General features: G+C 39.7%; 1 protein-coding gene and 1 long non-coding RNA gene across 5 annotated transcripts; both read right to left on the bottom strand.

The window, feature by feature from the left end:
• Positions 1 to 19,742: 19,742 nt before the first annotated feature.
• Positions 19,743 to 25,864, bottom strand: LOC136201133 (uncharacterized). 4 transcript variants are annotated; one of them, XR_010673696.1, is made up of 4 exons: positions 25,331 to 25,864; positions 24,550 to 24,705; positions 20,493 to 24,468; positions 19,743 to 20,322 (listed from the first exon to the last, which is right to left on the bottom strand). It is a non-coding gene; the product is annotated as an uncharacterized lncRNA (long non-coding RNA). The 4 variants fall into 4 exon arrangements; XR_010673697.1 differs by having other exon boundaries at positions 20,497 to 24,468; XR_010673695.1 differs by having other exon boundaries at positions 19,743 to 24,468.
• Positions 25,865 to 28,728: 2,864 nt separating this feature from the next.
• LOC136201505 (ras-related protein RABC1) lies at positions 28,729 to 33,166 on the bottom strand. Its single transcript, XM_065992183.1, has 7 exons — positions 33,010 to 33,166; positions 32,742 to 32,907; positions 31,067 to 31,135; positions 30,259 to 30,324; positions 29,718 to 29,839; positions 29,473 to 29,601; positions 28,729 to 28,979 (listed from the first exon to the last, which is right to left on the bottom strand). Exons 2-7 carry the CDS (start codon positions 32,875 to 32,877, stop codon positions 28,869 to 28,871), a joined length of 633 nt encoding a protein of 210 aa, XP_065848255.1. The 5' UTR covers positions 32,878 to 32,907; positions 33,010 to 33,166; the 3' UTR covers positions 28,729 to 28,868.
• Positions 33,167 to 72,089: the final 38,923 nt, after the last annotated feature.

The following is a 72,089-nucleotide window of genomic DNA, read 5'->3' as shown; positions in this document are numbered from 1 at the left end:
AGTAACGTATTTCTTACCTTAAACTCCTTATATATATTGCTTGCTTAAATAACCAAAAACTGACCAAGTAAAGAGGTCAAGCTGAGTTGTGCGCATCAAACATCTGAGCTCAGGAATAGACTTTAAGTGCTATCTCCTGACTCAAGTCAAGAAACTGACCTAGTCACCAGTTGACTAAGCCAGTATCTTACTGATTACTCAGCGCCGCTGTTAAAACCACTTCTCTTAAGGAAACAAGTCTGCCCTAAGTTATAAAAAGTTTAAATAGTTCCTAACCCCCCCTTGGAACTATACTTGTAACGTAAAAGGGACCAACAAGTGGTATCAGAGCTTAAAAGCTCATTATAAAAGGTTTAACAACCTTGAGCTGATCCCTACTATGGGCGAAAACAGTACTCGGTTTCTCCCAGGAAACCAAACAACTTAGATATTGCCTGAGGGGTTGTCCATCACTCGGCCTCCCCTATTCTTCGGGTCTAACTATACCTTCTGGAAGAATAGGATGAAAATTTCATTCAGGCTACAAATATGAGTGCCTGGCTATCTATAGTGCAAGGCCCATTTGTACCTGTCGAAGTTGTGGCTGGCCAAACAGTTGTAAAAGCTGAGGCCAAATGGACAGAGGATGATCTCAAGAAGCTTCAAAATCATGCTTCGGCTATTAATATGCTTCACTGTGCGCTCGATGCTGCAGAATATAATAAAATTTCAGGTTGTGAGTCAGCGCAAGAGATCTGGAAGAAGCTGGAGGTCACCTAAGAAGGAACCAATAAAGTAAAGGAGTCCAAGGTGAACCAGCAGATGAGACTGTACGAGCTGTTCGAGATGAACAATGATGAGGGCATATCTGACATGAATGCAAGGTTTACCAACATCATAAATGAGCTCAAGAGACTTGGGAAGATCTTCACTGAGGAAGAACAAGTCAAAAAGATACTCAGGAGTCTTCCTAAAGACTGTCAAGCAAAGAAGACCGCTGTTGAGGAAGCTCAGGATTTAACCACCTACAAATATGACGAACTCATCGGCTCATTGCTGACCCATGAGATATCTATGAAAAACTTCGAGGTGAAAGAAAAATCTGAAGACAAGAAGTAGAAGTCTCTTGTCACGAAAGCTGACTCCACTGACGGGAGCTCAACAGATGATGAGGAGATGGCTATGTTCACAAGAAAGATGAAAAGGCTCTTCAGGAAGAATGACAAATATTCTAAGAAGCCTTACAGAAAGTTTGATAAGTATAAAACTGACTCCAGCGACAGCAAATACAAGAAAGACAACTTAAAGCCCATTACATGCTTTGAATGTCATCAAATTGGCCATATAAAGTCAAGCTGCCCCATGCTGAGGAAAGATAAGAAGAATGGAAAAAAGGCAATGGTGGCTACATGGAGCGACAGTGATGAGTCTTCATCAACAGAAGCTAAGGCCACTGAGTCAGCAAAGATATGCTTCATAGCTGACGAACTTGCTGAGCCATGCGTCTCTGAGCATGTTGACCCCTCCGTTGAATCTGACGATGAGGAGCAATCAAATGAGGTAATATCACTTTCCCAGCTTAGAAACGAAATGGGTAATGCCCTGAGTGATCTCTATACACTTGTCAAAAAGTGTAATAAGAAAATTAGAGCACTCAGCAGGCGCTGTGATGAGGTTGAAGAGGTCAAGCTGAGTGACCTCAGATACCTTCTTCAGGACAACTCAACTCTGCATGATAATATGAAGATCATACATGAGTCTGTCTCTAAAGTCCAGTCAGTTTCAAAGAAACTGAGAAAGGACGTCACAACTATCCAGAACCAATTAAAGGTTCCAAATAAAAGAAACATTCCTCCGAGAACTCAGCACCAAGGTACTCAACAGAGATGGAATTGTTGGTCCCTTGTAAGGTTGCAAATATAGTTCCAAGGGGGGGGGTTAGGAACTATTTTACCTTTTTTAAATAATTTGGGCAAATTTCTTTTCTTTAAGAAAAGTTTATAAAACAGCGGCACTTAACACTCAGCAAGACACTGGCTTAGTCAACTAGTGACTAGGACAGCTTCGTTGCTTAGGTCAGGAAATAGCACTTAGAGTCTATTCCTGAACCTGCTCGTTTGTAGCGCACAACTCAGCTTGACCTCTTTTACTTGGTCAGTTTTAGTTTGTTTTAAGCAAGCAATATGAATAAGGAGTTAAGGTTTAGAAATACTTCACTCAGCAGATTTATCCAGGTTCGGCTTCTTCTAAGCCTACGTCCTGTCCCCGGAACACCTCCGAGATTTCAAATCCTCTACTGAGCTCTTTAAAGGTAGAGCCTCAAACCTTTTACAATATCAGTAATTGAGTATGACAAGAGTACCTTCCTCTATACTTCTACTCAATCCTAATCTCTCCGCTGAGTACTTAAAACCGAGTACCCAGCCTCTCCTTTCTACTTCTAGAAATGATAAAGATTTTGTCCTAAACAACAATTGCTAGAACACCTTAGATGATTGAAAAACAACCACTCTAGACTTTTACACAGATATGAAAATGTAGTGTAAGAATTTTGCTTTGCTTTTGATGGAGAACTTTTGTATATGTTTGGTCAGCGTAGCGGCTCTTGCTCAAAGTTCTCTGAAGAATGTGGATTCTGAATGCTCTATTTATAGAGAGCTATGAGAGCTTCTGGTTATTTCGAATTTCGAAATAACCGTTGGAGACAAACGGCTACAGGTCGCTTTCACTGAGTCTGCCAGCAGTTCTCGTTAGCCAATCAGATTCCAGCGTCTTCTGTTCTTCGGTCAGTGAGTCAGTATGTTCCACCATTTTGGGTAATGTCAACCAGACAACTTGTTGTGTCTTCTGACCTTTACCTAATGAGGAAATACTTTGTCTGGAAGCTGTCTTATGGTCAGTAGCTGTCCTGCATGTTTTGTCGAGACAGCTCAGCAGCTTCATACCGAAGTTGTCTACGTGGATCTTCTCGATCCTTCTTTACTCAGCATGCGTTTCATCACTTCAACGGCGACGTTTTGGAGATACGCGGGCTGAGTGGTCTTTGGCTCGTTTGACTTGGGCCTTGATTTCCATATAGGGCTTGAGCCTTATGATCTTTATGTCTTATGATAAATTATAAACTCAACATTGAACAAACACATTAGTAACACTAAATCAAAGCATTTAAACTTAGTGTGTTGTAGAATATTTACTTTGACTTAATTAATTTTGTCAAATCAAAATCTTGTGGAAAGGTGTTTCAACAAACTCCCCCATTTTGATGTTGGCAAAACTATTCAGCGAGGAACTCAGTATGAGCTCCCCCATGATAGTTGACCTAGTATAATTTAGCAAACTCCCCCGTAAGGGTTGAGCTACTGACTTAGTTTTACTCAAAACATTTAAAGGTTTAAATGAGTAAGTCTAAGGTCAGTTTTCAGATATAGGTCAGCTATATCAACATATTCTATTTACTCAGTATTAAGCGGAAGGTTTAGTCATATAGAGCGCGCTGAGTAATTTGTTGTTCAATGAGTTCTTATCAGAATGTTTTATAAACACATAGGTCAATGTCAAACATGTTATCAGCATATCATTTAGTCAATAAATGTTACAAGTATTAAACATAGCTGATTTAATTGAAGATACATAATGACTCAGTACTTAATAACATATATCATAACTCAGGATTTGAATAAGAGATGCAAATATGATATATAGATAGAAGTCAGTAATTACACAGCAAAATTTTTATAGATAAGGCAAATAGAATTAGATTACAAGTGACTCAGTCTAAAACTGGGCTAGCCTATCTATTTCTTTTTCTTGTGTTGCGATGACTGACTTCGCTCATGCTGAGCTCTAGCTGCATGTTCTTTCTCCCCCGTTTTGTCAACTTCAGGGAGTCTGAAAGCATCAGTTAATACAGCGCGAGTCAGTTCTTGGGATAGCTCCTTAAGCTTCTCAGCGCTTTCATTTACGCCATCAAAAATGGCAACTCCATCAACTGATACCTCATCGGGTACTTTGAGATCAGCAGCACTGAGCATATTTACACTGAACGCTTGAGCTTTGCCTTGCCAGATAAGAGCTTCAGTAAGGCCAGCAAAGATTTGGTGGAAGGTTTTTAAGAGAGCTGTGTCGTAATACTGACGTTGAATGTTGTTATGACGAATGTGGTTGAAAGTTTGTTGTGCGAGAGTCATCATCTCGTTCTGCTTCATTGCGTCAGTATTCATCTCTTGCTTATTCAGATTAAGCAACCTTATAGCCTCACCAATTTGCTCTACTGAGCACTGACTGTACGACACCATTTGCTCGTTGGTCTTAAGTTGCTCAGTATGAAGCTGAGCAAAGAGAATTTTGATTTCAGATGAAGTGGCATAGTCAGTGTTCACAGCTGACAATTTCTGGACTTGTTGATGGAGAGAGTTCAGGTGTTGCACAGTTGTCAGCTGGATCTCAGCCAACTTGGCAATTGAATCCTGCTTAGCTTGCTGTGCTTGGAAGGATATGACGACATTCAGCAGATCCTTGAGTCCCTTAACTTCAGTGAGAAGTTGAGTGACTTGGGAGAGCTGGGTGGTCTCAAGAATTGAAGATCCAGCAGCAGGAGAAGTGGAATGTTGAAGGTCTCTGATTAATGCTTGCACTGATTCAATGATCTTTTTGCCGGACTCAGTGGCATTCAGATGGCTTTGTGAACCTTCAGGGACATCAGTATGACCGGAAGGAGGAGGAGTGAAAGGAGTAACCTGGTCAGTGACTGGAATAGTATGCTTAATCTGCACTTGAGTTGTAGGAATAGTTGATTGATCGGCAGAGAGTTGAGTTGGAGAAGTTGTAATGCGAATACTGTCTGTGCTGACGGCAGAGGTGTGTGGAGTCAGCACCATGCTTGAGGAAATAGCATGAATAGTAGATGGCTCAACCTGACTGGTTGATGTTGCAGAAGCATTGGGGTCGGCATGTTCCTGTTGAGAAGAAACAGAGGCTTGTTTTTCTAATGGCGCCGATGTAGTGGAAGTGGATTGGCGTTTGAAAAACTTAAGTTTGACGGTAGAAGGGTCCTTAGTTGTCTTTGAGACGACAAAGTCAGGAAGAGTTGGTAGGTGCACAGGAGGTTCACTGACTAGCTTCTTACTGGCCTTGACCAACTTTTGCCTTCTACGAGGTGGAGTGACAGTATGATCAGGTTCTCCTGAGTGAGAAGGGGAAGATTCTTGTTGCTCAGTATGAGGCTGGTCAGCTTGCTCTTCAGCTGGATCAATAGTGTGTTGGTCGAGTACTTGCTCAACTCCAGCGGCCAACTCAGTATCGGCATGCTCAACCTCAATCTCACTGGTCGTTTCCTCAGAGTCCTCAGCGTCATCCTGACCGCTGGCTTCTTCTTCTTCTTCTTCGGTACTGTCACCGTTAAGTTCTTCCTCAACTTGAGAGATGAAGTGATCATCTAGTTGTACCTCATGTTCATCATGCTCAGCTTCTGTACTTTGACACTGGGTGAAGTGAGAGTCACCCGGTACAACGAAGTCTGTAGGTATGGCGTTCAGTGGAGTCAGTGTTGAAGACTTCTGCTTCTTCTGAGGTTGCTCCATAGCTTCCTCAGTTCCAGGCTCACCTTGCCTGCTTCTTTTCTTAGCTGACTTACCAGCTGACTTCTGCCTCTTTGCTGGAGACTCAACGTTTTTGGAAGGAGTCTCAGCAGTTTTCCTCTTGCGGGAAGCTGGGGCCTTAGTCCTTCGCCCTTTCTTTGGCTCAGCAGTTTCCTCAGCTTGGCCAGCAGCAGCAGCTTTACCTTTCTTCAAGGGCTGTCCAAACTTTAAGGCTCTCAGCGAGGAAGCTGTGATCTCAGTTCCTCGAGTCTTCTCCTCACCTTCGAGATCAACCTTATGGTCAATGAGGATTCTAGTGATGAGTGATCCAAGCCGCATCGTGCCAGTGCTTCGAAGGAAACCAGCAACAAGAAAGACTGGCATGTTGATGAGGGTGTATGTCAGCATATGCCAGATAAAGCATTGCTCGAAATTGGTTGCTGATGTAGTGCAGTTGATCTTCGGGTAGATGAAATAGGTCAGCAAGTAATGAGCCATCTTCTGGTGCTGACCCATTGATGAAGCTGAGACTTCTCCTGAGTGACCCTCAGGTTTGTAAAAGTTGTGTTTATAGTCAGTTTTATCCTGATCTCTCGATCTTCTCAGCCTTGCTCCTTCAGTTTTTAGCTTGAGAAGATTTCCTATGTAGAGAGGGTTGATGAAGATGGTTTTGTTTTTCACCTCAGTGCACAAGTAGTCAGTGTTGTCATTTGCAACTTTGAGGTTGTGGTAAAACTCCCTCACCAGGTCAGGATAGGTTTCATCCCTAACCGAAAACAGCCCAGTCCATCCATTCTGTGAAATCCACTCGCAGAACGGTTGTTCATTTTGCACGAAGTTTTCAGAGACCCATCTTGAGGGCTCAACTTTCCATTCGCGGATATTGTCAAAAACCTTGGAGTAGGTCCTGACCTTTACGGGTTTTCCCTGACTAGAGGTTTGGCCATCTTGTCCTTTGCTCGGCGTAGGAGGATTTCCAGTAGGTTCATCGGAGCTAGTCTTTTGGTGGCCGGCACCGGAGACGTTGTAGGAAATCTTAGTCATTTTCAAGGATGGGGAAGGTTTAGAAGGATTTTGAGAGAGAAAGAGTTTCTTTGCCTTAGAATTTGATTAAGCGTAAAGAATAAAAAATGGGGAATTATCCATTATTTATAGAAGAAATGAGCGGTGTGGATTTAATCAAATCCATGTGTCAGTTTTGCCTCGGGATTATGTACCGACAAAGATCCTGGCATTTATGACACATACGGCGAATACGTCATCCTAGGGCTATACGCGTGCTATTGCATTCATTCTAACGGATCTAACACTCAGCGTGTAGAATACTAAGCGTTTGATATTCTGAGTGGTCAGCATTGCATAAATGGATGATTTTTAAGTTTAAGTTTAAACTAATTTACTCACTGTGCAAGTTTACTCAGTATTTGATGTTCAGCCAGTTTCGATGAGTTACTCAGCAAACAATCAATCATTCAGCATAGTAATTCACTCAGCATTCATATTCATTTAGCATAGGAATTTACTGAAGAGGATTAAACATACCAATTGCTTCTCTCAGTATGCTGAACTGCTCACGGGCCAGTGGCTTCGTGAAGATATCCGCAAGCTGCTCGTCTGTTGGTACATACGTCAGCTTGATTTCTTTCTTGAGTACATGATCTCTGATGAAGTGATGTCGTATGCTGACATGTTTCATCCTGCTGTGTTGAATTGGGTTCTTTGAGAGGTCAATTGCACTTTTGTTGTCGCATTTGACTTCAATTGTCTTTGTTTGAACACCATAATCTTCAAGCTGTTGCTTAATCCAAAGGACCTGAGCAACACAGCTTCCAGCAGCAATGTACTCAGCTTCAGTTGTGGACAGGGCTACTGACGCCTGCTTCTTGCTGAACCAAGATACAAGACAGCTTCCTAGGAATTGGCATCCTCCAGAGGTGCTTTTTCTTTCCAGCTTGTCTCGTCCATAGTCAGCGTCAGTGTATCCGATGAGTGTAAAGTCATGAGTATTTGGATACCACAGACCTGCATTTACTGAGCTTTGCAAATATCTAAGGATCCTTTTTACAGCTATGTAATGGGATTCCTTAGGGTTAGCTTGATATCTAGCACAATAACATACTGAGAACTGAATGTCCGGTCTACTTGCTGTTAAGTAAAGTAAAGAGCCAATCATACCTCGGTATAACTTGCTGTCTACTGACTTACCATTCTCATCAGCACAAAGGACAGTGTCAGTGCCCATAGGAGTGGATATTGGCTTACAATGTTCTAGTTCATATTTCTTCAATATCTCCTTGGCATATTTAGCTTGACTTATGAATATGCCATTCTTTCCTTGCTTGATTTGAAGTCCGAGGAAGAAGTTAAGTTCTCCCATCATTGACATTTCGAATTCAGTCTGCATTTGTTTGCTAAATTCCTTGCACATAGATTCATTAGTAGCACCGAATATAATATCATCTACATATATTTGTGCCAGCAGGGTATCCTTACCCTTTCTCTTAATGAATAAGGTTGTATCAGCTTGACCCCTGACGTAACCTCTAGTCAGTAAAAAGTTGGTCAGCCTCTCATACCAAGCACGTGGTGCTTGCTTGAGTCCATACAGAGCCTTTTTGAGTTTGTAAACGTGGTTTGGGAACTTAGAATCCTCAAACCCTGGAGGCTGATTTACATAGACCTCCTCGTCTATTACTCCATTAAGAAAGGCACTTTTAACATCCATTTGAAACAGTTTAAAGTTCATGTAAGATGCATATGCACATAAAATCCTAATAGCTTCTAGCCTTGCCACTGGGGCAAAGGTCTCACCGTAGTCTATACCTTCTTGCTAATTTGGCCAGGAGGTCCATGCTTACATGACCAAGTCTCCTGTGCCATAGCCAGGAATTTTCTTCCTTTGTGACTAAGCATACAGTTTTTGAAAACTTCTTTTCGAGGTTTAGCATAAAGACATTGTCTATCCGAGGGGCAGTTAAGATTAACTCATTAGTTTTACCCTCGTATATTTTACATCCAGTAGCATCAAATATAACTTTTCTCCCATTATCACATAGCTGAGCTATGCTGAGTAAGTTATATTTGAGTCCGCTGACTAGGGAGACAGATTCAATAGTAGGGTTACCTCCGACGGTTCCTGAGCCTACTATCTTACCCTTCTTGTTGTCTCCAAAACTTACACTCCCTCCTCGTTTACGTTCGAACGTGATGAATTGAGTTTCATCACCCGTCATATGCCTTGAGCATGCGCTGTCAATATACCACATTTTTGACTTCTCGGTACATCTCAGGCTTACCTCATTAGATTGCTCTTCATTATCTGACTCATCAGATTGGTCATCATGCTCAGAAATGCATGGCTCAGCAAGTTCGTCAGCCATAAAGCATATCTTCGCTGACTCGGTGGCCTCAGTTTCTGTTGATGAAGATTCATCACTGTCACTCCAAGTAGCCACCATTGCCTTCTTCCCACTTTTCTTGTCTTTCCTCGGCGTGGGGCAGTTTGACTTAATATGGCCATCTTGGTGGCACTCAAAGCATGTAATGGGCTTTGAGCTGTCCTTTCTGTATTTGCTGTCGCTTGAGTCAGCCTTATACTTATCAAACTTTTTGTAAGGCTTTTTGGAATATTTTTCGTTCTTCCTGAACAGCCTCTTCATCTTTCTTGTGAACATAGCCATCTCCTCATCATCAGTTGAACTCCCGTCAGTGGAGTCAGCCTTCATGACAAGTGACTTCTGCTTCTTGTCATCAGATTTTTCATTCACCTCAAAGTTCTTCATTGATATCTCATGGGTCAGCAATGAACCGATGAGTTTGTCATATTTGTAGGTGGTTAAATCCTGAGCTTCCTCAACTGCTGTTTTCTTTGCTTGCCAGTCTTTTGGAAGACTCCTGAGTATCTTTTTGACTTGTTCTTCCTCAGTGAAGATTTTCCCAAGTCTCTTGAGCTCATTAATGATGTTGGTGAACCTTGCGTTCATGTCTGAAATGCCCTCATCATTGTTCATCTCGAACAGCTCGTACAGTCTCATCTGCTGATTCACCTTGGATTCTTTTACTTTGTTTGTTCCCTCGTAGGTGACTTCCAGCTTTTTCCAGATCTCTTGTGCCGACTCACAACCTGAGATTTTGTTATATTCTGCAGCATCGAGCGCACAGTGAAGCATATTGATAGCCGAAGCATGGTTTTGAAGCTTCTTAAGATCATCCTCTGTCCATTCAACCTCAGCTTTAACAACTGACTGGTCATCAACAACTTTCACAGGTACAAACGGGCCTTGGACTATAGATAGCCAGGCACTCATGTTTGTAGCTTGAATGAAGTTTTTCATCCTATTCTTCCAAAAAGTATTTGACCCGAAGAATAGGGGAGGCCTGGTAATGGACAGCCCCTCAGGTAATATCTGAGTTGTCTGGTTTCCAGGGAGAAACCGAGTGCTGTTTTCGCCCATGGTATGGATCAACTCAAGGTTGTTAGACCTTTAGTAATGAGCTTTTAGGCTCTGATACCACTTGTTGATCCCTTGTAAGGTTGCAAATATAGTTCCAAGGGGGGGTTAGGAACTATTTTACCTTTTTTAAATAATTTGAGAAAATTTCTTTTCTTTAAGAAAAGTTTATAAAACAGCGGCACTTAACACTCAGCAAGACACTGGCTTAGTCAACTAGTGACTAGGACAGCTTCGTTGCTTAGGTCAGGAAATAGCAATTAGAGTCTATTCCTGAACCTACTCGTTTGTAGCGCACAACTCAGCTTGACCTCTTTTACTTGGTCAGTTTTAGTTTGTTTTAAGCAAGCAATATGAATAAGGAGTTAAGGTTTAGAAATACTTCACTCAGCAGATTTATCCAGGTTCGGCTTCTTCTAAGCCTACGTCCTGTCCCCGGAACACCTCCGAGATTTCAAATCCTCTACTGAGCTCTTTAAAGGTAGAGCCTCAAACCTTTTACAATATCAGCAATTGAGTATGACAAGAGTACCTTCCTCTATACTTCTACTCAATCCTAATCTCTCCGCTGAGTACTTAAAACCGAGTACCCAGCCTCTCCTTTCTACTTCTAGAAATGATAAAGATTTTGTCCTAAACAACAATTGCTAGAACACCTTAGATGATTGAAAAACAACCACTCTAGACTTTTACACAGATATGAAAATGTAGTGTAAGAATTTTGCTTTGCTTTTGATGGAGAACTTTTGTATACGTTTGGTCAGCGTAGCGGCTCTTGCTCAAAGTTCTCTGAAGAATGTGGATTCTGAATGCTCTATTTATAGAGAGCTATGAGAGCTTCTGGTTATTTCGAATTTCGAAATAACCGTTGGAGACAAACGGCTACAGGTCGCTTTCACTGAGTCTGCCAGCAGTTCTCGTTAGCCAATCAGATTCCAGCGTCTTCTGTTCTTCGGTCAGTGAGTCAGTATGTTCCACCATTTTGGGTAATGTCAACCAGACAGCTTGTTGTGTCTTCTGACCTTTACCTAATGAGGAAATACTTTGTCTAGAAGCTGTCTTATGGTCAGTAGCTGTCCTGCATGTTTTGTCGAGACAGCTCAGCAGCTTCATACCGAAGTTGTCTACGTGGATCTTCTCGATCCTTCTTTACTCAGCATGTGTTTCATCACTTCAACGGCGACGTTTTGGAGATACGCGGGCTGAGTGGTCTTTGGCTCGTTTGACTTGGGCCTTGATTTCCATATAGGGCTTGAGCCTTATGATCTTTATGTCTTATGATAAATTATAAACTCAACATTGAACAAACACATTAGTAACACTAAATCAAAGCATTTAAACTTAGTGTGTTGTAGAATATTTACTTTGACTTAATTAATTTTGTCAAATCAAAATCTTGTGGAAAGGTGTTTCAACAGGAATCCCCAGTGGAACGTCCAGTGTGACTTCAGTGGGAAGAAAGGTCACACCACAAAGGTGTGCTGGCATGCTCAGCACTGGGGTGCTGACCAGTCAGTGAGACAACCTAAACAGAAGGTCAGCTGTGACTTCTGTGGAAAAAATGGCCATACTGTCCATGTATGTCGCCATAAAATAAAATATGATGCTTTACCTGTTGCACCTAACAAGCAAGGACCCAAAAAGAATTGGGTACCTAAAAGTAACTAGTTACAATACAGGTAAGCCTGAGATGTGCAGAGAAGTCAAAGATGTGGTATATTGACAGCGCATGCTCGAGGCATATAACTGGTGATGAAACTCAGTTCATCACGTTTGAGCGTAAACGAGGAGGAAGTGTAAGTTTTGGAGACAACAAAAAGGGTAAGATAGTTGGGTCAGGAACCATTGGAGGTAACCCCACTATTGAGTCAGTCTCCCTAGTCAGCGGACTCAAATAAAACTTACTCAGCGTAGCTCAGCTATGTGACAATGGGAGAAAAGTTATATTTGATGCTACTGGATGTAAAATATACGAGGGTGAATCAAATGAGTTAATTTTAACTTCCCCTCGCATAGATAATGTCTTTATGCTAGACTTAGAGAAAAAGTTTTCAAAAACTGTATGCTTAGTATCAAAGGAAGAAAATTCCTGGCTATGGCACAGGAGACTTGGTCATGTAAGCATGGACCTCCTGGCCAAATTAGCAAGAAAGCAATTGGTTGAGGGACTGCCTGAACTTAAATTTGAAAAAGATCAATTATGCCACGCTTGCCAAGTTGGAAAACAAACCAAACAATCTTTTCATAGCAAAAATATTGTCTCAACTAATCGTCCGTTAGAATTACTACACTTGGATCTCTTCGGTCCAGTCCAGCCGCTGAGTCTGGGTGGAAGAAGATTTTCCTTGGTCATTGTAGATGACTTCTCTTGGTACACTTGGGTCATCTTGCTGAGTAGCAAGGATGAGACCTTTGAGACATTTTCAAACTTGGTTAGAAAAATTGAAAATGATAAAGACCTAAAATTGGCTCACATCCGAAGTGATAATGGTGGAGAATTCAAAAACCAAAAGTTTGTTGAATTCTGTGAAGCCAACGGCATTGACCATAATTTTTCTGCTCCTAGAACACCTCAACAAAATGGGGTTGTTGAAAGGAAGAACAGAACTCTGGTTGAAATAGCCAAGACAATGCTGGATGAGCATAGGCTTCCAAAGTATTTTTGGGGAGAGGCTGTTAACACAGCGTGCTATATTCTTAATAGGGCTCTAGTTAGACCTATACTCAAGAAAACCCCCTATGAACTTTGGAAAGGACGAAAGCCCAATGTTGGATACTTTCGTGCCTTTGGCTGTAAATGTTTTATTTTAAATACCAAAGATAGCTTAGCAAAGTTTGATTCAAAAGCTGATGAGGCTATCTTTTTAGGCTACTCAACAAACAGCAAAGCATACAGAGTTTTTAATAAACGAACTCAAATTTTAGAAGAGTCAGTACATGTTGAGTTCGACGAGACTAACCCTGCAGGTAGATACCAGCCACTGACCGAGGATGATCCACACTCAGTAACCGCTGACCAAGAACCAGCTACTGAGTCATTTACTAAAAGGCTGACCAAGAGTAAGAGTGAACCTAAGATTACTTTCACTGACCAATCTACTTCTGCAGAGATTGTTGAAACACAGACAGCACAAGACATAAATCTACCTAAAGAGATAAGGATTCCAAGAGGGCACTCAGAGAGTGCTATCCTTGATTCTGCTGGGAATACCCTGATGACGAGGAATCAACTCAGGAAGTACCTCAGCAATGTAGCCTTCGTCTCAGTACAGGAACCTAAGAACTTCGCTGATGCTGAGGAAGATGAATTCTGGATGAGCGCAATGCAAGAGGAACTCGACCAATTTAGAAGAAACGATGTATGGGAGCTAGTGCCACATCCAAGGAGTCAGAAGACCATTGGAACAAGATGGGTCTTTCGCAACAAAATGGATGAGCAAGGAAATGTAGTCAGAAACAAAGCAAGGCTTGTAGCTCAGGGCTACAGTCAGCAAGAAGGTATTGACTACGGTGAGACCTTTGCCCTAGTGGCAAGGCTAGAAGCTATTAGGATCTTATGTGCATATGCATCTTACATGAACTTCAAATTATTCCAAATGGATGTTAAGAGTGCATTTCTTAATGGAGTTATAAACGAGGAAGTTTATGTTAATCAACCTCCAGGGTTTGAGGATCCAAAATTCCCAAACCACGTTTATAAACTCAAAAAGGCTCTATACGGCCTCAAGCAAGCACCACGTGCTTGGTATGAGAGGCTGATCAGTTTCCTGCTGACTAGAAATTATGTCAGGGGCAAAGCTGATACAACCTTATTCATTAAGAGAAAGGGTAAAGATACCCTGCTGGCTCAAATTTATGTTGATGATATAATATTTGGTGCAACTAACGAATCAATGTGTAAGGAATTTAGCAAACAAATGCAGACTGAGTTTGAAATGTCGATGATGGGAGAACTCAACTTCTTCCTCGGACTTCAAATAAAACAAGGAAAGAATGGCATCTTCATCAGTCAAGCTAAATATGCCAAGGAGATATTAAAGAAATATGACTTGGAAAATTGCAAGCCAATATCCACTCCTATGGGCACTGACACTGTCCTCTGCGCTGATGAGAATGGTAAGTCAGTAGACAGCAAACTGTATCGAGGTATGATAGGCTCTCTACTTTACTTAACAGCCAGTAGACCGGACATTCAGTTCTCAGTATGCTATTGTGCTAGATATCAATCTAACCCTAAGGAATCTCATTACATAGCTGTAAAAAGAATCCTTAGATACTTGCAAAGCTCAGTGAACACAGGTTTATGGTATCCCAACACACATGGCTTTACACTCGTTGGATACACTGACGCTGACTATGGTCGAGACAAGTTAGAACGAAAAAGTACCTCTGGAGGATGTCATTTCTTAGGAAACTGTCTCGTATCTTGGTTCAGCAAGAAGCAGGCGTCAGTAGCCTTGTCTACCACTGAAGCTGAGTACATTGCTGCTGGTCATTGTGTTGCTCAAGTCCTATGGATTAAGCAACAGCTTGAAGACTATGGTGTTCAAATAAAGACAATTGAGATCAAATGCGACAACAAAAGTGCAATTGATCTATGAAAGAACCCAATTCAACACAGCAGAATGAAGCATGTCAGCATAAGACATCACTTCATTAGAGACCATGTACTCAAAGGTGAGATAAAGCTGACCTTCGTCCCAACGGATGAGCAGCTTGCGGATATCTTCACAAAGCCACTGGCTCGTGAACAATTCAGCATACTGAGAGAAGCCATTGGTATGTTTAATCCTCTTCAGTAATTTCCTGTTCTAAAATGAAAATTTATGCTGAGTGAATTACTATGCTGAATGATTTACACAAATGCATGCTGAGTGATTGTTATGCTGAGTACTTAACATATAATACACACCCATATTAAGTCAATATGCACACCGAGTAGTAAATCTTAAACTGAGAAATCATCCTTTCATATACTACTGACCACTCAGAATCCAAAACGCTTAGTATTCTAAACGCTGAGTGTTAGATCCGTTGCACTTAATGCTTAAGCACGCGAATAGCCACCTAGGATGACGTATGCGCCGAATGTGTCATAAAAGCCAGGATTTTTGTCGGTTGACAATCCCAAGGCAAAACTGACACATGGATTCGATAAGATCCACACTTCACCGCTATAAATAATGGGTAAATCCCCATTCTTTATCTTCTTTACACCTACCGAATTCTAAGGCAAAGAGCTTTCTCTCTAAAAAACTCTCAAAGCTTCCCAAACTTGTTCTGAAATTATGACTCAAGTTTCCGTCAACATCTCCGGTGCCGGTCACCCTAAAACAACCAAGGTCACTACGCCGAGTAAAGGAAAAACTGGGCAAGCTACTTCTTTCAAAGAAAAACCGACCAAAGCTAGGACCTATACTAAGGTTTTCAACAACATTACCGAATGGAAAGTAGATTTCTCGTGATAGGTATCTGAGGCCTTCGTAACCTCCGAGCAACCCTTCTGCGAATGGATATCGCAAAATGGATGGACCGAGCTGTTCTCTATTAGGGATCACACTTATCCTGACCTCGTAAGGGAGTTCTACCACAACCTCCGTGTTGCTGATGACAACCAGGACTGTCTGGTAACTGTGGTAAGAGAAAAGACCATCTTCATCAATCCTGACTATCTGGCAAACTTGCTGAAGCTGAAAAATGAAGGAGCAAAGCTGAGAAGATCTGGAGATCAGGACAATACTGGGTACGTAGTCACCTTCTGTAAACCTGAAGGCCACTCAGGAGAAGTATCCAGTTCCTTTATGGGTCAGCACCAAAAGATGGCTCACTATCTGCTGAGTTACTTCATTTATCCCAAGATCAACTGCACCACCTCAGCAACGAACTTCGAGCAATGCTTCATATGGCATATGCTGACATATAAGCCAATCACCTGTTGCATCGTGCTCGCACAGAATCAAAGTACCAGACTCCATAATCCAGAATCACTAATTAACGGATGTTTGAGTCTAAGGATTAGTTATACCTACTAATACAAATGAGATGAACAGTTGACACTTTTAGATAAATTAATCCATGCTGTTATCTCAAGTCGGGTCCCAATCCTAATGAACTCCTTCACCGGATCCATGTAACTGTCTAGATATCTAAATATCTAAAGCTTGTGAGATCAGCTTTCTGTCTCGACAGAAAACACTGTTACATGCAAGTCTCAACAGTAATATGCCAACCCTTATAACATATTACTTGACTTGGGTTGATTTTAAGTCTATTGGTCTATTATAAAGTATAGTCTCACTTCATGCTTGTATGAACACTTTATAACTACTTAAATAAACTTAGGATTACTTTCTTTATGAAAGATTTGTGCCTTTATATATAGTCACATTTTAATGCTATATATCTGATTAAACAAATGACTAAATAAACAATTTATTCATTAATATTTATATCCTAAAACAATTGTCTTTAGGACACTAAACTCCAACATTCTCCCACTTGGACTAAAGCCAATTGTTTCTGAAAATATTCCCATAAGCGTTCGCATGACGATCATGAACCTTTTGGGGTAAGGCATTCTATAAGATTGTGCCTTAGTGGGGCACTCTTTTAATTCTCACATCTACTCTTGTTGTTATCTCTCGGAAGAGATAGTAACGACTGAGCTAGTGTTTGGACGTATTATGAGACTGCGGGCCCTTAGCAAGAGCAACAGCCCTATTGTTAATCTCATTAACAATGTCAGGTACCACGCCTAGTTCACTAATGAACTTGCATTCCAAACTTCCTTTTAGCTGCTTCCGAAGCTGCTATATATATACTCTGATTTAATTTACTGGCTCGGTCACGATTTCCTGCTCGGAACTATTCCAGCTAACCGTACCTCTTTCAGAATAAACTTGTATTCTGCAAGATCATCTTTATCTGTTTGATGACTTGTATTTGAAAGTGTCCAACTTTCAAATTTCATCTCCATATAGTCGGAACATATCTTAAGTCATTTTAAATACTTAAGAATGTTCTTGACAACAATCCAGTGACCATCACTCGGATTGACCTATAGTCGACTTTGTCATGCTTAAAGCAAAAGTGACGTTAGGTCTAGTGCAAAACGCTTTGAGCACTTTGTCAATGTATTTAGACTGGGAGGGGTCAAGCAGTCTTCTCAATCTATCTCCATAGATTTTAATCCTTAAGATGTAAGCTGCTTCTCCTAAGTCTATTATGGAGAATTTTATCCGATAACCAAAATTTTCACCGATTGCAGTATAGCTACGTCGTTCCCATTAGTAGAATATCGTCGACATATAATACTAAGTAAACGACCAAGCTCCCACTAGTTTACATGTAAAGGCTCATACGAGCTTCCACTAGCTTACATGTATAGGTTTACAAGAGCCTTCTCATAAGTCGTAGGTTCATCGTCTAACACGTGAACCTCTTCATCATCTCCCACTAGAAATCCAAATCTCTTTGGGATTTCATCGGCTCCCACTAGTTCACCAAATCTCTTCGGGATTTGATGAACTCGACCAGACCTATGAGTTAACAGTGTCACCAGTGTCTCATTCTATGAGATAGATTCGAGTTCCACCATCGCTTCCGTTATTTCAGCCAATCCTTCTTCTTGAACTTCTTCAAGTTCAATCATTCTTTCTACTTATGTTTCTAGAAGAAACTCTTCCTTTAGAAATACAGCGTGTTTGGATACTATTACTTTCAATCATCCGAATGATAGAAGTAATATCCTACTGTATCTTTCGGAATTCCAATGAAGAAATATTTATCAGATTTATGGTCTAACTTAATCTGATGCTATGTATTTAACATGTGCTGAACACCCCTAAAATTCTCATGAAAGAGAAACTGGGTTTCTTTTCCAATGAACAATTCAAATGGAAGAGAACTTGGCGGTTTTTGTGGATACTCGGTTCAAGGTAAATAAGGCGGTTTCTAGGGCGTGGCCTTAGAACATCTTTGGAAGAGAGGTTGTGCTCATCATAGATCGTACTATATCTAATAGAGTACACTTTCTCCTTTCAGATACATCGTGGTGTATACAGAGGAGTCCATTATGAGTGAATCCATATTCATTTAGATAATTCAGGAAATCATTTGAAAGATATTCTCTGCCTCGGTCTAATCGAAGTACTTTAATAGTCTTTCCTGTTTGATTTACTACTTCATTCTTGAATCATTTGAACTTTCTCAAAAGCTTCTGACTCATGCTTCATCAAGCAGATGAATCAATATCTGGTATGATCATCTTATGAAGCTAATGAAGTGACTGAACCTTTTCTCTTGCTTGTGTTGACGTATGACTACATACATCTGAATGCACTAGTCTTAGAGTGTCTAATACATGTTCTCCTTTATTGCTAAAGGGTGTCTTTGTCATCTTTCCTTTAAACACGACTTACATGTGCCCATTGATTTAAAATCAACCGAGTCTATAAGCCCATCTTGATGCAGCTTAGACATGTGTTTCTTGCTTACACGGTCTAGGTGACTATCACAAGTAAGTTGAATTAACTAATTAGATAATTAAATAAACACTTTATTATTATTAAAATAATAACTAATTATATCTAGATAATATTACTAATCAAATTAATAATTTAATTATTGTTAGGGATAATTAATTAGAGTTTCAATCACATTAAAACCTCTAATTAATATTATCAGATAATCCTTTAATTTAATTTATAATCATAATCTAATTATAATTATTAAATCAAATTAATTATCCCTAATTAACTAATAAATTTTGGCCCATGCAGTATGTCCCGCTAATTATATTTTCATCCTCTGGTTCCAAGTCTAATATGCGACCCATTAGGTTCCTCATTGCCACTAGCCGTATATATCCTTTGAAATTAATTCATCCTGATTAATCCCAACATGTATATAACGGAATACCGTCGCGAGCTGTTACTGGCAGAACCTATGATATTCCCCCAGAGCAATTAAGAAGTCAGGCTGATAACTGACATTAACCTTTCAGCATTAGGTGCAATATAATACGATCCTTCATCAACTATATCCTGTTGGTCAATTCCTTATAACCATGGAACGTGTCAAGGTTGCATATAGCGAATAGTCTGTTTTACTTGTACAGGTTGAATTCACTCTGAAAGATAAGTTAAGTGAAATTTCTATTTCTACTCTTAACTATATCACCTTGCAAGGATTTCAGTTAATTCACCACAAGCGGCCATTTGGATATATCTCCCATTTATCGGGAGTGACGAATGCTCAATCTGACATTAACTATTATGCAATTACTTTGTGTGATACCCAACCCTGCTCTCACACACCCCAGGCTCTCACCTGTTGGATCGTGCTCGCACAGAATCAAAGTACCAGACTCCATAATAAAAATCACTAATTAACGAATATTTGAGTCTCAGGATTAGTTATACCTACTAATACAAATGAGATGAACAATTGACACTTTTAGATAAATTAATCCATACTGTTATCTCAACTCGGGTCACAATCCTAATGAACTCCTTCACCGGATTCATGTAACTGTCTAGATATATAAATATCTAAAGCTTGTGAGATCAGCTTTCTGTCTCGACAGAAAAGACTGTTACATGCAAGTCTCAACAGTAATATGCCAACCCCTATAACATATTACTTGACTTTGGTTGATTTTAAGTTTATTGGTCTATTATAAAGTACAGTCTCACTTCATGCTTGTATGAACACTTTATAACTACTTAAATAAACTTAGGATTAATTTCTTTATGAAAGATTAGTGCCTTTATATATAGTTACATTTTAATGATATATATCTGATTAAACAAATGACTAAATAAACAATTTATTCATTAATATTTATATCCTAAAACAATTGTCTTTAGGACACTAAACTCCAACAGGAAGCAGCTCACGCGTAGGAGGGTCTCGTGCAACATCTGGTGCACTTACTGAAGCATCGACATCGGACCTCTCAAAGGAGAAGGTTGGGAGACTCTGCATAGGTGTAGGAGCACAGTGGGGCACAACCTCAATCTCATCATCCGCATAACGAGGGTCCTCTCCGACGAATGTATCCTCGCAAGGATCGATCTCCTCCTTACTAACTTCAACTACATTAACTTGCACTGAATCTCCAGAATCACCAGAAGCGTCATCCTCCATTTATGTGAACATAATCGAATCAGAGGGGAGATTATGATAACCAAATCCAATCCAGCATATCCGAGAATATCGTCGGGTTCCACAGTTAAAGACAGGTTTACCTCTCACAGGCTCAACAGCTCGCGGCTTCTCACTCACTGGCTCTGGGATGGAACTTCCACTTGAAGCTGCAAGAACAAAGTCTTATTTAGTTAGTTCTTTATAAAAAAAAAAAACAAGATTGCACAAAAAAGAAAAGAAAAAGACAAAAATATACATACAAGTGCAATCAAGAAAAATGAAAAGTAAAAATAGAAAGCAAAAGAAAATAAAAGTAAAGAAAAGCGAAGCTAAATACCCACAGGAGGTACAAGTACAGCGAAGATAGGCTGTCACCACTCATTAAACGACAGTTAAGCAGAATCAAGAACCATGGGAAGATACCCAATGATCTGGGACTGCTAGGACTCATCAATGTCATCATCTAGGGCATTCGCCTTTAGCTCTGCAGTAGGGAATGGAAGAGGAGAAGGAATGCCCTAAAAGAAGCCTAGCTGCCTTGCCCACAAGCACGGGGCATAGAGGACTAATCCTTGAACCGGAGCCTTCGAGTTCCTATTCTTCGGAAATCCGTGCACTAGGTGACGAGTGGTGTAGAACTCACTCCAGCAGAACCTATCAGAATGGTCTTGAGCCTCAAAGTACGTGGTAGCTCATCTCGGTAGAAAAGACTCTCCAGGCGTGCTGAATAGAAACAATCTGGTGGTATTCGGCCTCGCCATCCGAAAGAAACGAACCATATCCTCCTGGGATAGCTCTGAAGAAGCATAACAAGCATCAACTCCCAATGAGCCTCTAGACGGGTTGGCACGAACTGTCGCCAACTCAGGGAAGTAGCAGAATATCTATAGACCACCCAGCCTTTAGGACGTAGACCTAAGAGAAGCCTCCACAAAATACAGAAAACCTTAAGTCTGCTGCCATGCATATGGACCTATTGAGTGGGCACGAAACCCTAGAGAAAACCTTCTCAATTTGCGGATCCGCGCCGCGCGACATCGATCGATAAGCCTTCGATTGGGCTTCTTGAAGGAGTTCAGTTACTTGTACACCCTTTTCCCGCAGCTTGCTGCTTTCTTTCCCGGCTTAGGCCTTCTTTGGCTTATGATCGCTAGGCTTGGCTTATTTACCCTTTTCCTACTAGTGCTAGGCCTCTTCTCGCTTCACCGTGGCTTAGTGGCTAGTTAGTCTCTCTTAACAAGCAGTCGCCGTACCATAGCCCAACCACTTACTACCTCAGCTAGGTAGTCTCCTAACTATGAGACCGTGCCCAACAGAAAGACTTGTGGTCAACTATCGTATTATCCCAAAAAGGGGGACTCTAACTAAGAAAGTGGAATACTCATCAGTGGATGAAACTATTCACCCAATGTTGTTTACAATCTTGTATGGGAAACTGTCCTTTCCAGTAGACGGGTACCTGTCCCCGGAAGATAGATGCCACGGAGAAGACCCTAAAATCTCTGTTGTGTGCCCCGACAATCAATATTCTCTCGTACCTTCTTAAATAAGAAGAACTAGCCGTCTCTGAACAATCATCACTAGTCAGTCGTCCTCAACCTATTACTATTCCTCTGCTTCTCCATTTTCTCGATCAGGGGAACCACGCCAACATACGGTGCGCTTAAGACGAATGTCATATAAGGAGAGGAGGACGGGGCTCAAGCCCTACAGTACAGGTCGGTCAACCACTACTCTAAGTCTATTCTAAATGCAATTCCTTTAGCTGACATAAAGAGTATCTTCTCCGGCGAGCTTATTATTAAGCAGCAGCCTCTGATTCTTCAATTTCTCTTTCTTTCGCTCCATTCCCGGGCTAGGATAGCCTATAAATAGACTCGAAGACATTAGAATAGAATATTCTATTAGATTACACTGTAGTCTTTTCGTTAGTCTCCAGAAAGAGAAAATTAGGCATGCGCGAGTACGTTCTCGCTTTTCGTCTTTCGAGCGTTGAGGCTGCTCTATGGTGATGCCCTTCCCATTGAAGGGGAATTTGATCTTCTGATGCAAGGTGGAAGGAATGCCTCCCAAAGGGTGGAACCACGGACGTCCCAGGAGTAGAGAAAAGGTGACTGGTATGTCCAGGACCGTGAAGTTCACTGTAGAGCTGATCGGCCCCACTACCACTCCAGCTTCGAAGGTTCCGCTCCCACGCTATGGCTTCATACGTCTTACCTTAGGCATTTCTATCTGGTAACGAATAGGTGCATGTACTCTCTATCTTTCATCTTTCTAGTTCAGAAGTTAGCGTGTACTCTATTCTATCTTTCATAAGATTGACTTAGTGTTCAGTAAGCCTAGTGTAAGCTTGATTGCTTGCTTCTTTGCTTTGCCTTGCCCCTAGCCTTGGGGCTTTGCTTTCCCGATTCTGTCTTTGTTTCGCGAGTAAGTTATATAGAAGACGAAGTCAAAAGTCTATTCCTTAGCTTAGGTCCAAGCCCTACTTATCCTTCCGCTCCGCCTTACCTCTCCTTCCAGTCGACCGGGAACACCGAACTAAGACTCGCACCATTGGGCAACCTATCGGACTCGGCAAGGTCACTCACGTCTGGCAACTACAATAAAAGAATGGTCACTCCTAGTTTGAGTCGTCGAAGGAAAGGTCGAAAAAAGTCAGATTTGACAGCTATATGAGATGAAAAAGTTTCATTGAAATTTCTCTTCTCCGAAGGGAAATGCACTTTACGGCGAAAAAGACGGGAAAACGTAAAAAGTCTTCTTTCCATTTTCTTTTATCGAGTGAAATTGCTTTTACGGCCAAAAACACAGGGTTTCGTCAAAAAGTGAGATTCGAATTCTCTTCTCCGAAGGGAAATGGACTTGCAATTGTTGCCTTGTCAAAGTTAGGGGATGTCAGGAGTGAACGGATGCAAGAAGAGTTCTGTTCCTACTTGATTAGGATGGATTGCCCGGGAACCGAGCTTCCACTATTTAGAGAGTCGATACTTTCTTGCTTGCCAGGAATGAAGAATAGCCTAAACTGACTTCATCACCATGAATTGCTAAGATACTCCAAGTATAAGCAACCCTATTTCACTCACCATCAACAGGAAAACAAGAAAGGGAAAAGCTATTTGTGGCTGTCTGAAAATTATGCTTTAGACCTGAACCTTAGCACATGGGTTATACAAATATGGGCTTTCAAAGCCCGTTTTTTAGCCCTTCTGGCTGCTGTTGAACCCTATCTTTAGGCCTTACATAGCCCTTTTCCCGCTGCTTTCGAAGTTTGCAAATCTCATTCTTTCATTCGATCCCTATTCTTTCCCTAATTACATCGTCCTAGCCTAGGTAACGGCTTAGTTTCTAGCTAACAATTAACGGATGAAAATCTTTCTCGTTCTTAATTCCTATTTCCCTCTGCCTCTGCTGCAAGCTTCCTATTCCTAACCTTTTAGCCGCCATTCGTAACCTTTAGGCCTCCATTCCCATTCGGAACCTTTAGGTCACCATTCCCATTCGGAACCTTTAGGTCACCATTCCGAACCTGTTTGCCGCCCCTTTAGGCCTAGCCCTAGGCTTATTATTATTTACCGGTGCTTCTGTAAATGACTTCTAGCTGGAAGAACCACAGCCCACCTCTGATCATCGATAAAGGCTTCTCCTTTATCGTCTTTTCTAATCTGTGGTACAGATTAGCAAGCAGCATGGAGCACAAGTTCAGACTTTGCCCTGCAACCAAAGCCTTGGCTATGTGGAAGATGTTAGGAGTAGGCCTACCTCCTAGAGGCTCAAAGAGGAACTAACTCAGCAGAAACCAAATGAAATAAACGTGCCCAGCATCACTGACGGTCCGCAGCTCAGGAAATTGTGTCATCACGGTACAGTATTTGCCAGCTGACTGGACAGATAAAGGCTGCAGCTCGGGAAACAAGTCAGTATGGATCTGCCCAGGAATCTCAGCCTCACCCATAGGCAATCCTGTGATTGCCATCACATCTCTGAGAGTCATAGACATCGGCCCTAGAGGAAGCATGAGAGAATTGCAGCGGGTAGACCAGAAGTTAAGAGCCCCAGTGATGACGTTGTGGCTAAGGAAGGACTCATGGCATGACAGCTCAATGAAGTTGTAGATGCCCCATTCCTTCCATTTACTTTCATAGCTCGGCATGAACCTGTCAACAAGCTTCTTCCACGGGAAAGACAGGATACGTGCTCTTCTTGGAGCCGAGAGGAAACAAAGAGCTATCCAGAAGCAAAGGCTCATCTCCTGAGATCAAGTCATCGGTAGGCTCACCAGAAAGAGCCACAGGCCTGATGCCAAAATAGGAAACCTGAAGAAGAAATTAAGAGAAATTCAATTGGTTTTTTCAAGTTAACTCAAGGAAAAATTGATTCAAAGGCGTAGTTTTTACCTTCTTCAAGCATAATCGCTGTCCGAGGTAGGAGAAAGGCTCAATGAGATGAGAATAGTCAGTATTAACTGGAAGTTTATTCAGACACGGAGGGCAAAAGCTCAGGTACGCGTTTCTTACTTTAAAAAAAATGCAAAAAATGTAACCCGAATCTGCCTAAAAGAAAAGAAAAGAAACCAAAATAAATAAATAAGGCAGATAAAAGATATTCGGTGTAAAAAAGAAATAAAATTTGCTGTAAACCGAAGAAAAACACAAAGATTAGCAATTCGCAGGTTCAAAAACAAGCCAATAAGTTTGAATTTGCACAGGAAAATCAAAATTACAGGCATTCCTGGTATTTTCCTAGCCTTAATTTCAGTTTCTTGGCCTTAATTTAACAATTAAGCCATTTTTACACCTGCTGTTTTCTAGCCTGCCAACATCGTTCAAAGCAAAATTCTACAGCAAACTCAAAGCCAAATACCAAATTGATCCTTCCCTTAGTCTAAAACTTCTTTAATTTCGCCCAAAAACCTCAAATTTCAATCCAAGAACATCAATTTCACCTCTCCCAAGCCTAATTTCTATCCATTGTTCACCATTTACAAGCTCCATCACAACAAATCATACCAATTTCAATCCTAACCTTCGCCAAATATGATTTTAAGCATACCCTAACTCTTAATAAGGCAAGAAAAACAAGATTAAATCAAAATTCAATCATGCCTAAATCTGTAAGATCATGTAAAATGGTGCAAAATCAAGGAAGGAGACGAAATTGAAAAGGAAAGGAACTTACCCGTGGAGGAGGAGGCCGACATTGTTCACGGCAGCAACAGCGGAGGAGGAAGAAACCGAATGGGAAGGAGACGACGGCGACAAAAAGAACGCCGACGTGAGGGAGACGGAGGCGGCAACGCCAAGGACGAGGAAGAATCCGACAGCGGACGGTGGAAACGAACGCCGCGGAAGAAGACGAAGACGGCGAAGGTCGCTGGAGAAGAAGAACGTCGGGTGCAGGGGGAGAGAAGTCGCCGATTGCGTGAAGCAGGGAAGAAATCGAAAAGAAGAGAAGGGGGAAAAAGAAATTTGGGTTTAGACTTTGATTTAGCTTTTAATTTAGTGAAAATTGGGTTTAATTCAAGCTTTTGTGGTTTTTCATTAGGTTCAGAAAGCCCAAATTTTAATTCTTTAATGGGCCGAATTAGTTTAGGGAAGTTCGGATGAATTTCATTTTCCTTTTAGGCAAATTAGGATTTATTCTCACAAATAGGCTTTTTATTTTATAAGATTTATTCAATTAAATTTTATGGGATAAAAGTTTTTTTTTTTTTTTTTTGACAAGGAATGGGATAAAAGTTAGAATTAGGAAAGTTAGGGGGTAAAATAAAAACTTTTTCTTATTACGTAATTCCATTACGTAAAAGAGAAGGGGGGTAATTGTTAGGGGTAAATGTAATTTTTATATTTACTTACATTTTTACTATAGGTTATAATTATAACCTAAGTGCACTAATGTTTACATTTATTCGCATTCAAACCATAGGTCATAATTATAACCTATCGTTTGTCATTTTTATCATTTTGATGTAAAAAATAACGAAAATAAAAGAAATACAAAATAAAGGAAATAAAAAATATAAAATAAAAAAGAAATAGTCAAAAGAAGAGAAGAAAGTGGATTAGTGGGTGACAAAGTGGAAAATGCCACTAAACTAACTTTCTTAATACAGGAAATCCGAAATAGGCCACTGATCACTTTTGATTAATTTTTTCGACAAGCTAAACGTTCAAGAACTTCAGAAGTGAGTTTGGATCCAGAAAATAGACGTCCCCAACTTTCTGGATCCATCTTCAGCAACACCATAGGACGATCACAGAGAGAGTAGGAATTTTACGAAGTCAGCTGAAGAAACACAAGCAAATTCGGGTCAACTTACACAAGCCAAGTTGAGGCCTAAAAATAAGGAAGCACTACTCTATTTTGTGCTTAGTGGAGTCATGGCATGAGTAGTGGGTAAATGAGTGTTTAGTGGGTGAAAATTCATCTTATAAATAACCTTTCTTCTTCTTCATTCAACCACCCAATAATCAATACAAAACCAATATCAATACCAAAATAATCAATCCAATACAACAATACACAACACATATCAATACAATTCTCAAATATATTCAACCTATTCATGTATTCTAGCCAAATTCGGTCCCAATTACGTTCATATTCAAGCTCCCGAACCAATTTCAATCACTAATCCTTGATTCTTATCAACAATTTTAGCTACAATCGCTATAATCTCAAGCCTTCGTTCATCAAACTGAACATCAATTTACATCAGCCTCCTTTTTTGTCCGATTTAGCCACTAAAATCGTCCTATCGGTCCCTGATTCGGTATAATTTGCTCTTTTCCGACCAAACACAAATCCGATTCGTTTTTCCTATTCAGATTCACATCCAAATACTCAATTTCCTAGCCAAAATATCAATATTATCACAGGAATCTCAATTTCCAAATATTCAAGCCCAATCAGTTAAGCCCACTAAACACACATTTTACTCAAGTCAAGCATCGGTCTCGGGATAACGACCTCAGGCAGACACAACATTTCAACGCGACGCTTCGATGCAACGGCTCACTGCTTCGGTTAATTCATTTCAATTGTTTCATTTCAATTCCAATTTCAATTATTATTATTGCTTTTGACATTGTGGATATTAAATTTGCTATTTGTCTTGGCTGTAATTATTCTCATTCGGTTTATTGCAACCTAAAACTCTTGTTTTAAAGTAAATATAAAGAAAAAATTCCAAAATTCTTGTGTTTGCTTTATTATTCCTACATCGTTAATTACTGAAAACTATTGGTCCAATTCTAGTTAAAGTTGTACTGGGGGCAACTAGGAACCCAAGGAAACATTTTCACAATCCTTACTTTTCTCATACAATTGTTCGATTATTAGTCAGTTATCTATTAGACACAGACGCATATCTATTAAAACCCGTTTTCTTAAACGTAGGTTGAGAACCTAATTCTCTGGCACGCCCGCATTTTCCCACACAAGTCAAGGTTGTAAAGGAATATTTTTGTTACTCAAAAATATCGCCAACAATTACATAGGTCGGATTTAGCGAGCAATAGTCTAAGAAGCATCGTACATCATTGTGATCTGCAATAGATACTGTGTTTGGACCGTGTTTTGCTTGCATGGACTTCGTAAATCATGTAAAATTGAATCAACACCTACAGAAGTAAGTTCTCCAACTTGATTTTTTTAAACTCGGAGCAACTTCGATTCAACACCCACATATGTCATGGTACTTGCAACTTTTTCCATTGACCATTCCACAAAACCAAACAAAGAACAATATATGTGGACATACTTCTATTAAAAGAATAAAATACATTGCCAAATCCATGTAAGAATCATTCATAAACATAGAAAATATAGTTCAAAATTGAATGAAATTCAATTTCAAATTTAGTATGTAAGTTCGCATTTGAGAAGATGCAATTCACATGTTATGTTCTGTATCACATTTTTATGCAATATGATGCAAAATAAGCTTCGCATGTTAACTAATGGGGTTCGTATTTTGTTGTTTGCGAACATAGATACATATAGCTCATTTGTGATCTGATCGTATTCCACACTAAATGCAAATAATAAAAGAGTATTCGCAATTTATCAAGGAGGTTCACATTTTGCAATTTGCGAACATCAAACCTTCAGTGAAGTATATATAACTTGGTGTAAGTATAATCTTTCTAACATTGCAATTGATTATTATATATTTAAAATCAATAATAACTTACATGATGTTTGGAGATGAAGCTTGAAAATGATTTGTAGATGAATTAAGAGTTATTCTTAAAAGTGTTTACAAAACTAATGGTATTTTTGGAAAATATGCATATAAGGGTATAGTTTGGTAACATGTACCTAAATGGATCTAAATATATAAAAGGACCTCATCATTGAGTCAGTTTTGTAAATTCCCCTTTCATAAATTCTGTAATTAATCATGAAACATTTTCCTCCATTCAAGTGATAAATTAAAACAAAATGATAGCTAACTATCAATTTAAAACTTATGGTATGGTGTGTAAAAACTTGAGAAGGTTAGATTATTATGGACTAAATTGAGTACAACTAAAAAAACTAAAACAGCGTTGCAACCTAAATCTGGAGAGAGAGAGAGAAAGAACGTGTATTACATCAAACACATATATCATTTTGTAATAAATATATGTTTCATATAGAGGATTAACGGACAGTAGAAACCAGAAGCTACTCCAAACAAAAGAAAACATGATAAATCAAAGTATGAATGAAATCACCAGGAACAGCAGCTACTACTTGCAGCATCCTGCGGAGGCTTCTGTTTGAAAATGTTCTTCTTCACACCACTTGACCCTTCAGCCAACAGACTAGGCGTCTCTAAAATCTGCATATCAACATAAGCAGAAGATTGCGTAGGAAACCATGGGTACAATGAAAAGGGCAGGTCAATTACAAACCACTCTTACTATGAAAACATAGGAGGCGTTTGGTATTTGATGAGTACATGGATAAGGATAAATGTTGGGATAGGTATAAGAATAAAAGATGGGGATAAGATAAAAATAATATAGCTGATAATTATTATTCCATGTTTGTTTTGTGGGATAGGGATAAAGATAATATAATATATTTTACTATATTATCACTACTTAAAGTACATAAAACTTTGGTTTGAGGGATAAAATGGACTTTTAAAATTGTAGGAGCTTGTCCCACCCCATCCTAGGTATAAGATTTCAGGGACAAAAATATCCCTTCCTAATCTCATTGCTCTATCCCTATAACAAACATGGGATAATTGACTCTTAGGATTTTTTATCCCTATCCCACCACATTTATCCAAGATCTATACAAGAAGAAGCTAGAGTTTTATTTACCTTTAAAACAAGCTCCTCAAAACATTGCTCCACATTGACTCGAGTTTTTGCACTACATTCAAGAAATAGGCATCCATATTCCCTGGCAAAGTTGATTCCCTCTTTTTTGGTGACAACCCTTTCACTTTCCTGAAAAGATAAGCTCTCTCATTCCATTTGAAAACATCTTAATAAATTCTATTTGAAAAGATCATAAGACAATTTCCATATAGTTAAAGTTACATGACTGCTTCTACTAGATCTACCTTGTCAAGTTTGTTGCCAACAAGCATCTTGATGCAATCCTGATTCGTTGAATATAAATCAATCTCTTTCGCCCATATATCAGATAGATTTGTAAATGTATCTCGCCTTGTTACATCATATACTATCAATTTTCCAAAAGCAACAGTCCAAAGGTTAAGAGTAAGGGAAATATGAGATAAATATAATAAAATTACAAAGCAGTCACCTACAAAATAGGTATTGTATTATGTTCTTTCACAAACAGTTAAGCTACTTCCATAATTTTTAAAAAAAAAATAGATAACTGAAATACAACTATGAAAGGATGCTACAATCACTTGCAGAGAAGAAACGTTACAATGGTGTTAAATCCAACTTATGCAGTTACTATCACCTCTGTACACAACTATACCAAAAGGTTGAATGATGTATGAATTTCTTTTCCACCAGATAAGATGAAACAGGTATATTTTTGTTATTTCAATAGCAAATACATAGAAATGTAATATGACTGTAGAAAAGTTAACATGAGGATGAGGAAAATAAGATGACTTCGTTTACCCATAATGATTCCTTGAGCTCCTCTGTAATATGAACTAGTAAGTGTTCTAAATCTCTCCTGTCCAGCTGCATATTGATACAGTTTGTTAAGAGTTTGTTGAAAAATGGTTAATGCTATTAAGAAAAATAAATGAACATATACATGCATTGGGTGAAGAAAAATGCTATAGCCAAGTACTGGAACCCAAATTTCTGCCCTTGTGCTCGAACTTTCAATAAGAAACTGTTAACCTCTTATCCATTTGTAAGGGTTATAGAATACACATTTCAATATCTGAAAAACCACGGCTACCCAACAACAACAACAACAACAACAACCCCTTAGTCTCGAAATGATTCGGGATCGGCTAACATGAACCATCATATAAAACCGTGAAATCAAGTCGTGTCGGCGACATAAATTCTCTCCCTCCACTCCCTCCTATCCACTAACATATTTTCCTCAATCCCCAATAAACTCATATCATATCACTCTCAATCACCCTCTTCCAAGTTTGCTTAGGTCTTCCCCTACCCCTCACCATTACATCCCTTTGCCACTCTTTAGTCCTCCTAACCGGCGCATCAAGCGCTCACGGTGAATCCTAATTTACATGCTAATCTCTGAATCCTAGTTATACCCTTATCAAAATATAAATTAAGCAGTAGATTAAGAGCATATAAACAAATCTCAATTCCACTTTTGTTGTGTGACAGATAATGTTTAATCACTCTCAGTAGAGCCATCTGTGTTAGGAGAGAGGGGGAAGGGGAAAAATTGATGTATAAAAAAATTCAGAAAATAATCATCAAGAAAAATAAGCATTACCTGTGTCCCAGATAGCAAGTTTCAACTTTTTCCCACCTATGGTAACGTGCTTTACCTTAAAATCCACACCTACAAAATTCATCCAAGATTAGTTACCAAAATATACCGCAGAAAGGAAAAAAAAAAAAATTCACTGATACCCTGAAACTAGCATTATATCAGTCAAGTAAGTATAAGAAGATGAACAACTAACTTCACATATACATAATAACGTGAAGAAAGCATAAATCAGTAACTTAACCATATTTATCCATAGCATAGATATTTTTCTGTAATTGCATTGTAACTAACAAATAACAACCTATTGCACACTATTCAAGAAATAGTATTTTTCATCTTCCAACTAGTTCACGTAGTTAGTTATTTTCTCCTTAAACTAAGCTCAAATCTAGTCTCAACAACTTATTTTAACCAACTCTCATGTACTTCTATAATAACAATCAGAGCTTTAACTTTACTTTCTTGATTTTTCCATAACTTTCGTATCAGTTCCTCAAAAGTTTTCTTATTTTTTCATTAGATTCTCGAGATTCACGTTAAGAATCAATGTACGCTTGAAATCATTGCTGATGTATAAGGTAAAATGAGCAATACTGCAAAGGATCCAATCCAACTCATATCCAAATGATAACACTAGACTCATTTTAGGTTGATGCCCTCTCTTGAGATCTAACCACCATTCATCCAGACAATCCATGAAAATGCCATTATCAGACAGAAACAAGTTGATGTCCATTGATGGAAATGGATCTTGACTTGCAGTAACCAATCCATCTCATGCAGAGTGGGAAGATGAAACACAATGCTTTTTTGGATCACTCACTGTTTTTGCCATCATCTGCAGGAGCATTTTGAAGTTCAACAGTGCAGCAGAAGTCAGAAAAGTGGATGCATCTCGAGGAGTGATCCTCACAAGGAGATGCTTTGGGGATAGCTTGGTTACAAATGAAGGTCTCATCATTTTCACATAACAATCTGTCCCTATCACTGAATACTTCATCAATTTTCAAACAATTTAGGAAGAGTTGCTTAATTACAGGCCAGTTTCAGTATGCACTCATAGTCCTTAATGTCACTATGATCTAGTGAAAACTATTAAACAATATAAAGAAACAGATGAAATAATAAGTTTAAGGGACTCTAGCGATGAATTCGTGTAGAAAGGCCACAAGTTCTTATTATGGGGCTCTCTCCCATCAACTACTGAAGTGTTTGTTAGTAGTTAAACATGAGAGAAGAGAACTGGAGATTTCCCATACCTAGGGAACTGCTAGGTCTACCGTATATTTGAAAAAACACCAATATGTCAGATGATAAGAAGAAAAACTTGAATATTAATACTAAATTCATCCAAAAAAGGTCCTGTTTGAATGCATCGTGGGGAGATCAGGTACGAATCCTCAATGTCTCATTGTCGGAATTCTTCTTCCCAACTGTTTTTTGGCTATGAAAATTGCAATCCTAGGAAAATGCAAAAATCACTCTTCTTCTATTTAATTAAACATGACACAGTCGGATAATCAGAAGCACGAAACCATTGGATTTCATGCACAAGCCAATGCAATACACCAATTACACATGAAACTATAATTCCATTATACAGATATAACCAATTAACAAAGAATAACAGAAACGATACAAATAATGTTTCGGGAAGATTGCGAGGAGTTCTTACCTATGGTAGGAGAGAGATCCTCAAAAGTGTCGGAAGTGAAACTCAAAAGCAGACTACTCTTCCCCACGCCAGAATCCCCAATCATTAACAACTTGAATAAATAGTCAAACTCCGGTTGACTCGAAGAAGGGTCCATTTAAACCTAATAATCTCTACGCAATATCCCCTGTAAATCAACAATGCGCAGACTCAAATACATATTAAAAAAAAACTACGATCCGTAAAAAAAATAAACAATGACATAGAGACGGAATGAGATAACTGATACCTCGAATTGGTGAGTAGAAGGACAGGATTCGATCTGAGAAACGCTAGGGAGAAGATAGGAAGAATAAGGAAAGGGGAGATTGCAGAGATAGAAAGAAAGCTCTAAAGTCTTCTTCTTTTCTCTTTTGTAAGTTGTAATTGCTGTTTTCACTTTTCGCAATGGTTGATTGATGCTTACGCCAGCAAGTTATGGTTCTGATTCTGCGAAACAAAGACTATTTTTGTGTAGTGCATACTCCTGTGTTTGAACCGTTGGATCAAATCAAATATGGTCATCATTGGTTCAAATTTATCAACGGCCAAGAGACTCTTTGTTGAGCTCTTCAATTAAAATTTGAGGAGTTTGGAACAAAAACCACCTCCAGAAGACTACTGGGCATGTTTCAAAAAAAAAAAAAAAAAACTCTTATGTTATATTTTTTTGTTGTTACTATTTATTGTTTGCTTAAAAAAAAAGTAGGGGTCTTCTACCGTTGGAAAAACTGTTTTTCATTAAAAACAACAATAGTAGTTCTTTAACTTTGCGTGTAAAGAGATATTGAGAGCAACGAAACGAAGAACTGATGCGGTTAATCAACAGCTTTATACAAGAACAAGGGAAGAGTTGAATGATCTGTTATATCAAAAAGAATGCTATTGGAGGCAACGTTCAAAACAGCTATGGTTAAAGGATGGCGACCAAAATTCGAAATACTTCCATTCCGCAGCCACGGCTCGGCGGAAAAAGAACAATCTCACTAAGCTAAAAGGGGAAGACGGAAGTTGGCATGAATGGGGGAACGGATTAGAACAAGTGCTGAAAAATTACTACGAGAACATTTTCAAATCTGATCAGTGCCTGACCGAGCCAGTTATAGCTGATGTAGTGTGCAGATTAACGACAGCCGACAACGAACAGCTGATCAAACCCTTTACCCCTGAGGAAGTCAAAACAGCAGTGTTCTCGATGCATCCGGACAAAAGTCCAGGCCCGGACGGCTTTAACCCGTGTTTTTACCAAAAATTTTGGAGTATTGTGGGAGAGAAGGTGACAGAAGAATGTCTTGTATGGCTCAACACTGGGGTTTTCCCTGAGGAGATTAACGAAACTACTCTGGTTCTTATTCCAAAAAAGTCTCTGCCCGAATATGCCGCAGACCTACGTCCGATAGCTCTATGCAACGTAATATACAAAATTATCTCCAAAGTACTTGCTAACAGATTCAAGAAGGTTCTTCATCTGGTTATATCTGAACAACAGAGTGCTTTCATCCCTGGAAGGCTGATCTCAGACAATGTAATGTTAGCTTTCGAAGTGAATCACTACTTAAACAGGAAAACACAAGGTCGGGTGGGTTTTGCTTCTCTCAAGTTAGACATGGCAAGAGCATATGATAGAGTGGAGTGGAAATTCCTGGAGCAAATGATGGTAAAATTGGGTTTCTCTCCTCGCTGGATTCAATTAGTAATGCAGTGTGTGACAAAAGCTCGATACAACATTATAAACGGAGCGCATTCTATCGGACCTATCATTCCACAAAGAGGGCTTCGGCAAGGGGACCCCATTTCCCCATACCTATTCTTGATATGTGCAGAAGGCCTGTCAAGCTCATTGTCTAAGCTCGAAGAAAGAGGAATCATCCACGAGTGCTCAATAGTACCACAAGCTCCCCCAGTATCACACTTGTTTTTTTGCTGACGATAGCTATTTATTTTTTAGGGCTACGATTGAAGAAAGTGAAGCTGTCAGGCACTGTCTCTGGCAATATGAAAAAGCCTCGGGACAGAAAGTTAATTTCAACAAATCTTCTATTCATTTCAGTAAAAATGTAAGCGCAGCTCAAGCTGACGCGGTGGGGGCAAGACTTGGGGTCGGAGCAGCTGCTAGCCCGGGGAAGTACCTTGGTCTCCCGTCCCTAATAGGAAGGAATAGAAGAGAGATATTTGGGTATCTTGAAGACATGTTCAGAAAGAGAATAAACAACTGGAAAGCTAGATACTTATCTAAAGCAGGGAAAGAGATAATGATAAAATCGGTCCTACAGGCTCTCCCTTCGTATGCAATGAGCATGTTTTTGATCCCTGGTACTTTGTGTGATGAACTGGAACGCCTACTAAATTCATTTTGGTGGGGTTCGAAAGATGGAGGTGGGAAGAAGATTCACTGGAAGAGCTGGGAGAAGCTCTGTATACCCAAAAAGAATGGAGGTATGGGCTTTAAACGCTTACATAATTTCAACATTGCCCTCCTTGCCAAACAAATCTGGCGTTTGCTAAAAAGGCCGAGTTCTCTAGTAGCGCGAGTATTCAAGGCAAAATACTACCCTCACACGTCAATACTTGAAGCTCAACTGAAATCTAATCCAAGCTTCATCTGGAGAAGTGTTTATGCAGGACTTCCCCTAATCAAGGCCCAGGCCCGACGCCTTATTGGTTCCGGAACTCAGGTTTCAATCTGGTCAGACCCTTGGTTACCGGATGAGGTCAACCCGTATGTAGACAGTCTACCGCCTCCAGGGGCAGAAGATGCAGTAGTGGCTCAGTTAAGGGATGAATCAGATGGGGGTTGGAACCAGAATCGGCTAAATGAATGGTTATCTGCCAGAGACAGGAGGCTGGTGGCGGCAATAATACTCAGTGTTAGGGATATACCTGACAGGTGGTGGTGGTTACTTGAGCGTAATGGGAGCTACTCAGTTAAGAGCGGATACCGTTTTATGCAAAGTAGCCCAGTGAAGGAAACAATATCAGCAAATGAGGAATTTTGGAATAGCGTATGGTCACTTCATACACCACCAAAAGTAAAACAGCTAGTATGGTGAGCGTTGTCCGACTCATTACCAACAAGAGATACTCTTTTCAGAAGACGCGTGGAAATCCCGAGATCATGCCCACGGTGCGAGCTAAGAACGGAAACTACTTACCATGCTCTGATAGAATGCACGGAAGCTCAACAAATCTGGTTGTTATCAGCGCTGGGCGACATCAGTTCAAGGGTAAGTAATTTACAAGAATTCTGGAAAGAGGTTATTAGTCAACGAAACAAAGGAACTGCGGAACAAGCAGCCACGCTGTTATGGTCAATCTGGAAAGACAGAAACGTCAAAGTATGTGGCAACAGGCACAGGCAAAGGGTTGTTTGCAGACAGGCCAAGTTCGGATCGAGAAGTGGAGGACTCCGCGAGAGGGCCAGGTAAAATTAAATTTCGACACTGCTATTTTCCCAACTTCTGGAAGAGTAGGGTTTGGGTTTGTGCTGCGCAACCACGAGGGAAAGTTCCTTGCAACGGGGAGTGGCAGGTTGGGAATCACTTCGGATCCACTAATTGCAGAAGGTATGAGTTGTCGGGAGGCTCTAAGTTGGTTGAAGCGAGAAAATATTCAAAATGTTCAAATGGAATCAGATTCGCAACTCCTGGTGTTAGCTATAAACAACCCCATTGAGTTAGTTTCTCCCTTTGGCATAATAGTAGAAGATTGCAAGTCAATGATCTCCGCACAAGAGATTAAGTCGGTTTCTTTTATTAGAAGGTCTGCGAATCAAGTTGCTCACTTATTAGCCCGGGCAACTGATTCAGAGTCTGATCTTGAGGTTTGGGTGAATAACCCCCCTCCCTTTATTTGTAATGCGCTGATTGATGATATTCAATAAATTACTTTTGCTGTAAAAAAAAAGTACTCAAGACCTTAGTCTCTCCCTCTGGAATTTTTTCGGTCTTCTCGTATGAGAAGTTTTAAACCCTAAATCCCTTACTTTCTTGTTCATCACTCCATTGAAAACCCAAACCCCTAGCTCGCCCATTCAACACAGATCAACCTTTCGCAAACGATCACGACCAAATCACAACCCCTGATCATCGAAAACCAGCATCATGAACATAATTGCAGGTTATGCGAATATGAACATCACAACCAACGACGAAGGCGGAATAACCATTGACGAAGATCATCTCTCTCCAGGTAATGCAGACCAATCGTTCTTTATAATCGGGCAATTCCTCGCAGCACGAACAATACACTTCGATTCCATGCAGACAATGTTAGCAGCAATTTGGCGCCCTGTAAAAGGAGTTACGGTTACAGAAACAGAGATCGGGGGAAGGTGCCTATTTCAATTTTACCATGAACTCGACATGGCTAGAGTCTTGAATGACGACCCATGGACGTTTAATCAAAACGTTATGGTGGTCAAAGAGCTGAAAACTTCTGAATATGCATCTCAAGTAGAACTACACAACCTAATCATATGGGTACAAGTTTACGATCTTCCTATTGATTTCCAAACTGAAGCAGCGTGCAAAGCCCTAGGGAGCGACCTTGGAAGCTTCATCGAAACAGACCACAAGAACTTTACTGGCCTAAGACGAAGCTTTCTCCGGATCAAGGCCTCTGTGGATGTGCGCAGAAGCCTAAAATTAGGGCAGTTCTTACAGCGAAGGGGAGGACCAAAGTTCTGGGTGATGTACAGGTATGAAAGGTTGCCCCAATTCTGTTTTTACTGTGGTATAATCGGACATACGGATAAGTTTTGCAATGCTCTTTTCGACAATCCGGATAATCCAACAGAGAGAAAGTTCAGCAGTGGTTTCGTGCTTAGGAAACCAAACTCGGTAAGTGGCAAAGCATTGATTCGGAAACTATTGGAAGAATTTGAAGACGTTTACAGTGACATTGACGCAGACTCAGGAGGGTCGGAGGGAGGCTATGGCAGCGGTCGTAAAACTCATGGTTCAGCAGAAGGAGCATCGAAACCACTCTTGAATATGGGTGGTTATATCGAAGGGGGAGTTAGCATCGACCCAAAGAGGAAGAGGATTGTGTCAGACAGTATGGAAGCTAACGAAAACTGCACCGTTCAGTTCGAAAATGGAATGGAGACGGGACCTGAGAACCAGGCCCGTCAGGGGCCATGAGTGTCGTCAGCTGGAACTGCCGTGGATTGGGCAATTCATGAATAGTTAACGTCCTACGGGACTTGGTACGTGTCCACAAACCGTTGTTTCTTTTCCTTATGGAAACAAAGGTGGCTAAAGAGCGAATAAGGAATTTAAGCAATCAGTTGGGTTTCGAAGAATGGTATGCAGTCGGTAGTAGAGGGCAAGAAGGAGGACTAGCACTAATGTGGAAGAAAGATAGTAATGTTAGGTCAACGGTTCAACATATAATTATATTGATGCTACGGTATCAGTGAGCAATGTGGTTAAATGGAGACTCACCGGATTTTACGGCTGTCCAGAGAGAAACAGAAGACAAGAATCCTGGAACATACTAAAAGAACTAGCACTCAATACCAACATACCTTGGTGTTGTATCGGGGACTTTAATGATCTACTAAGCCAAACAGAGAAGGTCGGAGGAAACAGACACCCTGAAAGCCTACTAGAAGGCTTTCGCACGACTGTAGAGGAATGTGGGTTAACAAGCTTAAACATGACAGGCTATCCTTTCACTTGGGAGACGGGACGAGGAACTCAGAGATGGATCATAAAAAGGCTTGATAGGGGTTTAATCAATGCAAATTGGAAACAGGAATTCCCTAACACCAAACTTTCCAATATCAACACCACTTGCTCCGACCACTCAGCGATTTGCCTCGAAATTAAGATTTGGATCAGAACGGTCTATCTGCAAAGATTCAGATTTGAAAATATATGGCTCTGTGATGAATAGTGCAGCGAAGTTATTAACAAGGCGTGGAATCGGAAAGCAGGGGCGTCAGTTGAAGAGAAGATCGTCGAGTGTGCAACAGCGCTGCAGCTTTGGAGTAAAACCTGTCAAGGGAATTTCAGCAAACAGATTGGTGAATTAAGAAAGCTCATGGTCGAACTAAGACATCGCACGGATCATGCAGGAGTAGCAATGTTCAGACAAGTTACAACGGATTTTAATAAAGTGCTGGCTCAACAAGAAGATTTTTGGAAGCAAAGAGCCAAAATCTTTTGGTTATGAGAAGGAGATTGTAATACATGGTACTTCCATGAGTACACGTCGGCCAAAAAACGGAATAATATGATCACTGAACTCGAGGATGGAACGAAGTGAAATGCAAATGGGGAGGAGGCTTAGAGGAGCTGCTAGAAAGTTATTTCAGGAACATATTTTCAAGTAATGGAAGTTCAGCAGCTAGGATTCTTGACACAATCAGTCCTAGAATATCGGCCAGTGATAATGAGTTCTTAACGCGGAACTTCATGACAGAAGAAGTGCGAATTGCTTGTTTTTCTATGCATCCGGATAAGAGCCCTGGGCCTGACGGGATGAATCCGGCATTTTTCCAGAGGTTTTGGAACATCATCGGTACTGATGTAGTATCTACTTGCTTATCATGTCTCAATTCATCAAGTGTATCGGCTAGTTTAAATGAAACATTCATAGTCTTTATTGTTGAAACACCTTTCCACATGATTTTGATTTGACAAAATTATTTAAGTTAATCCCATGATTAAGACAATTAAATTTAAGTTCTTTGGTTTAATTGTACTAATGTGTTTGTTCAATGTTGAGTATATTAACTAACAAGAACATGAACTAAAAGTAAGACAGAACGAAGTCAGCATAAGCCACAGAAGCTGAGTGAAATACAAACTCAGCATTATAAAAGAGAAGTCTTCTACAGAATAACGCTTGAAGGCGAAGCCGACCGAAGATGCTGAGTAGAACGTAACTTAGCCCCGACAAAGGAAATCTCCAAGGCAAAGCCGAACAATCAAGCTGAGTATTTTGTCAGGACAGCGCCAATGATTCGTTGACTAGAAGACAAAGTCCGATAAAGGTCTGCACCAATTCAAAAGCCTCAGAATTACACCAAGAGGCCTTTTCGAGACGCATGGATCGCTTGTCATTTGGCAAGAAGACAAAACTGGCGCTAGAAGATGAACCTAGCGCAAGAAGATGAAACTGGCAAACCTGACGCCTGCTAAATTCAGACGACAGGATTGGCCTGCGATTCTGAATGCTGACCAATGAATGACCAAAGAAGACCATTTGAATTCAACGGATATGGCCGAATTCAAATCATTGAAGCTTCAGATTTTGCTATAAAAGGAAAAGTTCATCACTTGGATCCTTTGCCGAATTACAAACAGAGAAAAGACAAGCAAGATCTTCACTAAGTTAAAAGATCCAAAAAAGAAGCTGTCTGATTAGAAAAAGCAAGTTATTACACGAAATTCCAATCATTATGTAAAAGTCTAGAGTGAATTTGTATTCATCTAAAGTGTTCTTCATTTAGAGAGAACAATCTTGTATCAACTGTAAAGGTTAGAAGAGTGGAGCTGAGTACTCGGTTTTAGTACTCAGTGGTAGAGAAAATCTGAGTGTTCGGTTATAGCGCTCAGTAGGATTGAGTAGAAAAATAGAGGACGGTACTCTTGCATAGTCAATTGCTTTGTAAACAGTTTGTGATCTACCTTTAAAGAGCTCAGTAGTGGATTGAAAAAGCCCGGAGGGATTTTGGGGACTCGACGTAGGCGGAGAGGCCGAACCAGGATAAGTCTGCTGAGTAATCTCTAACCATTCTCTTGATATATATATATATATATATATATATATATATATATATATATATATATATATATATATATACGTGTGTGTGTGTGTGTGTTGCTTACTTAACCTACTCAGTATATAATCTGTAAAAACCGACACTGAGTAATCAGAGTGCTGAGTTGGAAACTGACCTAAGTGTTATTTCCCAACTCACAAGTGAATCAGTTCTAGTCAGCTTTTGACTAAAGTTGTCTTACATCACACTTAGTTTTGCTGACCTGAAACGGAGTGAAGTTATTTAAAGGATTAAATTTAGTCAGCATAATTAAGCGAAAAAGTTACATTAGTTCCTAACCCCCCTGGAACTAATCCCATTACATGACATGGGACCAACAAGTGGTATCAGAGCTCAGTAGCTCACTATTCAAGATAAAACTATTTTGAGCTGATCCCTGTAAATGGCTGAGAATAGCACTCGTTTCCTTCTAGGAAATCAAACAACACAGATACTCCCTGAGGGATTATCTATTAGTCGGCCTCCCTTGTTCTTCAGATCAAATTATACATTTTGGAAGAACAGGATGAAAAACTTCATTCAGGCAACAAACATGAGTGCATGGTTGGCAATAGTCCAAGGCCCGTTTGTTCCCTATGAAATTATTGACGGAGTAAAATCTATCAAGAGTGAGTCTAAGTGGTCAGAGGATGACCTTAAAAAATTGCAAAATAATGCTTCGGCTATCAATATGCTTCACTGTGCGTTAGATGCTGCAGAGTACAATAAAATTTCAAGTTGTGAGTCAGCACAGGAAATTTGGAAAAAGCTGGAGGTGACCTATGAAGGAACAAACAAGGTCAATGAGTCCAAGGTGAATCAACACATGAGACTATACGAGCTGTTTGAGATGAACGAAAATGAAGACATCTCTGAGATGAACTCAAGGTTCACCAATATCATAAATGAGCTTAAGAGACTCGGCAAGAACTTCACAGAAGAAGAACAATTGAAGAAAATCTTAAGAAGTCTCCCCAAGAGCTGGCAAGCTAAGAAGACAGCTGTGGAAGAAGCTCAGGACCTGACCACGTACAAATATGATGAGCTGATTGGATCTCTACTGACCCACGAGATCTCCATGAAGAATTTTGAGGCTAAAGAAAAGTCCGAGGACAAGAAGCAAAAATCTTTTGTCATGAAAGCTGACTCAACGGAAGCTGACTCGTCAGATGATGAGGAGATGGCCATGTTCACCAAAAAGATGAAGAAGCTGTTTAGAAAGAGTGACAAGAACAGCAAAAGGCCATTCAAAAGAAGCGATAAATACAAAGTTGAGTCCAGTAACAGCAGATACAAGGGACAGCTCGAAGCCTGTCACTTGCTTTGAATGCCATCAAACTGGGCACATTAAATCAAGCTGTCCCACTCTGAATAAAGAAAAGAAAGGTAGCAGAAAAGCAATGGTGGCAACATGGAGTGATATTGATGAGTCAACCTCATCAGAAGCTGATGCCACTAAGTCAGCAAACATATGTTTCATGGCTGACGAATCTGCTGACCACTGCCGATCTGAGCAAGCTGACCTCTCGAATGGATCTGACTAAGAGGAACACTCCAATGAGGTAACATCTCTTCTTTTGCTCAGAAATAAAATGGTTAATTCCCTGAGTGATCTCTATACACTGACCAAAAAGTGTAACAAGAAAATACGAGCACTCAACAGGCGATGTGATGAGATTGAAGAGGTCAAACTCAGTGACCTCTGACATATGCTCCAAGACAACACTAGGCAAGATGAAAATCGAAAAATCATGCATCGGTTTATCTCGGAAGTCCAATCAGATTCTAAGAAACTGAGAAAGGATATCACTTCAATACAGAACCAGCTGAGTTCATCGGCTAAGAAAAGGTTCTATCCAAATGCTGAGTACTCAAGTACCAGTCAGCAGAGATGGTACACCCAGCAGAATAGTCAGTGTGACTGTTGTGGAAAAAGAGGACACATTGTAAGTGTGTGTTGGTATGCTCAGCACCATCGTGCTGACAAAAAATGGAAACACCCTCAAAGGGTGGTTTATTGTGACTATTGTGGGAAAAATGGCCACACCATAAATGTATGTCGTCACAAAATCAAATATGATGCATCACCTGTTCACTCTAACAAACGAGGACCCAAAAAGAATTGGGTACCTAAAGATAACTAGTTTAATTGCAGGTGAGCCTGAGATGTGCTAAGAAGTCAAATCTATGGTATATAGACAGCGCATGCTCGAGGCATATGACTGGTGATGAAACTCAGTTCATCACACTTGTGCATAAACGAGGAGGAAATGTAAGTTTTTGGAGACAACAAAAAGGGTAAAATAGTGGGATCAGGTACTATCGGAGGAAATCATACTATTGAGTCAGTCTCCCTAGTCAGGGGTCTCAAATATAACCTATTGAGTGTGGCTCAGCTTTGTGACAACGGTAGAAAGGTTGTATTTGATGCCACTGAGTGTCGGATACTCGAGGGAAAAACAAATGATTTAATTTTAACTGCCACTCATGTTGACAATGTTTTCATGTTGAGTTTAGAAAAGAAGTTTTCGAAAAACATATGCTTAGTGTCAAAGGAAGATAATTCCTGGCTATGGCATAAGAGACTTGGTCATGTAAGCATAGACCTCCTTGCCAAATTAGCAAGAAAGCAATTAGTTGAGGGTTTGCCCAAACTTAGATTTGAGAAAGATCAATTATGCAATGCTTGTCAGCAAGATAAACAAACCAAAAAGTCTTTTCATAGTAAAAATGTAGTCTCAACCAAGCGTCCTTTAGAATTGCTACACTTGGATCTTTTCGGACCAGTCCAGCCGCTGGGCTTGGGTGGTAAGAGATTTTCCTTGGTAATTGTAGATGATTTCTCTCGGTATACTTGGGTCATCTTGTTGAGTAGCAAGGATGAAGTGTTTGAGATGTTCTCAACACTGATTAGAAAGCTTGAAAATGACAAAGACCTAAAACTAGCTCACATCCGAAGTGATAATGGCGGAGAATTCAAAAACCAACAGTTTGATGAATTCTGTGAAGTCAGCGGCATTGACCACAATTTTTCTACTCCTAGAACACTACAAGAAAATATCAGTTTACCTACGACACAATGTCGTCGGTAATCATAAGATTTTCGTTGGTAATATAAGTTACCGATGACATACAAACGAAACTAATGTCGTAGTCAGATTGCTTGTTGGGAAAATGGTTGTCGACGACAAAATCATTATCGTTGGCATTAGCGAGAACATGATTGTTAGTAAGTTGTAAGTGTACAACCATAAGAATCAATTGGTGTTGTTATTGGACACGACATATGTCGTCGTTAAGTCGTCGGTAATTTTCACATTCAATTTGTTATGAATTTAGAAACATGTCTTGTAGGGAAGTCGTTTGTAATATCATCGTCAAAATGTCGTTGGTAAACTATATCTGCAAACTATATATATATATATATATATATATATATAGATATATATATATTATACCTGATAAATCATCAAATTTAAATTTATATACTATATTAATTTTTAAATAATTCTAGAACTAATAAATAATATCTCATGCAACAAAATAATTTAAATAATAATTTAAATCATCAAACTAATGAGATAATATATCCAAAATTATTCCAACGTTCTAATAAGGGCTAGAGTTTTGAAAGTGATTACTATATAAATAATATTCCAAAATCACACTAATGCAGCAAAAATAGACAATCAAGCTAGCAAGAAGACTTTAGAGGTGTAGTTCAAATGCGGATTGGCTAACGAGATAGGCGATGAAGACTTTAGAGGTGTAGTTCAAATGCGAAGGATCTTCGATCCTATCATATCATTATAGTTGGCGTTGGGGTTGGGGTTTTCTTCCCATGGCCTGTGTTTTTCTTTCCTTTTCCTTTTCTCTTTTCCTGCTTGCTGCTGTAAAGCTCCTAAATACCAAAAAAAAAAGAAACAACAGGTCATTCATTATTATGATTAATTTGTTCATCATTACAATTTTCTAACTGTTGGCGTAACTGAGTTTCTTCTACCTGTAGGCATCTATATTTTTCATTCAAATCTTGAACTTGTTGCTCTAATTTGAGAAGTATATTCAAACAAACAATGGAGGTGCATAAATCGTGTCGTTGTTATCGCTATATAAACAAGCTATTGATCCACTAATGAACTGTCTACAAATGGTTGAAAAATTAAACATCAAAGCAGAAAAGCACAAAATATAATTGCAAAATATAAACAAGCTATTGATACCAAAATATAATTGCAAAAAAAAAAGTCTGCTGCATTTCTTAGAATTCAATAAAAAAAGGGCGGCCCGGTCGCACTACGCGTCCCCGCTGAGCGAGGGTCCAGGGAGGGGTCCCACCACAAGGGTTTACTGGGGGCAAGCCTTCCCCTGCCAATTTATTTGGAAAGAGGCCACTCCTAAGACTCGAACCCGTGATCTCTTGGTCACACGACAACAACGTTTACCGTTGCGCCAAGTCTCGCCCTCATTTCCTAGAATTCAATAAACAAGAAAAATTATCCAAGTCAAGGAAAAAGCAAAGATGAGAATAGCAAAAAAAAAAAAAATCTTCAAGGAATCTGTTTATTATAAAGGTACTAAAATAGGTATAAGGTTTTTGGAAAGTACCAATTTAGGCTCCACGTATAAAATAGCACCAAAATAGGCTTAACGTTTAAAAAATGTACCAATTTAGGTCTTGATAATTAAACGTGACACGTCATTCATATTATTCCGTTAAGATATTTCAATTGTACATGGAGAGAGAAACCAAAACCTAACGGACTAATATGAATGGCGTGTCACATTTCGTTATGAAGCCTAAATTGGTACTCCTTTTTTGTTAAACCTGCATTAGGCTCCACTTACAAAATAGCACCAATATAGGTGCTATTTTGTACATGGAGCCTAAATTGGTGCTATTTTGTACGTGGAGCCTAAATTAATACTTACCAAAAACCGTAAGCCTATTTTGGTACCTTGTCCCCATATCTCGTCACAACTTATATTTCCACAAAATTTCAATTTGTAATTGTGAGTTTTTTGGATTATAATACATTAATAATCTTAATGAGAAACGTAGAGCAGAGATAGTGTAGGAAATTTTCTTTGGTTTTTAGAATTTAACATCTTTCTTTCTTTAAATTCAATAATAAATATATTTGATCTAGTACAAAAAAAATAAAAAAATCTTAAGAAACAAACTTGAATTCTTACCAAAACTTGTGAGTCAGCCAATTGTATCTCTTTCACATTCTGATGTTTATTTCTTTAATAGGAAGTCTAATGGTAGCATGAGACCACTAAACCCTGAAACCTGCTTGACAACTTCTTCTTCCATTTCTACAAGCCCTTGATAGAAAGTCTCAATATTGTGTGCCTCACGAAAACCTGAATTCTCTCTATTCTCATTCTCTGATTCCATCTGTAGATATTGGACCAGGAACATTTGACAGCATCTCGAATCCTTTACAATCAATGGACACCATGTATGCATCATGGACAATAGGTAAAACTTCAATAAAAATTAATGCTTCTGATAATAGATAACCAACAAACACGTATACGAAGGCCTGTGACAAAACGAATTATGTTCACTATGGTTCGATCTGAACTACCATCTTGACCTCGTTAGCAGTTAAGGTTTTCTCATATAACTCAACCAGACATCAAAATCAGAAATATATCATCTTATTAATATGTCACAACCTACTGGTATTAGGAACATGTTATGAAAGGGCATCTTACTCTTGCGTTTACATCCATGTGTATGACACAAAAAAGAACAATGGCTCTATGCCTTACTTCGCTATGATTATTGCCATCGATTAGCTTAGCTGAAAGAGATGCTGCATATGAAATAGTTTTAGATGTTAACTACTTTTTAGATATTAAATTAGTTATAACATATGTACACTGTCGGGCTCAATCAATCGTTTTCAATGATGTCATTCTTACCTAAGGGATCTATTTTCGATCTCTCCATATCTTATACTTCCACTCCATGAGTTCGTCCATAGCCATCAATCAACGTGCATGAACTGGAAAAACGAATTAGATTTATTGCAACCATGTCATATTCCGTGATGATAACAATTTTAACAATCCCTTAGTCACTAAATTCTCACTCAATAGCACTAGAAAATACAATGCACAATACTTGAATACCTTATATTGAACTTATAAACTCGATTTTTTTCACCTCCAAGTAGCTCGATAAGAATTTCACTTCTTGATGAGGAAATATGACCAGAAGAACTTAATACACCAAAAACTGTATAAGTGGACTCTTTTATCACACTTTGTTCACAGAGTATCACTTCTCGACACTTTTCAGAGCCAACTTAGCCTATAACAAAAATAAAGTAACAGTCAATGTTAACATCCCTTTTTTCCTACGATAAGATTCAGCAATGATATTCTATAGAAAAATAATCATGTGCAGTAAGAAGTCTGATACAATATTTAGATTCTGTCCCAGCAGTTATAAAGATAAGACTCTTGATCATGTTGTAAATACCAGTGCATTAAACATAGGTTACTCTATCATTTGAGGATATACTTTCATTTTAATCAATAGTATTTGCAAGATCTTTTTTCATATTCTTGAAGCATAAGATATAGCAGGAATATATCATTATCTATTTGAATTATCAAAGTTTCAGTCCACGAATAAATACCCCATAAGTAGATTTACAAACCTAGAATTTCATCATTATTAGAAGTTGGGTAAATTTGACAAACCTTTTCATCATTAAGAGCAACAACATCCCCATTCAAAGCAACCCTAGCTGGTAACTGGGCATCACACCAAATATAGATTAAATAGTTGAATAATACACAATAATGAGTCAAATGCACCAACAATCTTCTTCACTGACTTAAGTATATTTGCTGGTGGACCTGGAAAGGGACTTCCCACAGACACTGAAGCTCTCTCATCAATGATTGTATTCTACGTGAAAAATGAAGGAAATCCAAAAGTAATCACTGAACGGACAATACAAATTCACGATATGAACTTTGTTGGAAGCAAAGATGCAATGTATTTACATCTCATGCATAGTTTATGAAACTGTTCTACTGCATATTAACATCTACTGTTGCATGCTATTTGAGCAAATTTGTCTAAAAGCATATAGAAATAACCCAAAGAAGATTTACTTAACTCATTAATACAATTAAAAGGACACAATAAAAATGAATATCACTGTAAGAAAATGAACACAATAAACAATAAGTCTAGCAAGGATCATACCATTAGAACATTATTAGAAGAGAAATTAGGCAGACATAGTGATTAACTCTGTTTCTTCTCATAGTATTTAGTGTCAAAACCATAACTAGAGAGGTAAATTACTTAATTACTACATTATTATTATTATTATTTCCTTCCATTAGTTAAATTAATTTCATTCAAAGGTAAATAATTAATACGGAAAATCAAATTAAGTATATTAAATTTGTAAATTAATATACAGGCACCGAACTCCAGTATATTAACACAAAAGTAGAAGAAACACACAAACTTCAGCCATAGCTACAATTATTGAAGTACTGTTCCCAGGAACACAAATTAAGATAATTCAAACAAACACCCAAAAATCATAACCAATAACAACCCAAACATTTTCCCCAATTTAAGCATATCAGTTGAACCCAAAACTATCATTACAACATTATAACAAATACATTACAGCCAAGATTGACCATGAAAATGAAAGATGAAAATCATGGCCGACAAAGAGAAAAAAGGTGAAAGAAAGAATTTGTACCTGTAACTTTTGCAGTTTGGTCGATTTTGCTTGCATTTGGCCTCTAAAGAAAAATGATTTAAACCTTAATCCATATTAAGGAAGCAAATCAGTTCACAGGGAACTCAAATTACACAAAGCAAAGTAATTAGAGGATTTAATTTTTACTCACCCAAATAAATCGATCCATGATGCAGTCCTGATATTGGAAGGGTTCGTTGTTAGCTCTTTCTTTTTATGTCGGTCCGCCCATAGTTGCAACTGGTCTTGAAGGGTTCGTTGCTTTGCAAGAATATTTTTGGGAAATTAGAGAGAGATGGATTGGGAAATTAGAGGATTGTGATTAGGGTTCCTGGGAAGAGAGAGAGAGAGAGGTACAGGTTAGAGAAAGGAAAATAATGGAAAGTAAAGTTTAGGGGGGAAGTTTTAGGGAAATAAGCGGGAATTTTTTTGGTACTCTATTTTTCAGTCGTTGGTAAGTAGTTGGTGTTTGTTGTTTATATTTCAGCCATTAAATAAATGGTATGAAACTTGTTTGTATTTTGTCTCTATTTCAGACGACATAGCATTGACATGCATTTGTCATTGCAATTGCCAACGACATGTGTCATTTGTATTTTTTTGTCGTCGGTATGTCGATTGTATTTTCTAAGTATTTTATTTATAGATATTGCTTGATTAATTTCGTAAGTAAGTCGTTTGTATTTTATTACTAATAACAACGACATGTGTGTCGTTGGTAAAATGTCGTATGTAAACTGATATTTTCTTGTAGTGGAACTCCTCAACAAAATGGGGTAGTTGAGAGGAAAAACAGAACCTTAGTCGAAATAGCTAGGACAATGTTGAGTGAGAATAGGCTTCCAAAGTATTTCTGGGGTGAAGCTGTCAACACAGCGTGCTATATACTCAATATGGCTTTACTTAGACCTATACTTAAGAAAACCCCCTATGAACTTTGGAAATGACGAAAACCCTGTTGAAACACCTTTCCACATGATTTTGATTTGACAAAATTATTTAAGTAATTGATAAAAAATATTCTAACACATTAAATTTAAATGCTTTGATTTATTTATACTAATGTGTTTGTTCAATGTTGAGTTTATTTATCTATAAGACATTAAGATATAAAGTCTAAAAGCCCATGAGTGGAAGTCAAGCCCAAGTCAACATAATCAAGACCTCACGGCCCAAGAAGACGAAACGAAGTCGTATCAAGCAAAACGACGACTCAGCATGAAGAAGGATCGAGAAGCCTTCTAGCAAAAGCTTCAAGAGGAAGCTGCTGAGTTAAGCGACAAGCAGTCAGGACAGCGGCAGACAAGAACCAACTTGTAGACAAAGTATTTCTACTTTGGGTAAAGTTCAGAAGGCGCAGGAAGCTGTCTGGAAGACTTTGCCAAAAATGTCGAAACATTCTGTTTACCGGACGAAAAGCTGCCGAGCACTGCCGCGGATAGAAGATGCAAGAATCTCATTAGCCAACAACACTGAGCACGTACTGAGTGACAACGACAGGAAGCCGTTTCCCTCCAACGGTTATTTCGAAATTCAAAATTACCGGTGCCTCAAGTGTCACTATAAATAGGCCTCTCATTTGCTTCATTCGATGCAGATCTTCAATTAGTCGAAACGCTGACCAAATTCATACACGAAGTTCTGTGAGAAAAGCAAAGCAAAAACCTTACACCAATTTCCATATTATTGTGTAAAAGTCTAGAGTGATTTCGATCATCTAAAGTGTCTTAGCAATTGTTGTTTAGGACAAACACTTTATCATTTCTAGAAGAATAGAAAGAAGAGGCTGAGTACTCGGTTATAGTACTCAGCGGTAGATATAGGAGTGAGTAGAGGTATAGAGGAAGGTACTCTTGTATACTCAGCTTCTATTGTAAAAGGTTTCGTGCTCTACCTTTAAAGAGCTCAGTAGAGACTTACTTAGCGCCGCTGTGTAAACCTTTTCTTAAGAAAAGAAGTCAGCCTAAACGGATAAAATTTTAAATAGTTCCTATCCCCCCCTTGGAACTAAACTTGTCACGTTATAAGGGACCAACAAAACCAACATTGGATATTTTCGTGCCTTTGGTTGTAAGTGCTTTATTCTTAATACGAAAGACAACCTTGCTAAATTTGATTCTAAAGCTGATGAAGCTATCTTCTTAGGGTACTCAACAAACAGCAAAGCATATATGGTGTTCAATAAACGAACTCAGGTCGTAGAAGAATCTGTACATATTGAGTTCGATGAAACTGTCCCTACAGGGAAGATAAGTCAGCCTACCAAAGATGACCCATGCTCAGCTTTCGCGGACCAAAATAGAGCCGCTGAGTCATTACTGTTGGTCCCTTATAACGTAACAAGTTAGTTCCAAGGGGGGATAGGAACTATTTAAAATTTTGGTACGTTAAGGCTGACTTCTTTTACAATGAAAAGGATTACACAGTGCGCTGAGTGAATTTAAGACACCAGCTTAGTCAACTTGTGACTAAGTTAGCTTCTTTCATTGAGTCAGGAGATAGCACTTGAGTCTATTCCTGAACTCAGATACTCAATGCATACAACTCAGCGTGACCTCTTTACTTAGTCAGTTTTCGAGCAAGCAAAATATATCAAAGGAATTTAAAGGTTAGAAAGATATTACTCAGCAGATTTATCCAGGTTCGGCCTCTATGCCTACGTCCTGTCCCCGGAACACGTTCCGAGCTTTCGAATTCTCTACTGAGCTCTTTAAAGGTAGAGCATCAAACCTTTTACAACTAGAAGCTGAGTATAACAAGAGTACATTCCTCTATACCTCTACTCACTCATATTCTACCGCTGAGTACTATAACCGAGTACTCAACCTCTCCTTTCTATTCTTCTAGAAATGATAATGAGATTGTCTTAAACAACAATTGCTAAGACACTTTAGATGATTGGAAATCACTCTAGACTTTTACACAAAATATGGAAATTGGTGTAAGGTATTTGCTTTGCTTTTTCTCACAGAATCTTCGAGTATGAAATTGGTCAGCGTTTTGACAACTTGAAGTTCTGTGTTGATTGAAGCATATGGATGGCCTTTATATAGTGACACTTGAGGCACCTGGTCATTTCGAATTTCGAAATAACCGTTGGAGGGAAACGGCTTCCTGTCGTTATCACTCTGGGCGTGCTCAGCGTCGTTGGCCAATAGAATTCTTGCATCTTCTGTCTTCGTCAGTCTTCGGCAGAATGTTTCGCCATTTATGGAAAAGTCCACGGGACAACTTTCTGCGCCTTCTGAATCTTTCCCAAAGTAGAAATACTTTGTCTGGAAGTTGAACATTCTCTGCCGTTGTCCAGACTGCTTTGTCGTCCAACTCAGCAGCTTCGTCTTGAAGCTTTTGCCACGAAGGTTTCTCGATCCTTCTCTTGCTGAGTCATCGTTTTGGTTGATACGGCTTCGTTTTGAACTTCTAAGCCGAATGGTGTTGATGTGTTGACTTGGGCTTGACTTCCACTTTATGGGCCTTTGGGCTTTTTTAATCTTAATGTCTTATACACAATTAAACTCAACATTGAACAAACACATTAGTGTAAATAAATCAAAGCATTATAAATTTAATATGTTAGAATATTTTTATCATAACTTAAATAATTTTGTCAAATCAAAATCATGTGGAAAGGTGTTTCAACAAACTCCCCCATTTTGATGTTGGCAAAAATATTCAGTCGAAGAACTCAGTGTTGAGCTCCCCCATGATAGTTGACATATTTTATCAAATAACTCCCCCGTAAGGGTTGAGCTACCGACTTAGTTTTACTCTAAACATTTCAAGGTTTAATTGAGTAAGTCTAAGGTCAGTTTTCAGAGATAGGTCGGCTCATGGAACATATTCTATTTAACTCAGTTTTACGCGGAAGGTTTAAATATCAGAGAGCGCTGAGTATAATTTGTTCAATGAGTTTTAGTTAAGTGGACATATAAGAAGTGGTCAACATGCATGATCAACACAGCAAACATATCATCAATTGATATAGACAGTAAAGTATAGTTGATTTAATGAAGATGCGTTTTAACAAATTATATCAAACACTTAAGTAGGCATCGCATAAGAGTAGTCAGTGTGAAATGATAAAGATGCATATAATTTGTTTTAAGTTTAAAGTCAGCACAATACAAAAAGAACACAGATAAAAGGGTTCAAAAACAAAAGCTATTCTAGACAATACAAGTTACGCTATTTTTGTTTGCCCTTGCCCTTGTGTTGCTGACTGACTGAAGCTTGCTGAGTTCTTGGGGCTTGTTCTTTCTCCCCCATTTTGCCATCATCAGGTTTGGGAATGAAGATTGAGTCATTGGCAGCTTGAGTAAGACGCTGAGAAAATGCCTTTAGCTTTTTCGTGCTTTCATTTATTCCGTCGAAGATTGGAACACCATCATCGATAATGGTTCGAGGAATACCGATAGATGCAGCACTCAGAAATGCTTAAAACAGCGGCTTGAGACTTGCCGATCCAGTGCATGTTGTCAGTGAGTATTGCAAAAGCTTGATGAAACATTTTTAGCAGAGATGAATCATAATACTCACGTTAACCCTGGATTTTGCGCACATCGCTGTAGATTGCTCGAGAATACTTCAGAATCTCGTTCGTTTTAAGCTCGTCAGTGGCCATCTCTTGCCTATTTAAGTTCAGTAGACGCACAACCTCAGAAATTTGCTCAATGGAGCATTGGGAGGAAGTGGAAAGCTGGTGATTTGTTTTCTCTTGCTCAGTGTGAAGTTGGCGAAAGAGATGTTGGACTTTGGCAGAAGTGGCATATGTTGAGTTCGCAGCTGACAGTTGATGAAACTTCTGTTGTAGAGAATTCATATGGTTTACAATGGTCAGCTGGAGTTCAGCCAGTTTCAGTATAGAGTCCTGCCGGGGCTGTTGAGATTGTAGTGTAGTTATAACACTCAGAAGGTCCTTCATACCTTTAATCTCGGTGATAAGCTGAGTGATAGATGAGAATGAAGTTGTCTCAACAGAACTGGATTCAGCGGCATTGGTACTTGATTTTTGGAGGTCCTGGATGAGAGCTTGAGCTGAGTCAACAATTCGTCTACCAGACTCAGAGGCAATGTTGTAATTAAAGGATCCGTCCAGTGTTGGCCCAGATGCCGGAAGTGGAGTAGAACCGAATATGGGCAATGTTTGGTTTTGCTCGACATTGGTTGGCCCAGCATTGTCAGTTGAGGCTGACTGAAGCTGATTCTGCACATTTACTTGGGGAAGTGGAGAATCGGCAGAAAGAGTTCCTTGCACAGTGTCAGGCTGAAGCTGACTTGGTGATGGAATTTGAGGAAGTTCAGCATCCACCTGGGCAGGAAAGTCCTTATTTTGCTCAACAGTGTGAGGAGCGGAATCTTCGAGCAATTGCTCGGCATTGCTTGGATTTGCGGAGGCATTTAAGTTGGCATGTTCCTTTGGAGAAACAGAGGCTTGATTTTCTAAGTTCCATTGGTCAGACTCAGGAGGGTTGGAGAAGTATTTGAGATGTACCTCAGTTAGGTCAGTGATTTCATCTCTCAGCGGGGAGTCTCCCATTAGGTCAATGACCGGTTTTTGAACGACGCTCTTCTTTCTGAGTCTTTTAAGCTTTGGAGGAGTGGGGTCACAAGGAATGGACTCAATAGAGTCAATACGTGAGGTTTCCTGTTGAACAGCGGGTGTAGCTACTGTGTGCTCAATTTTTTCTTCTTCTACTAACTCAGTGTAGATTGGTTCAAGCTGTTCATCCTCAGCTGTTTCTTCAGTGTCATCCTGACCACTGTTTTCCTCGTCAGACTCATCATCCAGTTCTTCTTCTTCAAACTGGTCATCCAACTCTTCCTCATCAAGCTGACCACCTACTTGGTCTTGATCTTGTTCTTCCTCAGCCTGTTGCTCAGCGTCAATTCCTTGACTCTGTGCATAGTGTGAGTTAGGAGGAACAACGATATCTGTCGGCATGGCCTCAATAGGTCTTAACTCAAAGTTGAGCTTCTTATTCTTCTTCTTCAATGTCCTCTCTTTCCTCTGTCTCAGGCACAGCTTGCCTAGATCGTTTCAAAGCTGACTTAGATCCACTCGGACTTTGCTGAGTTAGCGGGTTTGTTCCTTTACACACAACCTTGATCCTCTTTGGGGTAGAGGTAGCTCCTTTGGAGGTGCTTTGCACAGCTTTCCTCTTTCTTTGTGTTCTTCCCTTCTTAGGCACTGTCCCCTCAGCGTTATGGACAGCTTCCCCTTTTCCTTCCTTCGGCACAATTGGTAGGTCGTATGCCAATCCAAACAGGGCAGCAATAGTAATTTTGTTTCTTTGAACTCGAATTTCAGAAACTGTGTCCACTTTATGATCTAGAAGGATTCGCGTGATGAAGGAGCCCAGTCTAAGGGTACCGGTACTTAGTAGAAACCCACCGATGATGAAAACAGGCATGTTAATAGGCGTGTAGGTCAGCATGTGCCATATGAAGCACTGCTCGAAGTTGGTGCAGTTAACTTTGGGGTAGAGGAAATTTGTCAGTATGTAATGGGCCATCTTTTGATGCTGACCCATGGATGTGCTTGAAATTTCACCGACATGACCCTCAGGTTTGCAGAAGGTCTTAACGTAGGTGACTTTGTCATGATCACCTGACTTACGAAGTATAGCCCCTTCATTTTTCAGCTTGAACAGTGAGGCTAGGTACGCTGGGGTGATGGAGATATTCTTTCCTCGAACATTAGTTGCTAGGTAGTTTCTGTTGTCAGTGACGACTTTTAGATTGGCGTAAAATTCACGTACCAACTCAAGGTAAGTGGGATCCCGTACTGAGAACAGCTTGGTCCAGCCATTGTTCTTGATCCACTCACAGAAAGGCTGCTCGGTATCCACAAATCCTTGTGAGAACCATCTCGAGTGGTCAATCTTCCACTCCCTCACATTCGTGAAGACCTGAGTGTAGTTGCGCTGAACTACTTGCTTACCCTTATCCTTTTGCTGCTGTTTCCCTTTGGAAGAGGTAGCTGGGACAGCTTGAGCTTTCTTACTCGGCGTAGTAGCTCCAGTGGGATTTCGCTGTGTAGGAGACGTGGGATTGTCATCGGAGCGGTTATGGGAAACACCGGCACCGGAGATGTTTAGAGAAACTCTTGTCATATTCTCAGAGAAGTTTTGGGAATTTTGGGAATTTTTGAGAGAGAGAGTATAAATGCCAAAGATTTCTAAGCGTAAAGAATTAAGAGTGGGAATTCATCCGCTATTTATAGAGATGTTGAGTTAATCCAAGGCGTTGGGTTGTTCGTTTTACCTCGAGATTCTCAAACGGTAAGGATTCTGGCATTTATGACATATACGACGTGTGTGTTTTCTAATTATAGCCTATACGTCATCCTAGGTGGCTATTCAATTCGCGTGCTTTGCATTAAAGTTTGCAACGGCTCTTTACTCAGTGTTAGGAATTTCAAGCGTTTAAAATTCTGAGTAGTCAGTGTTATGCAGAGGAATAGATATAATGCGTAGAAGCTCAGCTTGAGGTAAATACTCAGCATATATATATTTATCTACTCAACATGCAATATCACAAATCATTCATCATGGAAACTCACTCAGCATGCATATCATACTTGGAATTTATTGAAGAGGATTAAACATACCAATGGCTTCTCTAAGTATGTTGAATTGCTCACGAGCCAGTGGCTTTGTGAAGATATCAGCAAGCTGCTCATTAGTTGGGACATAGGTCAGCTTGATCTCACCTTTGAGTACATGGTCTCTAATGAAGTGATGTCTGATGCTGACATGCTTCATCCTGTTGTGCTGGATTGGGTTCTTTGATAGATCAATTGCACTTTTGTTGTCACATTTGACTTCAATTGTTTTAGTCTGAACACCATAATCTTCAAGCTATTGCTTAATCCATAGGACTTGAGCAACACAGCTTCCAGCAGCAATGTACTCAGCTTCAGTGGTTGACAGGGCTACCGACGCCTGCTTCTTGCTGAACCAGGACACAAGACAGCTCCCAAGGAAGTGGCATCCTCCTGAGGTACTTTTTCGTTCAAGCTTATCTCGTCCGTAGTCAGTGTCAGTGTATCCAAGAAGTGTGAAATCTGAAGTGTTGGGATACCATAAACCTGCATTCACTGAGCCTTGCAAATATCTAAGGATTCTTTTTACATCTATGTAATGAGATTCTTTAGGGTTAGATTGATATCTAGCACAATAACATACTGAGAACTGAATGTCCGGTCTACTTGCTGTTAAGTAAAGTAGAGAGCCTATCATACCTCGATACAGTCTGTTGTCTACCGACTTACCATTCTCATCAGCGCAGAGGACAGTGTCAGTGCCCATTGGAGTAGATTTTGGCTTACAATTTTCAAGTTCATATTTCTTCAATATCTCCTTTGCGTACTTAGTTTGACTTATGAAGATGCCATTTTTCCCTTGTTTGATTTGAAGTCCAAGGAAGAAGTTGAGTTCTCCCATCATTGACATTTCAAACTCAGTTTGCATCTGCTTGCTAAATTCCTTGCACATTGACTCGTTAGTGGCACCAAAAATAATGTCATCCACATAAATCTGAGCCAGCAGGGTATCTTTACCATTCCTCTTAATGAATAAGGTTGTATCAGCTTTGCCTCTGACGTAATTTCTAGTCATCAGGAAACTGGTCAGCCTCTCATACCAAGCATGTGGTGCTTGCTTGAGGCCGTACAGAGCCTTTTTGAGTTTATAAACATGGTTTGGGAACTTAGGATCCTCAAACCCTGGAGGCTGATTAACATAGACTTCCTCGTTTATAACTCCATTAAGAAATGCACTCTTAACATCCATTTGAAATAATTTAAAGTTCATATAAGATGCATATGCACATAAAATTCTAATAGCCTCTAGCCTTGCCACTGGGGCAAAGGTCTCACTGTAGTCAATACCTTCTTGCTGACTGTAGCCCTGAGCTACAAGTCTTGCTTTGTTTCTGACCATGTTCCCTTGTTCATCCAGCTTGTTGCGGAAGACCCATCTTGTTCATATGGTCTTCTGGCTTCTTGGTTTTGGCACTAGATCCCATACTTCATTTCGTCTGAATTGATCAAGTTCTTCTTGCATTGCATTCATCCAGAATTCGTCATACTCAGCTTCAGCGAAATTCTTTGGTTCCTGGATTGAGACGAATGCTACGTTGTTGAGGTATCTCCTGAGTTGATTTCTCGTCATCAGGGTATTCTCAGCGGCATCAAGAATGGCACTTTCTGAGTGGCCTCTTGGTATCCTAATTTCCTTTGGTAGATTGATGTCTTGCGCTGGCTGTGTTTCAACAATCTCTGCAGGAGTAGATTGGTCAGTGAAAGTGATTTGAGTTTCACTTTTACCTTTGGTCAGCCCTTGAGGAAATATCTCAGTAGCTGTTTCTTGGTCAGCGGGTGCTGAGTGTGGATCATCTTCGGTCAGCGGCTGGTATCTACCTGCAGGGTTAGTTTCGTCGAACTCTACATGTACTGACTCTTCTAAAACTGGAGTTCGTTTATTGAAAACTCTGTATGCTTTGCTGTTTGTTGAGTAGCCTAAAAAGATAGCTTCATGAGCTTTTGAGTCAAACTTAGCTAGGCTATCTTTGGTATTCAATATAAAACATTTACAGCCAAAGGCATGAAAGTATCCAATGTTGGGCTTTCGTCCTTTCCAAAGTTCGTAGGGGTTTTTCTTTAATATAGGTCTAACAAGAGCCATATTAAGAATATAACACGCTGTGTTGACAGCTTCTCCCCAAAAGTACTTTGGAAGCCTATGCTCACTCAGCATTGTCCTGGCTATTTCAACCAAGGTTCTGTTTTTCCTTTCAACAACCCCATTTTGTTGAGGCGTTCTAGGAGCAGAGAAATTATGGTCAATGCCGTTGGTTTCACAGAATTCAACAAATTGTTGGTTCTTGAATTCTCCACCATTATCACTTCGGATGTGAGCTAACTTAAGGTCTTTATCATTTTCAAGTTTTCTTACCAAATTTGAAAATGTCTCAAAGGTTTCATCCTTGCTACTCAGCAAGATGATCCAAGTGTACCGAGAAAAGTCATCTACAATGACCAAGGAAAATCTTCTTCCACCCAAGCTCAGCGGCTGGACTGGACCGAAGAGATCCAAGTGTAGTAACTCTAATGGACGCTTAGTTGAGACAATGTTTTTACTATAAAAAGATTGTTTGGTTTGTTTTCCATCTTGGCAAGCGTGGCATAGTTGATCTTTTTCAAATTTAAGTTCTGGAAGACCCTCAACCAATTTCTTTCTTGCTAATTTGGCCAGGAGGTCCATGCTTACATGACCAAGTCTCCTGTGCCATAGCCAAGAATTTTCTTCCTTCGACACTAAGCATACAGTTTTTGAAAACTTCTTTTCTAAGTTCATCATGAAGACATTATCAATACGAGGGGCAGTTAAAATTAACTCATTTGTTTTACCCTCGAATATTTTACATCCAGTGTCATCAAATATAACTTTTCTCCCATTGTCACATAGCTGAGCTACGCTGAGTAAGTTATATTTGAGTCCGCTGACTAGGGAGACAGACTCAATAGTAGGATTACCACCAACGGTTCCTGACCCTACTATCTTACCCTTTTTGTTGTCTCCAAAACTTACGCTTCCTCCTCGTTTACGCTCAAATGTGATGAACTGAGTTTCATCACCAGTCATATGCCTCGAGCATGTGCTGTCAATGTACAACATCTTTGACTTCTCAGCACACCTCAGGCTTACCTGCAATATAGCTAGTTGCTTTTAGGTACCCAATTCTTTTTGGGTCCTTGCTTGTTAGGTTCAATAGGTAAAGCATCATATTTTATTTTATGACGACATACTTGGACAGTATGTCCATTCTTTCCACAGAAGTCACAGCTGACCTTCCGTTTAGGATGTCCACTTAACTAAAACTCATTGAACAAATTATACTCAGCGCTCTCTGATATTTAAACCTTCTGCGTAAAACTAAGTTAAATAGAACATGTTCCATGAGCTGACCTATCTCTGAAAACTGACCTTAAACTTACTCAATTAAACTTTGAAATGTTTAGAGTAAAACTAAGTCGGTAGCTCAACCCTTACGGGGGAGTTATTTGATAAAATATGTCAACTATCATGGGGGAGCTCAACACTGAGTTCTTCGACTGAATATTTTTGCCAACATCAAAATGGGGGAGTTTGTTGAAACACCTTTCCACATGATTTTGATTTGACAAAATTATTTAAGTTATGATAAAAATATTCTAACACATTAAATTTATAATGCTTTGATTTATTTACACTAATGTGTTTGTTCAATGTTGAGTTTAATTGTGTATAAGACATTGAGATTAAAAAAGCCCAAAGGCCCATAAAGTGAAAGTCAAGCCCAAGTCAACACATCAACACCATTCGGCTTAGAAGTTCAAAACGAAGCCGTATCAACCAAAATGACGACTCAGCAAGAGAAGGATCGATAAGCCTTCGTGGCAAAAGCTTCAAGACGAAGCTGCTGAGTTGGACGACAAAGTAGTCTGGACAATGGCAGAGAATGTTCAACTTCCAGACAAAGTATTTCTACTTTGGGAAAGATTCAGAAGGCGCAGAAAGCTGTCCCGTGGACTTTTCCATAAATGGCGAAACATTCTGCCGAAGACTGACGAAGACAGAAGATGCAAGAATTCTATTGGCCAACGACGCTGAGCACGCCCAGAGTGATAACGACAGGAAGCCGTTTCCCTCCAACGGTTATTTCGAAATTCGAAATGACCAGATGCCTCAAGTGTCACTATATAAAGGCCATCCATATGCTTCAATCAACACAGAACTTCAAGTTGTCAAAACGCTGACCAATTTCATACTCGAAGATTCTGTGAGAAAAAGCAAAGCAAATACCTTATACCAATTTCCATATTTTGTGTAAAAGTCTAGAGTGATTTCCAATCATTTAAAGTGTCTTAGCAATTGTTTTTAGGACAATCTCATTATCATTTCTAGAAGAATAGAAAGGAGAGGTTGAGTACTCGGTTATAGTACTCAGCGGTAGAATAGGAGTGAGTAGAGGTATAGAGGAAGGTACTCTTGTTATACTCAGCTTCTAGTTGTAAAAGGTTTGATGCTCTACCTTTAAAGAGCTCAGTAGAGAATTCGAAAGCTCGGAACGTGTTCCGGGGACAGGACGTAGGCATAGAGGCCGAACTTGGATAAATCTGCTGAGTAATATCTTTCTAACCTTTAAACTCCTTTGATATATTTTGCTTGCTCAAAAACTGACTAAGTAAAGAGGTCACGCTGAGTTGTGTGCATCGAGTATCTGAGTTCAGGAATAGACTCAAGTGCTATCTCCTGACTCAAGGAAAGAAGCTAACTTAGTCACAAGTTGACTAAGCTGGTGTCTTAAATTCACTCAGCGCGCTGTGTAATCCTTTTCATTGTAAAAGAAGTCAGCCTTAACGTACCAAAATTTTAAATAGTTCCTATCCCCCCCCTTGGAACTAACTTGTTACGTTATAAGGGACCAACACTACTAATGAATCTATGTGCAAGGAATTTAGCAAACAGATGCAAACTGAGTTTGAAATGTCAATGATGGGAGAACTCAACTTCTTCCTTGAACTCACTGTGCAAGATATAACTATCTTGAGCTGATCCCCACTATGGCTGAGAACAACACTCGTTTCCTCCTAGGAAATCAGACAACTCAGATTTTACCTGAGGGACTGTCCATTACTCGGCCTCCTCTGTTCTTCGGGTCTAACTATACCTTTTGGAAGAACAGAATGAAAAATTTCATTCAGGCAACAAATATGAGTGCATGGCTTTCTATAGTCCAATGCCCATTTGTTCCTGTTGAAACTATTGACGACCAAACGGTTGTTAAAGCTGAGACTAAATGGACAGAAGATGATCTCAAGAAGCTACAAAATCATGCTTCGGCTATAAATATGCTTTATTGTGCATTAGATGCTGTAGAGTACAACAAAATTTCAGGTTGTGAGTCAGCGCAGGAGATTTGGAAGAAGCTGGAGGTCACCTACGAAGGAACCAACAAAGTTAAGGAGTCCAAGGTGAACCAGCACATGAGGTTGTACGAGCTCTTTGAAATGAATGATGATGAAGGAATCTCTGACATGAACTCAAGATTCACAAACATAATCAACGAGCTCAAAAGACTTGGCAAGATCTTTACTGAGGAAGAGCAAGTCAAGAAGATACTGAGGAGTCTTCCTAAAAGTTGGCAAGCCAAGAAAATTGTTGTTGAGGAAGCTCAAGACTTAACCACCTACAAGTATGATGAACTCATTGGCTCGTTGCTGATCCATGAGATCTCAATGAAGAATTTCGAGGTGAAGGAGAAGTCTGAAGACAAGAAGCAAAAGTCTCTTGTCATGAAAGCTGACTCCACTGATGGGAGCTCAACAGACGATGAAAAAATGACAATGTTCACTAGAAAGATGAAAAGGTTGTTCAGAAAAAATGATAAATATTCCAAGAAGCCTTACAAGAAGTTTGATAAGTACAAAGCTGAGTCAAGCGACAGCAAGTACAAGAAGGACAGCTCAAAGCCCATAACATGCTTTGAATGTCATCAAACTAGCCATATTAAATCAAGCTGTCCTACCTTAAGGAAAGAAAGGAAGAACGATAAGAAGGCAATGGTGGCAACCTGGAGTGATAGTGATGAGTCATCATCATCAGAAGCTGATGCCACTGAGTTAGCAAAGATCTGCTTCATGGCAGATGAGCTTGCTGAGCCTTGTGTTTCTAAGCATGCTGACCCCTCCATTGCATCTGACGATGAGGAACACTCAACTGAGGTAAGCCTAAGGTGTGCTGAGAAGTCAAAGATGTGGTACATTGCCAGCGCATGCTCGAGGCATATGACTGGTGATGAAACTCAGTTCATCACATTTGTGCATAAACGAGGAGGAAGTGTAAGTTTTGGAGACAACAAAAAGGGTAAGATAGTAGGGTCAGGAACCGTTGGTGGTAATCCTACTATTGAGTCAGTCTCCCTAGTCAGCAGACTCAAATATAACTTACTCAGCGTAGCTCAGCTATATTAATGGAAATTAGACTAAGGTATAGCAGTGGAAATATAAAATTTTAACCTATTTCCATTTAACCACAAGATCCGTTAACCGTTATTTCATATAAATAAGGATAAGAAGAAATACCTTTTAGAAGTTCTATCTACCGTTGCAAACGAAGTGCCCACAACTTCAAAAGAGATAGAAACTGTCTACCAATCTGCCCCTATCCGAAACAGACCTTCTAGACCTCCGAACGACAAACCCTTCGGTGGACACGTGGAAGAATATGTCTAGAAGCTCCTGTCCAAAAATCGCGACGATCCGACGGTTCAATCTCCGGAAATCCGCGAAATCGTGAACTGACCTGATGTAGGAGTAGTAAAACGAATTTCTCCCTTTTGTTTGTTTTTCTTCTTCAAGTTCCCAAACACGAAATAAAACACGGGAAGATTAATTTGGAATCAACCGTTGAATAGTAACCAAAGTAGATTGCCTCTAATTAATCAACACAAGATCAAGGGATAAAAGAAATAGATGAAAATCAATTGATCAAACGAAGCCGTAGAGAAATCTCGTCCTCGAACTAGGGGTGTCGAATTTTCTCTCTCTTGGACTAGGTGATTTTCGAAAATCACAGTAGGGTATGGCTTTCTTGGATTTCGAAAATCTCAAGGGAAGGGGTATATATAATCTCTTGTATCTAATCCCTAGTTAGATAGAATTAGGTTACTGAATAGGAATTCCATTCGGAATAGAATTCCTAATTATTATCTCACTATATATCTAATATATTAAGGATAATAATAATAACCTTATTGGATAATAACAGGAGTATAATAATCTAATTAAAACTCCTAACTTATTTATCTCTTAATTAATTTAATTCATAATCCTAATCTAATTAGGATTTAACAAAATCAAATTAATTATTCATGTATTTAGCTACATGAATTTCGACCCCCTTGGTCCATGGGCCTTTATTGGGCTCAATTGGGCTTCCATAAATTAATTAACATCTATCTCTCTTTTAGGTTCCAAGTCTTATATGTGACCCATTAGGTTCTTATTGCTTCTAGCCGTATGCAACGTTATTAAATTAATTTTCAAAGAATTATATTTAATCTTTGCATAACGGAATGATGTACAGAGTATGTGATTAGCAAGTCCGTAATCATTCCCCTAGAGCTATAAGAAGACATGTTGATTCTGCCGTTAACCTTTCCGTATTAGTTACAGTATAATTCGATCCTTTATCAACTACATCTTTGAACTGAATCTTATGACTATGGGTGATGTCAAGTCACATATAGCGAGACGTTCGTTTTACTTGTACAAGCCGAGTCAACTCAAATAGATAGGTTAAGTGAAATCTGTATTTCTACTCTTAAGCTATCACCTTGCAAGGATTTAGAGTCGAGTCTTCCACAAGCAATCCATGGATGTATCTCCCATTTATCGGGAGTGATAAATGCTCAATCCAATATATAACGACTCCGCAATCACTTCCTGTGATACCCAACGTCTACTGTTCACACCCCAGAGTCATCTCTGTTAAGGATCGTGTTACACTAGAGACAAAGCATCACATTCCGTAATCCAGAATACCAATTAATATTCCTTTGAGTCTGAGGATTAGTTATACCTATTAATACCAATGAGATGAACAGGTGACAAGGATGAATCTACCCATCCTGTTATCTCAAATCGGATCCCCAATCCTAATGAACAACGTTTCATCGGATCTATGTAACAGTCCAGATATCTGTATATATGAAGCTTGTGAGATCAGCTTTCTGTCAGACAGAAGACATTGTTACATACAAGTCTCAACAGTGATATGTCAATCCCAAACATATCACTTGATTTGGGGTGGTTTTAAGTTTATCAGTTTACTATAAAGTTTTGTCTCACTTCATGCTTGTATGAACACTTTATAATCACTTTAAATAAACTTACGGATTTCCTTTTATTAGACTTTATTTAGTGCTTAAAAGGGATTGCCTTTATATAGTTATAAAACATATATCTCATTAAACAAATGATATAAAGAACAATTCATTTACATTAAGTTTGTATCCTAGAACAATTGTCTATAGGACTCTAAACCCCAACATACTCCCACTTGGACTAAAGCCAATTGTTTCTAAAACTTATCCCAGTAGAAGTTAAATGACGATCATGTATTCTCTGGGTTAAAGGCTTTGTCAACGGATCTGCAACGTTGTCCTCTGTAGGTACTCTTTCTATTCTCGCATCTCCTCTAGCCACAATCTCTCTAATGATGTGGTATCGCTTAAGGTAATGCTTGGATGCATTATGAGACCGTGGTTCCTTTGCTTGCGCAATGGCTCCATTGTTATCAGAGTACAGTGTAATGGGATTGACAATGTCAGGCACCACACCTAGTTCTGTAATGAACTTTCTAATCCAAACCGCTTCATTTGCTGCTTCCGCAGCTGCGATATACTCTGACTCGGTCGTAGAGAAAGCTACGCTTCCCTGCTTGGAACTCTTCCAACTGACCGCGCCCCCATTCAAGATAAACAGGTATCCTGATTGGGATTTATAATCATTCTCATCTGTGAGATGACTTGCGTCTGAAAATCCTTCTATTTTCAGATCACCTTCTCCGTACACTAGTGTAGACACCGAGTCGGAGGACCTGTGACGAAAACCTGTAACGAAGCGGTCGAAGTGGTTGGTTCCGGAAAAAATTTAAAAAAAAAGAGAGAAGAAAAATATATTAAAAAAAAAGAGAAAGGAAAAATTAATGGGAGTCGCGGTCGTCAAGTGGACGGCTCGCGAGTGCTCAGCGACGTGGTGCGAGCGCCTAGCGGCAGCCGACGCGTGTCCGACGACAGTTGGACGCACATCCGGCGGCGCGAGGCGCAGGCTCGACGTCCGCTGGACGCGCGCGCCTAACAGCGCGGGGCGCACGCCCGACGGTCGATGGGCAAGCGCGCCCGGCAGCCGCTGGGCGAGCGCCCAGCGACGTTGGGCGAACGCCCAACGTCAGTTGGGCGCGCGCGCCCAACGCTGGTTGGGCGCGCGCCCAACTGAAGTTGGGCGTTCGCCCAACCGGCTTTGGGCGACGCCCAATTTTATTTGGGCGTCGCCCAAAGCTTCCGGGATCCGTTGCCTATTTAAGGCACGGATCCCAAGGCATTTGGAGGATTTTTTGGAGAGCTTTCTCACTCTAGACATTTTTAGAGAGAGAAAGTGAATTTTTTTGAGAAAATTTTTTTTTTTCTCAAAAAGTCCGAATTTCCCAAAAGTTAAATTTTTACTAAAAAAGACGAAAAACACAAAAAACTGGAAAATCACAACTCGTGGAATCGACCGACTTCGACTGTCACATACCGCTCTTGAGGTATTATCCGAGGATTAGACTCGTTTTATTTTATTTATTTCCTTTATTTATTTATTTATTTTTTATGTTATAATTTTATTTATTTAGTTATTTATTTATTTATCACGTTTTATTTAATTTTTCGTATTTATTTAATTTTCGTCTCGTATTAGATAAACGTTCGGTTTTGTTTTAAAATAAAAAACCTCGTTTTAATATCCCAATACGAACCGTGATCCGATTCAAAGGTAGTTCGGGATTAATAAAGACGTTGTAATTATAAGTTTTCAAAAATTTTCTAAATAACGTTTTAAATAAAAACATCGTTTAGGAACCTCCGTTATAGACTATGATCCGCTCTCGGTAGTTCGGAGGTCCAAAACGGTAGGATATATCTAATTTAAAGCTTTTGAATAAATCTGGAAACAGTTGGAGCAGTTCTATAATTTTCCATTTTCTGTCACTAAAGGCTGTTTACCGACGGATTTTCCGTCGGTAAAGCTGCTGAAATGTAAAAAATACTGTTTTGGTCCTTCTTTCTCAACTTTTAGACTTTTGGTCCTTTATACATATATGTTTATAGTTATGTAATATATACTTTCAAATCATTTTCAATTATATAGTATCTATTTAATCAACATATTTATATATTGTTTTCATTAATTTGACTTAATAAGGTTATATGTAGATTTATAGATTTTCTCTTTAATTCGTTTTAAATTATACATATTGGTTATTTTGGGAGTATTTGGGATTATTTTCTATACATACTTATCATACATCATTTTGGGAGGGATTAAATACTAATTTCTTATTCATGAATCTTATTCATTTTTTGTGCTTTTGATTAGAATAAAAATTTATTATACTTATTAGTATTTTCATCACCATTTTTACTTATTAATGTATATTATTTTCTCTATTGTATTTTAATGGGTATTATTACTTATTTTTGTACACATGTATATCTATATATATTCACTCTATTTTTCTACTTATATGTATATTCTTTCAAATGCATTTGGTTGGGTAAATTTTGGTTTAGTTGGTTTATTGTTGTAATTATGATAATGTTAAAGGTTAATTGAGTGAAAAGGGGAAAGTAAAATCACAAAAAGAGAGTTTAATTTGCTTATTTAAACTTAAAGTTTTCTAGATATTCCTAAAGTGTAAATAACGTTTTCTTGACATTTTCAAACCATTTCTCAAAACATCACGTTTTAAAACCTTAATTCGTTCCAACGACGGATTAAACGGACCTTGTAATTAAAATCGTTTCTTAAAATTGCTTTTAATAATAGAGTTTTTGAATTGTTAAAAGGTTTTGTACAAAATAAATTGACTTGTATGTTTAATCACGTTTTCTTGTTAAAAGCTTTTATCCCAACATTTTCAAACGTTCGAGTCGTTCCAACGGCGATTCGAGTGAACGTCATTAAACGGTGTTTTGAAACGTACCTAAATCGTTCCAACGGCGATTAAGGTATGAACTATGTAAATAAACTCATTTTTGGGAAGTGAGTTTAGTTTAGAGTTAGGATGTAATACGAAGCATAAGTCACATTGTAAACAAATCAATTCTTTCTTCTCCCCCTTTCTCTCCTATGTATTTTGAACTGATGTAAATGAGTGATTCTTTACCAAAATGGCTTTCAATAATATATGCTCAAAAAGGTTTTCAAAACGAGAAAGAAAAGGTTTCAAATGAATTTTAAACTTAAAGAAATATGCGATTAGTCTGTTATCGCCTAACACGCTGAGTAGGAGGCCGGTGGTTCATAACCGGGCGATGTCGGGGTGCCTAGTAGCCTTTCTCCGGAAAGGAGCTAGCCTTCTCGGCTCGTACCTAAGTTTCCCAAACCCTCACCGGTCTCCCGCAAGGGATCGGTGTTCATTTTCCCATTCGTGGGTGGCGACTCTTCCATACTCCGAGCTCCGGTCCTGCCGAGCTTCTTGATTCCACGATTGGTTGCTTTCGGCGCCAATCACCGCTTACGTCGCCATGAGGTGTCCACCCCCCGGTCCGCCTGGGAGATTAGGCCGCGACACCTCGTCTAACAAGTGGCGACTCTGCTGGGGAAGCGAGAAATTTGATTCCGGAAGGCGTGTATTAAGCCCTTAACGGGGACGGATCGTATTATTTCTTTTCGTATGCATTCATAAGCATTATTGCAAACCTTTTGGGTAATTTCCGCGAAACCTCTAGCGAGAGTCCATTCGTCGCTCGAAAGAGGCTAGCGTAAGTTCCCCCTTACAGTAAGGCGCCAAAGGGTCCCCATCCATTCGTTAGGGGCGAATTTGTGCGGTCCTGTGAGGTCCCGCGATCAGCCGTGTCAACATATAGTAGCCTTAGAAGTTGCCATAGGATTACCCGTTACCATTTTTGATGTGATGAATGAATCAGTTCGTGTTTTCAAATTGCCATGATACGTGTCTAAATCCTAAAATATGTAAAGGAAATGAAACGATACGTTAATACATACTCTTAAACCGATATACAAACTACCCCAAAACATCGGAACGATTCAAACTAAAGATGACTTAGTCATCTCGTATAAATGAACTTGTGCGACCCGCCTGGTCCCTTTCCGTGTCTCGAAGAAGGCACATGTTCAGGAAGTACGTTGTGACGTAAGCACGTATTAGTTCAAATCGGTTTGGTATTGAGGATAGTTATATCTCGATTCAAAAGACTATATTAACGGTAGCCGTTATTCACATTCTTTAAATAGGTTGGGATAAAACGAGATTATGGCGAAACGAAAACAAAGAACATTTCTGTTTCGAATTACCCCGTTGTAACGTAACGAGTTTCCCAAACGTGGCCCGTCCCTTCTGAATAAAAGACGAGCTCTTACATTATGCCTTGTGTCGTTCTTAAAGGAAATGGATGTATCCGCAAAAGTGACTAAAGAAAATAAAAGAAAATAAAATGACCAAAATCATTCTGTATCTACGATATATATCCATCCCGAGGGTAGTTAAAGAAAATGAATCAATGCCGTTAAATACGTGCCTCAAGCCGGTATATACGCCGTTTAAAATCATAAAGCCGAATTAAGCTAAACTGCATAATTGCGCCATATGGACGAGACTGTGGGTTTGACTAATGGCTCGACCATTTCGACCGTTACCAAAACTACAAGAAGTATGGCCCGATCTGCGTGTTTTCTTGACTCGTGCCTAACTGAAAAAGAACGGTAATATCCCTGCTTCGAATAAGCATGCGATTCAACGAAACGTTGATTTTTCTATAACCACGCTAAGGTGATATATCCCGTAGATTGGAAGGAATAAAGAGTTGTTGTTAGCCGAAAGATTACCATGCGCTCAAATAAGACTCGCCGTCTTTTCATATAGCCAAAATGAGCAAACGGATTCTTAACGCTAAAAACAAACACGTTACGCGATGAGTCCGTTCCTTAAAATAAAAAGTGCTTTCATCACTGAATGAACACGTGGTTACGTCTCTCGATAGATCCAAAAGATCCCGTCGTAATCCAAAAATCGAGACACGAACCCACGCGAATAAGAGGGAACGAGTCATTGTCAATAACGAACGATTGGACTGAAAGAATAACTCGTACCACGTCTAAAAAACCGAGATGCGCTCAAAGGGAGTCAAAACCCGAACTAATGCATCTCGCAAAACGACAAAAGACGAGTTATCCTGAAAGGACAATCCAACTTGGTCGATATCTTAGTCACTGAACGCTGATACGTCAAAAATGAACTATATTGTCTGATGGATGATTTATTTTTCCGCAATAATTGATGGCATCACGCGTCCCCTGGACCGCAATGTGAGCCCCAAACCAAAATCCTAGGAAAGAGACTTGGACCATCGAGTGTGTGGAGGAATAAGGGTGGAAGAGTGATGTTGTGATACGTGTAATTAGACTGACGTTTGTTCTTCTTATCTTATATATCCGTAAATAAATAAACGCACACACCACGAATCATGCATATAAAATCATGCATACATACTAATGGATGCCGTTCGCGCAGACTTCATCATTAAGCGGTTGTGGTTTCACGAGAGTAACCGGCTAGTCAGGCAGTTTGATCAGCTACAAATTGACAATTCCGAATCGGCAGTTGTGGCTTCTGAATCATCGTTGTCCGAGTATACTCAGTCTTCTGCCAGTATGTCTGCGATCGACGAAAAGGTGGCTGAATTGGAAAACTCGGTGAACAACATTAATGATCAGTTGGCCGCAATTTTGGCCCAGCTCGCTGAGCTAGCGTTGAAGGATAACAAGAGTGGTAGCAAACGCACTGAGAATGAAGTGAACACCGGTCCCCGCTTCGGGAACGAGGATGACTATCAGGATTATATCCAGAAACAGCTTGAGAAAGAGAAGGCTAAGGAAGAGGAGTGGAAGCAGCACATCACTCAGGAAGTGCAGGATTTGGGTGGGGGAAGTTCCGGGAGTCAAGACTTTTATAATTTGAAGAACTGCTTGTCGGCAACGGCTTTGCCCTTGAAATTCCGGCTCCCGGACATGAAGAAGTTCGATGGAACTGGGGATCCCACTGCCCACATGAATCAGTATGTTGCTGTGATGAAGCATACGATCCTGACTGAGGATCAAGTCCTGGGGCTGTTTAACACTTATCTGGAGGGGGCTGCCCTCACATGGTTTCATGCGTTGCCAATGGTGATGAAGAGAGATTGGAAGGAGTTAGCGAAGTCATTCATTGCTCAGTATAGCTTCAACACCATGCTTGAGGTTACTTTGAAAGAGTTAAAGAGCACTAAGCAACAGACTGGGGAATCTTTCTCCGATTTTGTGAGGAGATGGAGGGCCAAGGCCGCAGTTATGAAACAGAAACCGCTCGAGCAGGATCAGATCCGAATGGTAATCGGAAACACATTGCCGTATATCAAGAATGAGCTGCGGTATATGCCTTTCACCGATTTCAGTCAGATGTATAGCTGCGCCTTGACAGTCAAAGGGGATGGAGAACCAAAAAAGGCGTATACCAAATGGACGAAGTCTGGATATAGTGCCGGAGGGCCAAGTGCGAGTGCAGAATCTGCAGCAGTGAAAGTGCTTGATCTTAATGCCATCGAAAAGAGGCAGTTCGCCAAATTCGATCAGACCTACGCAAAAGTTTTCGAACGATTGCAGAAAAAGGGGTTGCTGAAAGCTCTTACTCCTTATAACAAAGCTCCACCTTCTCCGCAGATACAAGCTAGGGGATACTGCGAATTCCACAGCAGTTATGGGCATACTATTGAGAACTGTGAGAGGTTGAAGCACGAGATCCAAGATTTGATTGAGGAGAAAAAGATAGCTGATCCTTCATCAGCAAACCCTTCCACTAGGCGTAATCCATTGCCTAATCATAGGGTGAGCATGATCGGATTCGGTCTGAAAGAAAGTGTAGTGATGAAATCCTTTGAGGAAAATGAAGAGGAGTTGCTGGACTCCGATGAAAAAGGCAATATAAGAAATGGTCTATATGTGTCCTTCCTTGGCGAGGAACAGGAAGGTGAACCGATGGATGAAGGTTTGGATGGTGGAGCACCGTATGATGAAGATAGTGCCGAAGAGACTGGGGAAGGGCCATCTCGGACTATTGTGCCAGAATTGAGTCTGTTTAGTGGTGGGGAGAATCCCGATGTGCATTTGCGTGAATATATGCACGATATGTTTGTTGAATCCTTCGGAGTGGACGAGATCGCTCAGTGGTTCCACCATTCGTTAATAGGTGAGCCTTTGGGATGGTTCCACTCGTTGCTCGACTCCTGCAAGCATGATTGGGAGCGGCTGTCAGATTTATTCCTAGAAAAGTACCAGAGAGCTAAGGACAGGACCGCAGAGCGCTTCGCGATGCAGATTGGACCTATCAAATGTCCGTTACCGAGGGTCAGTAAGTATAATGGCAACAAGGATCCGATGGAACATCTTCACTTCTACTTGTTGGCCATGGGACCTTTGGGTTTTAAGGAAGAAGAGATCACTAGCCTGTTTTGCAATTCATTAATGGGGGAGCCGCTAATGTGGTATATGTCTCTCCCAATGCATATTAAGCGCGATTGGGCCGCAATGACGAAGAGGTTTATCAAAGAGTACACAGTATGGATGCTTGCGGAGCAAACACCGGACTCGCCCTCCTATGAGACACCTGAAGCGGTGTTAGCAATGCCTAGGTATGGTGGATACCGAGACCCTATTGAGCATGCGAGGATATTCCGCAACCATATGTATGACGCCGGGTTCCCTCAATGTGAATTACATGAACATTTCCCGGAAACCCTCATGGGAGAAGCCTTGTTATGGCACCAAGGCCTATCAGAGGAGGAAATGGGTCATTGGATACCGCTTAGGGATGCTTTTGTGGCGAGATATGAGATGTATGTTCCATGGACGGGATCCCTGGAGGATCTGGATAGGATCAGGCAATTCCCCGAGGAACCATTCATGGATTATGTTAGGAGGTGGAGGCACCGCTATGAGTAGTG

Source organism: Euphorbia lathyris, chromosome 7, assembly GCF_963576675.1.
Source record: "Euphorbia lathyris chromosome 7, ddEupLath1.1, whole genome shotgun sequence".
Taxonomy (NCBI): Eukaryota; Viridiplantae; Streptophyta; class Magnoliopsida; order Malpighiales; family Euphorbiaceae; genus Euphorbia; species Euphorbia lathyris.
This window is presented reverse-complemented; position numbering and strand designations above follow the sequence as displayed.

Coding starts and splice junctions, on each gene's coding strand:
- LOC136201505 (XM_065992183.1), bottom strand. CDS start 32,877: ATGGACCCTTCTTCGAGTCAACCGGAGTTTGACTATTTATTCAAGTTG. Junction 31,136..32,741: donor GGATCTCTCTCCTACCATAG/GTAAGAACTCCT, acceptor TGAATTTTGTAG/GTGTGGATTTTAAGGTAAAG. Junction 29,840..30,258: donor AGCTCAAGGAATCATTATGG/GTAAACGAAGTC, acceptor GAAAATTGATAG/TATATGATGTAACAAGGCGA.